The sequence below is a fragment of the Ceratotherium simum genome, chromosome 12, assembly GCF_057802395.1.
Source record: "Ceratotherium simum simum isolate JZ-2026a chromosome 12, ASM5780239v1, whole genome shotgun sequence".
Lineage (NCBI taxonomy): Eukaryota > Metazoa > Chordata > Mammalia > Perissodactyla > Rhinocerotidae > Ceratotherium > Ceratotherium simum.
In genome coordinates this window covers 13,137,651-13,209,739 of record NC_141911.1, presented here as the reverse complement: position 1 = coordinate 13,209,739, position 72,089 = coordinate 13,137,651, and the positions used below count along the sequence as shown (strand labels likewise).

Sequence of the window (72,089 nt, the reverse complement as noted above, 5' to 3'; positions counted from 1 at the left end):
TGGAAATAGTCAACACAGGATAACAACTTGCTTCTTGAAAGAAAGGGAGCAAATAAAGTGAGCCCTACAGTCATCTTAGCTTTCTGCTTGGAGGCCCTTTCTGGATTGCTTCATAGGAAGAATCCAAGCAGAGGCAGTGGTTTCACAGACTCCACTGAGGAGACAGATTCAGAATTCATATAGGGTGAGGGGCTTCAATTTATGTGACAAAGCTCTAGTGAGGAAGAAGAAAAAGACCTATAGAAACTTGTATACCAGTCCCCTTGTGTCTGCTGCTAAAGCCTAACCTGTGCGATGTTAGGGTGAAACTTGGTTAGGCCAGGCAAAGAACCATCAGGGACCTGATAAATTTCAAGAACTCACACAGAATTGAGAGGTTTTCCAGTTTCAAATAGCTAGAGTAGAAAGACCTCATTAAGAAGATCAATAAATTAAGACAGAATACACAAATTGCTAATATCAGGAATAAAAGAAGTTATCACTCCAGATCTTACCAACATTTAAAGAACGATAAGGGAATATGAACAATTTAATGCCAATACATTTGACAAATTCCTTGTGACAAGGGATTTTCATATGTTGAGGTATGGGGTAGCTGTTCTGGTTCAAAATTGATTTGGCTTGAACTAAAGAAGCCTGACTTAAAACCTATGAAACATAAATTGTGTATGTGCTTTAACCATCAAAGTAAAGAATGCATTAAACATTATCTCAAAGTAAAAGGATGTACTCTTTTAAGATAAGAACACATATTTCCCCTCTTACGCCCACCAGTATCACCAGTATCAGTAACACCCGTATTAGTCCTCCTGAAGATACGTTCCCTCTCCCGCACGTCAGGGTCATGTTGATCTGCTAATTTGCAACTGAATAACTTGTTGAAACTTTGATGAATATGTATCCTGGGTGTGTTTAATATATGTTCTTTGTTCTAAAAACATAAAATGATACTGAAGGGACCAGCCCAGCAGTGTAGTGGTTAAGTTTGGCACGCTCCACTTGGTGGCCCGGGTTTGGTTCCCAGGTGCAGAGCTACAGCACTCATTGGCAGCCATGCTGTGGCAGCGACCCACATATAAAATAGAGGAAGACTGGCACAGATATTAGTTCAGGGCCAATCTTCCACAAGCAAAAAGAGGAAGATTGGCAACAACAGCTGTTAGCTCAGGGCCAATCTTCCTCACCAAAAAAAAAAAAAAAAAGGTATTTAAAAAAAGAAAACTGTAGTGAAAACCATGCTTCTCTGGAAAGCTTTCTTCCTTTGTGGAAACTGCCTTCCCAGGCTATAATCCTAGGCTTTTCTCTCACCTAAAACTCTATCTCTCACCAGTAAAACTCACCTTATCTCTTTTATCTATAGAATGGTTAGTGGTTATTTTGCATGGACACTTGAATGCCACAAATTACGAAAACTGACACAAGATGAAGTAGAAAATCTGAATGGTAGACTGTGATGTTACCTTATCTTGAGATGGTATGTTAGGCTCTCCATTCCTCCGAGCTGGGAATGTTTTGGCTGAACTGGCAGAGCTGCTTTCCTTAACAAAGCTCGGTATAAAGACCACAGAAATTTATGCAGAAGTAGTACATAAAGCAGAAAGAGTGTCTAGACACAAAGACAGCAAGGCAGAGAATGTGGAGAGAGAATAAGGCAAACAAAATCCCCTGAGAATCCCCTCATTGAAGAGCTAAAATGATAAAGTGACGCTTGTGAGGGAGACTGAGGAATATCATTCAGAGAGAATAAAACTAGGACAGCGCAGTAGCTTGGAATCAAGCCATTGGGGGGACTTCACTTGAGATTCAAGAGATATTTCATAAAATATGGCTGGAGAAGAGGCAGGTGAAAATGGGATTATTAGGACAGGTGAAGGGTTTAGTTTTGAAAATGGAAGCGGCATATTTCTTCCTTTGCAACAAAAGTGAAGAAGTGGACAGGAGGAAATAAGGTAAACTTTCAGATTAGAAAAGAAAGAAATCAATAAAGCTTAAAGCTTATTGTTAATGGCTTAAATCTTTTCAATGAAATAGCCTCTGGGTTTGGGTGTAGAGGACGTATTAGGAATTTGAGGCACGTGGAAATTATTTAAACTAGCCTCTGTGGCAAATAGTGAAAAAAAAGATTGCTAACTAGTTCAGGCCTGTTGAATTTACTTAGCATGTGCACTCTGAATGGGTACAATCGGTAGTAGAGGGTATGAGAATGATAAAAACCATAGGATTAACCCAAGATAGGGGATTATCATTGCTGACATGACCAAATGCTAGGGGAACCTTTGTTCCCTAGGATTTGGTCAGGATTCTAAGTTGATTTTTGGACATCACTGAAATGACTTATCATGAACTTAGAGTAAGTTCTTTGAGATGTAGTATCTTCTCTCTGTGGGTAAAATGTTCTGGTTTATCTTCTTATGCTGTCATTTAATGTATGCTCCAACCATGTAATCTTATTTTTTTAACAAAAAATTAATATTCTTTACCTTAAAATATTCTGTTGCCACACAAAAATATTCAATCATGCTTAAAACCTTCAAGAAAGGTATCCAATTACAGCAAATAGCATCCCTGTCTCTCAGAAAGATAGTCTTTATCATAAATGTAAATTGTAAAGATACTTTCTCTTAAAGGCTAAGCTCAATTTTTCCTTTAATGTTCTCAATGGAGAGGCCTACCAGTTGTTCCATCACTATTCAACTTTCTCTTCACCAAGATTAATCATGTGGCTATAACCATGTCATGTTTTTAACGCTCTCCTAACAATCTATTAGGTTGAACTAACATGAAACTGTCATCTTTGTAGGTTGTAAATGGTTCTATATTCACAGTTTTATATGATTCAGCCTAATATTTCAAATTTCTCTTCTCTAACTTTGAAAATATTAGAATTAGACCTAGAATCTGGTTGTTAGTGCGTGAAGAATTGCAGTTTGCATATGCCACAAATATGCAAGTAGCACCACTAATTTCCAACCACTATAAAAACACGGTTCATCCTCAGATCCTTTCAGTCACACTCACTTATAGCCTATTCCCTGTCTTTTATTTCTATTGTGTGTCTTTTATTTCTATTGTGTCTTTTGTTTCTTTTTTTGACTTAGCTGTCTTATGCAACACTTACTCCTCTTTATTTCTTCCCCACCAACTTCCATTTAATACTTGATGCACCAAATCAGCTTGCAAACTTAATGAAAATGTCACTACTTCACCATCCAAATAGATAAAAAGTTTTATAGGCTCCGAAGCAGGCCCCCATCTCTCACTGCTTCCTCTGACATTGACATGACAAAGACTCTCTGTTGTCCAGGTTTGTGAATTGACAAGTTGCTGAAATGAACAGTTGACTCCCTTGGCAATAATGGATAGAAGGACCACAGCCAGCACAGTTCTGTAAGTCAGCAGTCTAGCATGGCATGGCTGGGTTCTCTGCTCAGGGTATCACAAGATTGAAACCAAAGTGTAGGCGGGGCTGAGTTGTCATCTAGAGGTTTTGGGGAAAAATCAACTTTTCAAGTTCACTCTTGTTGTTGGCAGAATTCAGTTTCTTGTGATTGTAGGACTGAGGTCTCTGATACCTTGCTGGCTGCCGGTCAAAAACTGCTCTGTGCATCTAGAAGCTGCCAGCATTCCTTAACACATGGCCCCTTCATCTTCAAGCCAGAAATGGAGCATTAGAATCTGTCTGACTTTTCTAATCTCTGAATTCTTCTGCCCACAACCTTCTTTTTCGTATATACAAAGTTTAATGGGGATTGTGACCCTGCTGAAAGCCCTAGAACACATTCCAAAGTCCAGAGGAAGTCATTTGAGTTTATGTGCGGCTCTGATTGCCCTATTACTATGTAAATTTGTAGTTTAAGTACAGCTATTCCGATGTAGTGAGGCTGGAGGATATCAGAAAGAATCATCTAACTTGGTATCTTCTAAAAAAAAAATAGATCGTATATATTCTGTAGTTTGTGCATCAACCTTTGGATGACTAAGATCAAATCCTTTGAAAAATAATGACCATTTTTTTCCTTTTTATTATATAATGTGTTTCTCTAATGTCTATCACAGGAAGTCCTAGATGCTTTACAGAAGAAATACTGGTCTCTTCAGTACAAACTGTCCCATCTATTTTGACTTTGTACTTATGACTCATGCTTTCAGGCGTCATTTATGCCAACTATGTCAAAGAGCATTTGGATTTCTTTTTGCTTATTTCCTATCTAATGCTGGCTTATGAATATGCAATTACATTTCCCCACTTCTGTTTCTTTTTACCTGTTTTTTCAGAACAAAATTTGTTCACGTTGAGTAAAAATGCGAGGTTGAGTTAAGCTGGATTTTACTGATAATATTGTGAGTGCTTAGCTAACATATACTATGCCTTTCTACAGAGATGTTTGTTGAAAACATCGATTATAAAATAAATAGGGTTTACCGATTTAACAATATTTTCTATTACTTGCTTTTGCATAGATTGACAAAACTAGAAATGATGTTAATGTTCCACTTTCATTTTAGAAAAGAGATAAATTTCTAATTTTTAATTTAAAATGTCTCATCATTAGATATCTTTGAGAATTTAATATGTATAACTGATATTTGTCACCTTGATTTGCCATGTATATAATTCAATGATCTAGATAAAAACTTGGCACTAAAGCACTACTTTCCATATCCAATATGTTAGCCAAGTTCCTGAATTAGCATTGTTTAGAGATATCTGTCCTCCTGAGACAACCCTAACTCATATGAAACGTTTTCTGGTGAACAATTTTCCAAGCTTTAAGGAATCTGTGCACTCTGGTTCATCACAAACAGTAATTCAAAGGACTTTGTTTCAGGGAAATGATTGTAAAACATCAAAATAATGTGCTAAAACTACTTTTTTTTAAAGCGGCCACAGAAATGGCCTTATATCTGCAAGTGAACATTTAGTTTATCCCACCTGACAAATATATAATTTTTTTTGAAAATGAAAGCATATGTAGGTTAAATAAATTTTAAAATATTCTTTGTCGGGGCCGGCCCCGTGGCGTAGCAGTTAAATGCACACGCTCCACTGCTGGCAGCCCGGGTTCGGATCCCAGGCGTGCACAGATGCACCGCTTGTCAAGCCATGCTGTGGCGGCATCCCACGTAAAGTGGAGGAAGATGGGCATGGATGTTAGCCCAGGGCCAGTCTTCCTCAGCAAAAAAAGAGGAGGATGGGCATGGATGTTAGCTCAGGGCTCATCTTCCTCACACACACGAAAAATAAAAATAAAATAAAATAAAATATTCTTTGTCTTGTAATATCACTGACCCAGCCTTGGGGAGAGTTTTCCCTCGCAGGCGAAAGATGCTCTTTGGTTGTCTCTCACTATTTTGTTGTTAGGTGACAAATCTCTGTCTGGTGTTTCCAGAATTTCATTCTTCTGTGCCGCTACCTGGATGTTTGCCTCACGTCTCAGTCTCACGGATGTGGGATGTGTGTGTGGGTGTGTGTGGAGGGAAGGAGGTAAAATTCCAGAAAGCAATCTTGTTTTGCAAATTGTGTGCAATTATCAAGTGTATTGAGCTAAATATCTCTGAAATGTGTGACAAGTTACAATTTCTAAGAAGAAAATTGGTTTTGTTCCACTGATTTTCTCAGGAAACAGTTATATCTCCATTGCTCAAGTCTTACAACATCATTCCCTAGAAAATCGTGCTTTCATTTTCTAGTTGAGTAAAAAGAAATACTCCACTCCACTTAATTAAGTCAGGTAACAATCCGAGAAGTGGTGATGTCCATCCTAAGCAGGGAATGGGGTGAGCAGAAGTTGAGCAGATGCAGAGCTAAAATGACTCCAGCTTTTCTGAGTCAGGTCTCTATGGTCTACTTTTATTACTTTGTCTGCAATGCAAATTCTCAGCATGCCAGACACACCCATATTCCAAGGCAAGTACAAAAACAAAATTGAAAGCCAACCACAGTTGAGTTTATTGCCTGTCACTTTGATTCGTCTTGTCCCCTCCCCACTCTTTCCAACCCCAACTAATTGTAATAATCAAATGTTATTTCTGTTTAATGGGAAAAACACGTATATTAAGAGGGTAAGTCACACAAAGGGCTTTCCTATGTAGACAGATACTCAATTGACCAGAAGCCCCGTCTTCTTGCTGATGGCTCTGAACACCACCAGATATTATTGATGTGTGTTTCTTGGTGGTACAGCTGACCTTTACTGGGGAAGGTAATACAGAGACAGACTCTCATATCCAGCCCTCATTGCTCTTGGGCCTGTTTTCTCTTCTCACACAAGATTAAGGGGTAGGCTTACTTGAGATTCTATGTTCTCGCAAGGCTTATTGCTGAACTTGGCAGGAGCACTAAAATATCTTTATTAGAAGCCGTGAATCAAGTTCCATCACAAAATTCATGACCTTCCAAATCTGGCTGCCTTCTTTTGTCAAACTTCACATAAAGGTGTGGCTTAAAATAAAGTTTACTTTTGGGTGCAAAGATACAATAATAATGGTAAATCTTGTTCTATAGCATATGTGGGAAGTCTTCATTTAAATTAAAACACATTGACCTGCGATTTAAAAGTCTGTCTACAGAAGTTTCTCATACAATCCAGAGAATTTTGCCAACGAAGAGTTGAGCTGTAAAGGGAACTGTCATGGATTTTGAAAAGCACCAATACTCTCTTTTAGCCTGATGAAAATTCTTTGGTATTGATTCTTTAAAGATGCACATCGGAATGGTTATAACGGGAAATTCTGTTAGTACTTTCTTAGAGCAAAGGTTTGAAATTGCTCTCTCAAAATTGCTTCCAAGTTCTAGAATCTAGCCTGAGGAAGTCTAAAATCTCGGAGACCCACAAGAATTAACCTGCCATTCAGGCATGGGCCCAGCTATCAAGGAAAGCTATAGACAATGAGGGGATTTTTAAAATATTGATGGGAGAAAGTTTAGTACATGTATAGGCTCTCATAAACTTGAGTTTGTTTTTATAGCATGAGCTGCAGGCTGCAGGTCCCACACAAGTGAAAAATGACATACGACAGACAAATCTGCAGAATGGGTAGCAGAGAATCCCAAACACATCTTCTAGCCTAGAAATGGTGATAGGGGAAGGAGGAGAAGCCAGTTTCTTTATCCAGGTGAAAGGTGGGAAAAGATAGAACATCAGTTCCTGGAGATTAAGAAAGGTGAGACAGCATATTCAAGGTTTGTTTTGGTGTGTAATATCATTCTGTACAAGTGACAGGGGATCGATTAGAATAAAAATTCTGGGTCAACTTCGAGAATCATAGAATTGTCTAGATAAATAGGGTTTAATTGCATTTTTATTTATTTTATTTATTTTTCCCCAAAGCCCCAGTAGATAGTTGTATGTCGTAGTTGCACATCCTTCTAGTTGCTGTATGTGGGACACGGCCTCAGCATGGCCGGAGAAGCGGTGCATCGGTGCGCGCCGGGATCCGAACCCGGGCCGCCAGCAGCGGAGCGCGCGCACTTAACCGCTAAGCCATGGGGCCGGCCCTAATTGCATTTTTAGAAGGCTGTTAGGTAGCCAAATCATTGTCCATGTTACAGTTGTGGATATGAATGCTTTATAGACCTATTGCTCTGTACAAAGTAAAACTATTCTATGGTTTATGAAAACATTGTCGTGAGTTGGAGGCGTTAGCTTTATATCAAAAAATGTTGTGTTTTTAATATTGTATGTGATTATTTCATTGAGAATGATTCTATGTTAGAAGAGAGAAGGAAATGCACTTGCTATTTCAGCTCCGATTACTTTGATAATTGAGCTGTGGATTTAGTGGGCTAAACGATTGATGTATATTATGTCCCTTTAAGTCTCGGGTTACTCAAGAATGCATTTTTTTCTGTTGTGTAACAGCAGCTGACTGAAAACAGTGCAATAGGTTAAATCCTATTACCTTCACGGTGTTTATCTATTGCTCTTTAATTGTTCAGAGGCGCTAGGCCAGGGTGTAACCCTATTATTTTGAGAGGGTAAATTAGGAAATGGAACACCTTAGCTATATGAGTGCACTTCACATGCCACCTGGCACATCTCACAGCCGCTGGGTGCTGTAAACACTCCTTGTTTATTAAGTCTTACAATTCAGACTTGACTGAACAGCTGGGGAAACAACACAGCATTGTTTTCCTCCTCAGCTGCTATCCATTAAAACATTTTGGCTTGGAAGCTTATCCTCCTCTTCCTATATATTTAAAGTCTCTGTCAAAAATTAAATGGAGTTTGAGCAAACTTTCAAAGATCTGGGAGGTGTTTGATGAAACTCTGGGTGTTTTTTGAGGTAATTGCTATGCCCTTTCTCTCTGGTACAGACTGCCCTTCACAGAAATCCCCGTAAATTAAACTTCTTTCCATGAGGTAGAGAGACAAGGAAAGAACACCTCTGTTTTAGTTTCCTCCATAGAATAATGCATATTTGCTTTATATCATGAGAGGCTGACAGGTTTGGACTCTGCTTCCAGATGTCCAGATGGTTTAATAAAAAAAAGAATAATAATCCATGACGTATTTTCTTTTTCTCATCCAGAAAGAAACAGCTTCATGTCATGTCAACTTGTAAGTTCTAAGTTGAAGGAAACTGTTACGTAAATAAAGAAGACTGATAAAACAGAAGAAAATAGGGCAGGTAAAGGCACTCTGCCCAGAAAAAAAAGACATATAAAAAAATGACTTCTTTTAAACAAAGCCTGAAATGTTTATATGATTTACCACAGTCTGAATTATATGGAACTCTAGCCCCTGAGGTAATCTTGAACCCGATATATTTGCAAATAGCTAGTGTCCTAAAGTCTTTGCTCTACACTACAATAAGACCATGTTTCAAGTTAACACTAAAAGAAAAAGACAGTATGAATAAGCAAGTTAAGAAGATGACAGCTGACCTAAGGCAGACATTCATCATATCCAGACACGTACTATTTGGAGTAAACGTGACTTACACTCATATAAAACTGCATAATCCCTAAAAATTAAAACTCTCCTTTCTAATATGAAGTTTAGTATTTTTACAGCCTCTTGACTGTGTCCTTTGACAAAAGTATGTATATGTAGTTCATAGACTTGCTCTTTCGTTTTACCATATCCACTTTAAACAAGAAAGGTTGAAAGAGTCCTTAGCTAAAGATTTTGCAATTCCATCTTGGCTATATCAAGCATTTAAAAATAACAAACTAGCGTTTTGAGAGAAAAAATGGAATGGAAAAATATGAATGTATGGATTTTAGATGGAGAACTAAAAAGTTCAGTATCATACACTAAACACTGTATGTGAGGCCATATTTAAAACTGAAATATTGAAAGGAAATCCATTTAACCTGTTGAAAAATGCTTCTTTCCTTTTATGATCATCTTCTGTATGCAGTAATTTAAACACATTCATTATAGTATTACTGATTATTCTTAATACTTGATAATTTAATACATGAAGATTTCTTTCACATTTTTCTTTGAATAAATATACATATATATTACATACATATATCATATATACGTAAGCATAAAATATACATATAATATATATGAATGTATATACATATATAGTCACATAATCTTTAAACATCAAGGAATATTCTGAAAATTTAATTGAAAAATTCATGAGTGAGTTTTACGGCATTATATATACATATATATTGAGGAATAGACAGGCTATTCAAGTAATTGCAGCCTTGAGTAAATGTGCTAGGATGATCAAAGTAATTCTGCTGAGTTTTCCTAGTCATTTTTTGGGACGAGCGGGATATAGGTGGGAGTAAAGGCCTGTGCACGTTGGACTGGGGGCCTGACAGGTGCACATGGCCCGTTAGTGTTTCCGAGCTCAACATTGGCTCTGTTGAAATAATTGCTAATAGACTACAGATGAAAATAAAATAATACAAATTAAAAAATAAGAATAACAAAATTGCTTGAGTACTTACTAAACTCAAACATTGTTCTAAGTTTAATATATATATATACCATTATATCTAATATATTACATATATCATATATGATATAATACATATGTATAATTTCTTTTTAAAACTCACAGCCATCCTGTGAGATAGTTACTATTAGTTTTATTATCTCAATTTTCTACATTAAAAAAAAATTGAAGTAGAAAGAAGTTAACTACTCATAGTAAATGGAAAGCCATCTGTTTGGTGTGACCCAGATCTGGCTTCCTGACCAAAATTTTGATAAGGTCTTCCTTCTTATCTGTGTGGGAGGAAACTTAGACTTGGCAGGCTCGAAGGCCGTGAAGGCAAGTGACTGAACCTGAAAGTTAGACCTGAAGGCAACAGCTCAGTCAGTTCCTTCCTTAGGTAATAATTATGCAGGGAAAACAAGGGGCTGATTTTAAGATTCAAAATTAGCTCTATCACAAAGGAACAGAGCTCACACCCAGAAGGAAAGTAATTGGTGTGACCTGCTGCTGTTATTCAGAGGCCTTTGGACTCTTGTCATTGAGGTGGGCCCCTTATGAACTGGCCAATATGTAACCTAGTGGAATGAACTTTAGATATACATGTGGGAGGCTTAGGTGCTAGTCTTAGTTCTACCAGTGACTCACGTGGCTTTAAGTATGTCATGGGAACATTGGGTAATCTATTAACAATAAAAACAAAAACAATATGTTCAAATGTTTTAAAATAAAGACTTTTTAAACTCAAGATATCATTACTTTTACTAAAATAAGAAAATAAAACCTATTGTTATAGTCCTAAAATATTTCCTCTGGAGCTTAATTTTCCCAATGTTCAGTGAATGTTTTGGTCCATTTCCTTGAAAATGTGTGGGAGAGGCAGAGAAGTAGAAGGAGGTAGGCACGTGGCTCATTGAAGAGCTGCTTTAGGAACTGCAATGACAAAAAATGAAAGATCATGTGTCTGCTTCATTTCTCTCATACTTTATATTCAAAATCTAAAGCTTGCAGTTGAGCTACATACATTATTTATAAAATTTTTTTGGATTTAGAAGTTAGCAATTTAGATCGTTAGTGATGTTTGGGTAGCTAGTGAGGTAGGAATGATAAATTTTGGTGGATCTTTTAATGTTGAAAATGTTGGTTTTAAATATCATAAATATATTCAGTATTTTTTCCATACAGAATCTTGTGGCTTTTGTAGTTTTGTTTTGTTTTCCTCTTGGAAATACTCCAGTACACTGAAGGTTACAAGTCATATTGAAGAATTTACTTCTGTAAGATTTAGCAAATGCCATGTTCTGAGGCTGTCATTTAGACGATTAAAGCTTCTGTCTTTGAGGTAGAGATTTTCAGAGGGAAATAAAAAATAAGTTCCTGAGTTTGCCTCATGCCATTTTGTCAAATTCTTTCTGATAAGTACTTCATGTATTTTCCGAAAACCAGATTCAGATTCTTTGGCTATATGAATGAAGTATAACTATCAGTTGGTCATGGGGGCCATAGTGAGAATGGTGTGCAAGCAGACTTTCTAAATTTTAATTTTTTGACATCATACTTACAAATATTTTCTTAGAGATGCATAAACAGTAAATTGATCTTTCTTGAGTCTAGGATTGTCTGCTACACTCTATTTGATTTAGTAACTCCAAGGTTTCTTTCTGGATTGCATTACAAATTTCTAGGGTGGGAGTGGGTATGTGGGATGGGGAGTAATGAGGAAAATTAAGACTTTGTAGATCCTGTGGCTTGATAAACTTGGATATTCTACCAGGCTTAGTCTACTTTTGCCAGAACCTTTATGGAGGAGGACAGGCTGCTGGCAAAGGAGCTAACGTGAAACCTAGAAGCCTAAACAGTATAATTTTAAATATTTCCTGACTAAACAAAATAAAAGTAAAAGGTCAGAATCTCAAAAATAGGAGGATGTGACATTAATCTACTGGTAAATTGATATCATGGTTCAACTGAGGCTTGAATGGTGTTCTTTTTTTCCTGAAAGCAAATCATAAACAAGATATATACAGCAGGATTTTTCACTTCAAAATAATTGTACACAGCATCAGTTTTTTTCTCCATATTGTAATTTTACACACCAAAGACTTTTCTTAATACTGTAATTTTTTATAAAATATTAACTCAATACCAAGTGATCAAGTGGTAGTTTTACAACTTATTATGTTTCTCTCTCTCTTCCTTTTTTGGGTAGAAAGAAATTAAAACATATTTTTACAGTTTTTTTTAATGTAGAAAGAAAAACCTATTTTTCCCAAAGTGATTTTATAAAGAATTTTTTTTCAAGCTACTCTAAATATTTAGAAACCTCCCTCAAATTAAATAATCTTTTATTTGATATGTTAGACAAAAAGGCAGTTAAAGATGTAGTAGATAGATAGCAGAATGGAAGGAAAAAGAAGGACCCATTCTTTTTGGAAAAGCAAAGTTTATTAAATAAGAGCTGAACCAACTTCAGTTATGTCTGGATGCAATTCTAGTAGTTAATCATTGTTTTTTTCCAGTGAGACAAGTAGAAGTTTTTCAAAAAGCTGGTTCCTTTCCAGTTTGGATGGAAAGTGCAGCAAAGAAAGCATGCAAATATCTTGAAAGGACAGAGTGCCAAGAAAATCATTGACTGGCAGGATCTAGTGGAATGAGAGAAGAGGGGAAAGGGAGCAGGAAGGTGAAATTGTAAGGTTTAAAATGTGGCATCTATTTAGTTTGTAGCAGTTTCTGGCTTGAACCCTCTTCTAGTTCTAAGATATGTTCTTATTATTTTGCCAATTGTTGCTGTCAGAATTCATACTCTTATAAGTATCCTAAACATCAGGATATAATTTATCAACATTCTCTACATAGACTGGCTCTGGAGGAAATTAAAGTAAGTAAGGTTAGTTTTTTGAATAATCTTGGTTGCTTTACTACTCTTTCCTCACACCACCTGTCCTTATGATCTGGTCTCCACTCAGACCTACCTTCTTCTGTAGGTTATCGTGGTCCAGAACTCTTTCTTCCATGCCCTTCCTCCACCTAATAAAAATTGTATTCCATTCCCTGAGGGTTGTTATCTCTGCTGGAGCTAATCTGATAAATTAATGCCTGCTAAGTTACTTAATAATAAATAACTGTTCCATCTAACATTATAATTTTGAATATTAAGATCTTTTAAAGCCCTATCTTGAAAGAATGACTAACGTTGGATATTTTATATAATAGATCAGCTGGTTAGTAGAGAGAAAATTTTAGACTAAGCAACCCCTAAATGACTCATTCCCCTTTCTGGGCATAATTTTCTAATAAAACTTTCAAAGTTAGCATCAAACATTTATAAGAAGCATTTGAATCAACTACTACATATATACAATATCAAAAGAATGCTTGCTTCTGATTAACTTTGTTTTTTCCATCTGGTATTCTTGAATCCATGAAATGCTACAGAGAATGATTTGAATAGTAGTGATTAATTTAACCATCACTGTATTCTAGTATTCACTCCCCAGATAAGTCCACCTTCGCAGATGATTTTTATATAGTTGAGATGTTTTTGGTTGCAAGTAACAGACCTTCAACTCAAATTAGCATAAATAATAAACCAGATTTATTGGCTCACATATCTGAAAAGTCCAGTCACATTTTGACTAAGGTAGTCTCTCAGTTTTCTGTAATTCTCTTCACTGTATCCTCCTCTGTATTCTGGCTTCATCCTCAGGTTGTCTTCTATCATGTCCACAAAATGGCTGCCAATAGCAAGCAGGGCAACATGTTACTTGATTCATTCATATCCAAGAGGAGAGAGATTGTCACTTTCTATAATCATTAACAAAAGTACTGAGATTTACTCTGATTGGGCCAACCACTGTGGCCAGGAAGAAACCAAATGCTGATTGATCTGGGCTTGGGTGAAAGCCCCTACTGAACCAATCTTTGTTTTAAGTAGGGAAAAATAATATAGCTTGAAGCAGGAATGGAATCAATCCATCCAGAGTTCATGACTATAGCACAATGGGGGAGGGGTGTTTCCAAAGGAAAATCTGAATTCAGTTAGTAAAAGTGGAATAAATTCTAAGTACATAACCAAATATTATTCACCAAGTTCCTTTATGTGGAGTCTATCCTTTCAACCTTTGAAAAATGTACAGGAAAACAGAGGTACAGAGTTCATTGTTTGCCAAACAGGGAAATTGTATGTGACTCATATCTAGTTTGGCAAAGACAGTTCCTTTCTACTTTATGGTAACCAAATCTTACTCATTTCTTAGAACTGGATATACATACTTAACCATGTGAGAGATTCTAAGCACTATATAATGAAATGGTACTTCTAGCCCCTAGCCATGTGGAGAAGTTCTGAGATGCCACATACAATTAATTTAAGATGAAAAGGACCAAGATGAAACCTAGCCAAAGTTATGAATTCTACATGGTTTGGTGTAAGGTTTACAATGCCCATCCTGAGCCTGAAGATAGGGCATGTGTGAATATCCAATTTATGAAAATAGAATGCTGAAGAAAGAATCAACTCAGTGCTTAAAGGGTTATCTAGGAATCAATTTCCTTTATCCTCAAATTTCTTCTTGATTCTATTGCTACTAAGTGTTCTAACAATCAATAGTTAGACATTTAATTTGATGTCCTTATTATAGCTCCTACTTCGTTACAGTGGTTTTCTTTTACATAAATGAAGGAAAAAGCTAAAAGAAAATCTGTCTTCATTTTTTTCACTTTCAGATCATCTTTTTCTAATATTTAAGGACAACCCAGGTGACAGAAAGCAGCAAATAACTATTGTTCTGCTTGGTATTGACATATGGACCTATAGCAGCCATGTTCCAACCCCTAACTCTATATTCAAAAATATCTCTTTACTTTCCTCTACTGCCAAGAATTCTTATATCTGTAGGATCATTCCTTATTGTCTTTTAGACCTTGTCCCAACAAGTTACTTTTTAGAGTGCTTAATATAGCTTACATATAAAAATATGCTACTAATATGCAAATTAAATCATTGTGTCAAGCTTCGAACGTGAAATGGCCGGTCCTTGCCTTTCTGGTCTTGGGATGTATCTTTATTCACCTACATGTTGCAAAGTTCTAGTTTTGAAAAAGAAGAATAGATGTGGAGCTCTACTTGCTACCCTAAAAGGGCAGGCATGGGTGAGACATTGCTGTGGAGAAGATGTGGCTATGAGAGTATAAGAGCAGCCCTTGCAGAAAAGGGCCAGCAGTGTAAGGAGTTGGGAAGAGTACTACTGTGGAATTTTCCATTGTCAGAGCTAAAACTTCAAATGTTTTCTGTCCATCAACTTAAGTTAAATCAATGTAAATCCAACTCCATGACTTTTATAGCCTATGTTTTAGAAATCTCTGGGATTGTCTGCCTAGCACCCCTCCTTCTCATGGGTACTATAGGACCTTCTCTATAATTCGTCTCTCCTCTCACTATCCTGTCCAGGGACAGACACCATACCTGAACTGGATCAACTAGAATCCTTATAAGAGTTTTAGAAATGAAAACTCTGAAGTGGAAGTCAATATCTTTTAGTATGGCAGGAGAGTAGGTATAAAGGTGGAAGTATGAGAGCAATTAGTGGCCGTGTTTTCTACTCTGTGGATAGGAGAAGCCAGGCTGCAGTCAATAGTGTGCTATTTGAGTCAAACAAAGTCATGAAAAATATGCAAGCTCCAATAGATGTCTCTTAAATCTAAAAAGAAACATAAAAAAGAAATACAAAATTCAATTAACTGGTAAAAAAAAGTTAGCTAAAGTCTCAGGTGGCAGAATTCCATTTATTCAAATCAGATAGAAATATTAGATAAACGAATGTCTTCAACCTTGTTGTCAGTGGCAGGAGTGGTATCAATTTGTGTTTCTGCTGTTTCAGGTCTTTCATAGTGGCCCCGAATCACAGGTCAATAGCAATTTTAACATACTGAGATGGCAATAACAGTTCTTCTTTGAGTAACAAAATTGTCTCCTTGAAGAGATTTAAAATTAAATATAGAGATAGTTAAGTCCATCAAATTAACACTTTGGTATTAAGATAAGAATAATATCTTTACATTTGGTGATAAAATATTTATATACACATTCATCTGAAGGCTCAACTCAGGGGAGGATCTGCTTCTAAGTCCATTTACCTGGTTGTTGGCAAGATCCAGTTCCTCAGGGTTTGTTGAACTGAGTGCCCCAGTTCCTCACTGGCTGTTACCTGAAGGCCTCCCTCAGTTCCTTGCCACATGGGTCCTCCACAGGGAAGCTCACAGCATGGCATCTGGCTACATTAGAGGAAGCAATTAAGAGAGGAAGAGAGGTCACCCAAGACAGAAGTCAGTCTTTTCATAACTTAATCTTGGAAGTAACATAGCGTCACCTCTCATGCATTCCATTCACTGGAGGTCACTAAATACCAGCCCTTCAAGGGCAGGGTATTACACAAGAATGTGTAATAAGAATACCAGGAGGTGAGGATCATGGGGGGGCCATCTTGAAGGCTGCCTACCACATTTAGCTTATTGGAAAATCTCACAGTTGAGGTTTTTGGTTCCTATTTAAAATTATAATTGAATAATTGACTTGAACTTCTGATCTATGTTGAAAAACCACAGAGAATTTTTCTAAGATTGTAAAGACTATTGAGATGCTTGAGAGAACTTCAGATTTACCATATTTATAAATTTAATTTATTGGGTTTACTAGAATTGTTTAAATACCTGGGAAAGTACCTGGGAAAATTTCATTTGTCAGATCAGGTCAGATCAGGTCAGAAATATGTTAACCTTATAAATGCTATCCAAATGTTAAAGGCAATTACATTAACTAATTTATAAGAAGCCTGCTGGTTAAGTGAGTTCTGCAAACTGTTACTCAAACAGCAAAAAGAAAAAGTTGCTGAGAGAGTAAATCTTACAAGTTCTCATCACAGAAAGTTTACAAGCAGTTGGTCAAAGACCAACTTGAAAGTGATTGTTAAATTTTGAACTTATAAATAGAATTTTATGGTATATATAAAATAAAATTAAGGGATTAAGGGAAACTAAATTTTAGAATTTTTTATTTTAATAAATTGAATATTAACCTAGGAAAATTCCAGTAACTATGATTTGTCCTTTGTATGCAAAAAAAAAAAAAAAAATTTAATGCCCTCAGAGAAAATAAAATCTTACATTGACAAAAGCCAGTCTGCAGAGATAGAAAGAGAAAAAAGATTCAAATAGATGAGAAGAAACAGGCAGTGCTGATACTTTTGGAATTTCGCGTTTCAGTTGTTTCCGCCGTTAACTGCATACCTGCCCTTGAGTTCTGTAAGACACGTTGGTGTCCTTATAATTCCTTCCACTTGAAACCAAAAGCTTGAACTCATCTATGTTTTTCCCTAGAATCTCTTCTGCAGAAATGTAATTTGTGAAATACAAACTGGAGACAATATCTTCTCTAATAATAGTAATTCTACGAGAGCCAGGAAAGCTCTCCAGCGCAGGAATGATGAGATCTAGAGCTTCATTCCTGAGCTACCATCATGTTTTTCCAGATCACTCAATTTCCCTACTTATTAAAATAAAGTGGATTCAGTATCTGACCCCTGCCTCAAGTGGATGTGGAGAAAATAAATAATAAACTTCAAAATTTATTGAAAAGGATGATTCTAGTTCAAGGTTACCAGAATTACAGTTACATTTTCAATAATCGCCCCAAGGTAGTTTAAACTTTATTTATTTTCTAATATTGGGATAATAACAGTATCTGTCTTACAAGATTGTTACATGATTTGAAAGGAAGTGTTTGGCATAGTGTCTGGAACAGAGTAAGCCCTTAATAAATATTATCCATGATGCTGCTGATGCTTTTTGAAACGATGTACATGGCATCTAGAAAATCTGTGAGTTGTCCTAGGGCTCTCTCTCCTTTTCACTGCTCATCTCCCAGGTGACATTGCTGATTCTGATTCCTAATTGTGCTCCTGTCTGTGTTTACCTCTTCATCTCCATTGTTATTGCATTTATTATGGCCTCTATCATCTCTCATATGGAATTTTGCAATATTTTCCCACTTAGTTATCCAGACTTTCAGGCCAGCCCTAACCGATTCCATTCTGACCCTACCCCCAAATTATCTTCTCAAACACAAACCTGTTCATATCACTCCTTATTAACGTCCATGAAAGGTTCCCCATTGCCAACGTAAAGTGCAAGCCTCTTGGAATGACACACAGGATGCTTCATACCAGCTTTCAACCCTAAGTTCTACGCTGAACTCATAGGGAACTGATTATAGTACGTTGAACTTACGCAGTTGTCCTCTCCCTGGCACATCTTCCTCCCAAACACTTAAATATCTTTCAAGGCCGGGCTCAAGTGTCCTCTTTTTTATGAAGCCTTCTCCTTCCCTGACCCCTTCAAGCAGAGTTTCCATTATAATTTTCCCATCAACCTTATACATAAATCTATTACAATCTTTATAACATGGAATTAAGATTTTTTCCAATACATATTTGTTTTCCAAATACAATTACGAGCTCCTTGAAGGCAAGGAGTGACTTACTCATCTTTGGCTCCTGGTGTCTAGTGCTGTGCTTGAAGCAAGGTGGCTATTCAATAAATGTGTGTGAAATTGAAGGTAGATCTATAGACATTCTTGAAACTGACAATATTAAATGTAATTTAAATTTAAAATTAAATTAAATTTAAAAATTCACTCAGTAAATATCTTACTTAAGAGCTCTAAAAAAGTTATTTAACTTTCCTCCCAAATTTCTCTTCTATTAGAGGAAACGACTGTTTTAGACTATAACAGAGCATTAAACTAAGGCAAAGCAAGTTTGTCTCTTTCTTTAGACAGGGGGACAGAGAAGAATAGAAAAGTATTTCCTTCCTTCAGTTTTTTACATGCAGGTTGAAACATCATTAAGGTAAGATTTGCAACAGATAAACTGAAATATAACAGAACTGATTGACTATATTTAAGTGAAAAAGGGGGAGTTGAAAGACTGGGCTAGTTTTCCCCTTTATTTACTTTTTGTTTCCATGTTAACAGGGAGACACCGATAGGGTGGATTCAGGGAAGCTTGGGACTGAGAATTACTATCGGGATGACTCAGCCTCTTTTCTCTACTATAAAATGCTTCAGTAGCCAAGAGGAGGTAAACGAAAAAAGATACTAGCGTTTGCCTTAGAAATCTCTAAAAATGAGTAGTCTTTTGAAAGAGAAAGTTTCATTGGAGATTGCCATTTCTATCCTTTCTGGCTTTCTACTCATCAAGTTGTTTTTGTATGTATCTGTGTGTATGTGTGTGTGTGAAGGGCTCTGCAAATAGTGTTATTCTGCTTAGGTTTTTTTTTTTTTTTTGGTTTCTTTTTTTGTAAGTTGAATATTTTACAGCAATGACAAAAAACAGGATTCTTTGGAGTTTCACATTCTTCATTACTCACTCACCACAACTTGTAATGAAATGAAAAAAGATAATGGGAAGCGGAGACTAATTACTCCTCTGTTGTACAGTGTGTGAAATGATGCTGAGAGACAGAGTAACTCAGCAGCCCTGGGGGGCCTGACTTGTGATGTTTTCGAGCACAAGAAAAAAGAATTGCCTAGGATGAAGTCCTGTGATGGATGGGATAGTTTTCGATTATGATTGATGTCCCCCACTACTAAACAGTTCAAATCAACCAACAAATAATGAATGCTTACTATGTACCAGTGAAGTGCCAGGAACCATGGAAAGGCCTGCTTTTCTGTCTTAGGTTCTATGATTATGTGAAAAGCTCATTCATTGCTCAATTAAATCTGAACCAACAATGATTATGAACATCCGTATGCAGGCAATTAAATGCAGAAATCTATATCTTATGCTTTTATACTGGGCTAAATATGAAAAACATATTTCTCAGAAATTTATCCAAATCTCGTCCTACTATCTTTACCCTAAAACTCCCGTCACTCCCTCAGCCACCCTGATTTTAATTTTCTTCCATTTGCAGGAATTCTATCCTAACCATTGCCCTTGCATATTCTGCTACTCTCTTCAATATGGGGAAGATTTACAGATGAGGATAAAAGGGAACCAGAGTAAGCAAAAGCCAGGGGTTGGATTTGAGGAAGCCTATAATTCGACAAGGACTAGCCCAGATAAGGCAGGAATGGCGAATTGTAGTCTGACTGTGAAAGGCCTGGAATGCCTGGCTGGAAGTCTGCACTTCATGCCTCTGGAAAAAGGAGGCAGAGGGTTTTGAGCTGGGGAGTGACCTGCTTAGAGGCATATGTTACATTACACTAACATAGTATTTAAGGTTAATTGACTACGACAAACACTGGAGGCTAGAGAGTAGTTAGAGAAAAATCAAAATACATCAGCACATGTAAGATGTTATGAGAACTTGACTTTGGGCAGTGTAAGTGGATCAGAGAAAAAGGGATGGGAAAACAAAAGATCCTAGGCTAAAAAGATCCAACTTTCTGATTCAATTTCATAAAAGGCAGTATGTTCACCCTCATAAAACCCTAGGTGTCTACTCGTCTTATTCCCATAAATTTACACCATTCCCTCACTGATTAGATATAGGAAGAGGAAACAACAAAAAAGATAAATTTTATGATAACACTTTATTGGTCATCAGATAAGGATGATAACATTTACTTAAGAAAACTGATGCTCAAAACATCCTCAGTGCCAAGGAAACCTCCTCACCCCATCCCAGTGGACAGGAAGAATAGAGCAGGCCATTCAACTACCATTTTGTAAGCCTTTTGCCACAAAATCTGAATAAAATGTTTATTGGGTTTATCCAAAATTAGATGGCCACTGTGATTCATTTAAAAAGGTCCTTGCCAGAGGCTGGAAGTGGGCACCTAGGAGGCTGTACAATGGATGAGCAGCCACAGAAGCAGCAAAATAGGGCCACACAGTCTGGAAAGGCTCCTATCAAAATACATCAGATATTAAATAGGAGAAACTGTCACCAACCAGGTGCCTCAAAAAACTCAAAGGTGGCTGTGGAAGCAATTAGGAAGCAATTAACTCTTTTTCCAAGTTGTTTCTTTTCCTTTTGTATGTTAATGAGATGTAACCACCAGCCATCCTGAAACTGACCAAGCAAGAAACTCAAGGGAGATGTAACTACCAGCCATCCTGAAACTGACTAAGCCTGCCACAAGAGCTACACCCATGACCTTTGCCTTATTTTTAATGCAAAGATCTCTCCAGGAGGAGCTTAGGCCTCATTACATGGAAGCATGTTCTCCAACTGAGCCTGTGCAAGCAAATACCCACCTCTCCCTTTTGAATATTCGTTCCCCAACTGAAATAAAAGATCCTGCTTCCCTTGGTTTGGGGGCGCCATGACTTTGGAAATGATTCCTCATGGCCTCCTATTTGCTGCAAATACACTTTACTTTGTAAGACAACTTCCACTAGTGTAGAGTCTTATTTAACTCACCATGAGGCGAGCCCACTTGGTTTGGTAACAGAACCAGACACTTAAAAAAGTTAGAAAGAAAGCAAAATAGTGCACAAATACCATGACCCTTTATAATTAAGGAAAACATACCATGAGTGGTATTTACTTTGTATAACCTTAACTGCAAAGACCAGTATATAGTACCGTAAAATAGAAACAAAAGTTAAAAGAGATTTATAACTCTTTTGATCTAGCTTCCTACTTATGCAGAAATGCTGTGTACAAGATCCCTAATAGTGGCTAGTTGGTATAAGCCTCAACCATCTCAGTGATCAAGGAACTTTCTACTTCTAGGGCAAACGTATTTTATTTGAAGTATTTTAATTCTAATGGTACATTATACCACATCCCTTGCACCTTTGCTTATTCATAGTTCTGTTCTCTGAAGAAAACTGTCTATACTGTCTTCCTTAAGACAATTCCAAGTATTTGAAATTTGCACATTTCTCCCATTGCACTTAAGATAAAACCCAAACTCCAGATTTCCCAAGCCCTCTTAAAATGTGGTACTTAGATTCAAACACAATATCTTAAAAGTCATCTGATCAATACAAAGAAAAATGGAGATATGAACTTCCGGTGTTTGGGGAACATATTTTTTTAAGACAGTCTAGAATGCCTTAGCCATTTAACAGATGTTTCATTCATTCATCCAACAATATTTACTTAATGCACACCACATTCCTGGCACTGTTTTATATGCTAGGATTAGATGGAGAACAAAAACAGAAAAAGTTCTTGTTTCTATAGAGCTTATATTGTGGTAAAGTAGAAAAAAACATAATGAAGTAAAAACATGAATGACCAAGATAAATTCACAAATAATCAATGCTGAGAAGGTGAAAACAAAAACAAGGGTGGTGTGATAGCCTAGGGTAGATAGCTAAATGGTTAACCTAGATCAGTGGCCATGGGAAGCCATATGGAAGAGATAATATTAGAGCCCAGCCAATCTTGGAAATATATGGGAAGAGAGCCATCTAGGCAGAAGACAGAGTGAGTGCAAGGGCCTCGAGGGAGAGAAAGTTGGACATGTTCAAGGATCGGAGAAGCCAGTGAGCGTAGAGCAGTCAGAGAGGAGGAGAGTGAAGACAGGTGAGACCAGAGAGGGAGGAATGTATCCAAACTGCACTGGGAAATCATTGGTGGTCATAAAGAGAAGTGGCAGATGATTTAATTTACAGGTTGATCACTTATGCACCTATTTGTCTTCTCCAGGATCCACCATTATATGTACTGTTTTTTCTTCTTTCTTTTCTTCCTTTCATCAACTCATTACTATTATTCAGATTTCTTCTTAATTAACTTATTAGCTGTACATTTTTAATCTTGTATATTACACTAAGCATTCTTGATTTATTAATATCGAATATTAATTAGTAGTTTAACGAAATCCTAGAAAATATAAATACCTTAGAACACTTTAATTCTATTCCCACTTGGCTTTTGTGGTTTCATATATTTTAAATCCTCGAAGTCATTATTTTCATTGCTTAATAAAATAAATATTTGTTGTTATTTTCTCACACCTTTTCCTTTTCCATTACCCTTCATGCCTCCCTGCATTTTTCTTTCTCTATCTGGGGATCCTTTTTGGTTCCTGAAAAACTCATTGCTTGTATTTCTTTGAGTGGATCTGTTGTGACAAATTTTCTCAGTTTTTTTTTTTTCTGGGAATATCTTTACTGCACCTTCAATTTGAAAGGTTTTTTACCACATATAAAACTCTAGATTTTTGTTTGTTTGTTTTGGAACTTTGAAATATTATTTCATTGTCTTCTGACTTATATAGTTTCTGTTAAGAAGACAGTTGCCAATTTTACTTGTGCTTCTTTGAAGACAATGTGTCTTTTTTTCCCTTTGGCTGGTTTTAGGATTTCTTCGGATTGTGATTTTTACTATCATTTGGCAAAGTGTGCTTTTCTTCTTCTTGTCATTTTTATTGTTTCTTGAATTAGCTGCTTGAATTACTTTTGGAAAGTTTTTGAACACTAGTTTCAAATTTTCCTTCAGCCTCAATTTCTCTTTTCTTCTTTTCTAAAACTTTAATTGCACCTGTTACACTGTTTTAAGGTCCATATTTCTCTGCCTCTGTTTTGTGTATTTTTCATCCCCCTTTCTTTTTGTGTTTCAGTCTAGATATTTTTAATTGAATACTAGAAATTGTATATAAAAAATTATAGAAGCTTTGGCTGATAATTTTTCGCCAGAGAAGGTTTTCATTAGCTTATGGCAGAAAAGTAGAATAGTAGTATATCAGCCAAATATAATAAGGAATTAATCTGTTTTGAGTCTGGGTTTTAGTCTTTGTAAGGCCTGGTCTCTATTTCTGGTTTGACCTTATTTGTAGAATAAAGCCTCGTGGGGGCCTCAGATGAAAGCCTGGGCTATTTTCTATTACTTCACCACCATAATGTGAACTGATTTATTTATTTCTCCCCCACATGTGATACTGATGAGAGCTATGCCTAGCTTTTCAATCTCTTAGCACCCACTTTAGACTCAGTTTGTCTGCCTCCCAAACGGAGCTGCTTATGGATTGTTGAATGGTTTGTGGTGAAACTAGCTCAGATCTTGAGGCTTTCTTTTCTGTACTTCCTTTCTCTCTACAATCTTTTCCTCTCAAGTCCTGGATGCTTGGTAGTGCTAAACTCCATTTTTTCCCCCGAGCCATGTCTCTGTAACGTAGTAGCCATGCGCTGCTCTGTTTCTCAGCATCCCTTTGCATTTAAAAATTGGCCAGTGCCTCAAAGAAAAAGTAGCAAAAAGACTACACTCATTTCAGTAGGTTCCTTTTCTCTTCAGCATCTTGGTTCCTCAAATTCTGATTGCCTGGGTAACTTTCCCATGCCATCAGCCAGATTTTGTTTTTATTCAATCAAACTCTTTTCATTTTCCTTTTATCTTTTCTTTCTTTCCTTCTTCCCTCCCTCCTTTCCTTCCTCTGCCCCTTGCTTCTTTCTTTCTTGAAGCCCATCAAAGCCAGAGGGTACTTGGTAATTTTTATGATATTGAGCATACTGTTTTTAAAATATGTGTGTGTGTTTTAGGATTTTTACATATTTTTCTATACTAACTTTGTTTTCAGAGCCTTCCTGCCTCAGTTAGCATTTACTGCATAACAAAGGACCCTTATGTTAGTGGATTAAAACAGCAGTTTATTTATCTCATCATTCTGTGGGTTGGCAATTTTGGTTGGGGCTCAGCTGAGCAGTTCTGCTGCTTTGAGTCAGGTTTAGCTAATCTTGGATAGGGCTCACTCATGTATCTGATGCGGGCTATTAGATTAGCTGGGAATTGGCTGATTAGAGTGTTTTGATTCTCCTCTATGTGGTCTCTCATCCACTAGCAAGTTAGCCTCAGGCTTGTTCATGAGGTGGCAGGATGCCAAGCACAAAAGCAGAAGCATGCAAAAACCCCTTCAAAAATCACACAATATTGATTCTCTTGCGTTGTTCTGACAAAGGAGACATCAAGGCCTGCCCATGTTTAAGGGGTGGAGAAATAGATTCCAACTCTTGTTGAGAGAAGCTGCAAAGAATTATAACTATTTTTGGTAGTCTGCAACACTTGCTAAAGTCATCATTAATTCTAAAAATTTAAGTTTTTTTTGACTTTTGTACATTGATAGTCACATGCACTGCACATAATGATAGTTTTATTTTTTCCTTCATGATTTTTACATTGCCATTTCCTTTCAGTGCCTGATTGCACTGGATAGACCAGTACAATTTCAAATAAAAGCAGAGATAGTGGACATCCTTGATTTGTTCCCAGTTGCAGAGGGAAAGATTTTTTTAAACATTTCACCATTGATATGCTGTACTTTTTTGGTGGATACCTTTTATAAGACTAAGAAATCACTCTTCTAAGTTTTCTATACTTTTTTGTTGTTGTCATTATTAAGAATGTATGTTGAATTTTATGAAATGCTTTTTCTGTATATATTAAGATAATCATATAATTTTTGTTTTTATTTTGATAATATGATAATTTACACTGATTAAAATGGAATATTAGACCAAATTCAATTACTATAATAACCCAACATGTTGATTTCTGTTATTTTTTGACGTGGAAGAATATTTTTGCTAATTTATTTAGAATTTTTATATTTATGTTCATTATGGCAAAAATATGATTGCTCTATACTTTTTTTTTATAATGTCCTTGGCAGGTTTTGTAATCAAGGTTATAAGTTGGGAATTGGTCTCTTTTTTTGTTCTCTGGGAGAGTCCATGTATAGTTGGAATTTCTTCTTCCTTGAATATTTGTTAGAATTAACCAGTGAAGCCATTTGGGCAAAGAACTTTCTTTATGGAAAGGTATTTAATTATAGATTAAATAAATTGGCTAGTTTGCAGTCTCTTTAGTAGTTATCTGGTTAATCCAATTTTCTGTTTCTTCTTGTGTCCATTTTAGTAAGTTGTATATTTCTAGGTATTTGCCCTTTCATGTAAATATAAAAATTTACTGTTGTATATCTGTTAATAATATCCTTGTAATATCTTTTCATTTTCTGTAGGACCTGTTTTTATTCCTGAAATTAAGTGTTCATGAATTTTCCTTTTATTTACAATAGTGTGAGGTGTTTTACCCCTGTTTCATCTTATTTTAACTCGATGAACAGAGTGCTGCAGAATGAAAGAGTAACAGCTATAGTTAATAATCATTTGATAGATTTTAGTTTATTAGTGATGGTTCCAGCAGGAAACAAATGGCACTCTCAAAATGGGCAATTTGAAGAAAGTTTAGTAAAACACTTATTTATAAAGTTACCTATTTTGTTCAGGGAAACAGCCAGGGATCGTGTAGGACCCTGGGGCTAGTAACTGCAGGAAGTGTTACCACCCCTGGACCTGGAAGAGCAAAGGAGAGAATGGATTTCAGAATTAAGGGCAAATAGCTCTATGGAAAGGACTTCCTGACAGAGGCTGATACAGACAATTCAGGAATGAAGCTAAGGAAAAATACCCAACATCACCTTCCTCTAGTTTTCCAATCTCTTTTGAGAGCTCCTACTTTTTTTGTGTGTTGAGGAGGACCAACCCTGAGCTAACATCCATGCCAATCCTCCTCTTTTTTGCCGAGGGAGATTGGCCCTGGGCTAACATCTGTGCCCATCGTCCTCTACTTTATATGGGACACTGCCACAGTACCGCTTAACAAGCGGTACGCCGGTAAACCCCGGGCCACCACACCAGAGAGCGTGCACTCAACCGCTTGCGCCACTGGGCTGGCCCCGAGAGCTCCTATTGACTGAACCAAATCAGGTGCTGAAAGGCAAAGGAGTAGTTAGTCTTTTAATATCAGCAACCTAAGAAGGCAAACACAAGATATTCAACACATTTTGGAAAGCCATTTTGTTATACTTCCCAGCAGCTCAGAAACTCATGGACTATAAGAGCAGAATAACAAGTACTTTTGCAAGAAACCTGATCTTTCTTTGTTTTAAAAAAAAATCGAAGGAGGAAATAACAGAGTTGTCACCTAATAGATTAAAAAACTTTTTTTTGAGGACAGATTGCTATGTGCTTTTGGAATATAATTTAGAGGGAGTTCATAGAACTGAGTAACTATGGCAAAAAAACTCCTTTCATTCCCAGCTACTTATTTATGTGAACAAAGTTTCTTAAAACTTACTGCTATAATAGGAATAGATTTGACACTGATACTTATTTTATCCATAAAAAATATTTATATTTATCCTTGAATGCATGAATTATTTGGGAAAAAAGCCTCATTAGTAAAAATGCATTTCTGATACATTTTACTTTCTATTTAAAAATATTTATAAAAATTTAATACAGTTGTTATTTTGATAAACTGTGAATTAATAATTTTAATAATTCCAAATCTAAAGGAAATTTTTTTTTAGCATTTAAAGCCTTATATTAAATGTGTATGTGTGTTTATACTTGTTGTAGAGTGCAGTGATCATACAATAATTCCCAGGAAAACATTCTCTAGGATAACATTCTGCAGAGGAAGTGAATCTGAGTTAAAAAGTAAAACAGAACAATACAATATTTCTGACTGTTCAAAAAGAACTTGTTCTTGAATTTTAAAGTGGATGATAACATGTATAAGATGGTTATGATATTTATTTTCCCATTGGATATTTAAAATACGCAAAAAGGACATACTTTGTAACAATTTAAACTTATTATATTTAAACTTGTTGGGCCGGCCCGGTGGCTTAGCGGTTAAGTGCGCGCGCTCCGCTACTGGCAGCCGGGGTTGGGATCCCTGGTGCGCACCGCCGCACCGCTTCTCTGGCCACGCTGAGGCCGCGTCCCACATACAGCAACTAGAAGGATGTGCAACTACAACATACAACTATCTACTGGGGATTTGGGGGACAAAAAGGAGGAGGATTGGCAATAGATGTTAGCTCAGAGCCGGTCTTCCTCAGCAAAAAGAGGAGGATTAGCACGGATGTTAGCTCAGGGCTGATCTTCCCCCCACACACAAAAAATAATAAACTTATTATATTTAAACTTGAAAATATGAGAGAGGTATGGCAGAGATGGCTAGCTTCCACCAAGGATTCATACGCCCTTTCCAAAGAGTAGAGTTGTTGCTGGAGAGTGGCTCCCCAGGCAGAGGTTACATTTCCCAGCACTGCACCCTGACCCGTTGCATCTAGTTGGGGCCATCTGAGCAGCTCTCTGCACGGTTTGTGAGTGGCTGGAGTGGATAAGAAGCAGGTCCGCCTTGTCCACTCTGAGTAGATTCTGACGCTCTGAATGATGGTGGAGCCATTAAGACGGAAGAAACGTGAATCCCTGAATCACCCTCTTGGCATGCTGACCACTCCACACCTGTACTGAATTCTTGTGTCTGAGAGGAATAATTTTCTATTTTGTGAAGCCCCTGTGATTTTGGGATTTATCTCCTATAGCACTGAGCATTACCTTAACAAATACAGATTGATAGCAGAAGTAAAATGCTACCAAACAGGAACAATAATAAACAAAGATAACATATGTGGCGTTGGCTTAGTCGTGGGTGGTGAAGCTAGAAAAACAGAGGACCACGTTAAGCAAAGATAAAACATTTGATAAGTATATGGTCTTGCATGCCTACTCTGATTTCTAGGTGAAGAAGTTGGAAACAGAATGCTAGTGGTGTGTTTTGGTTACATTTAGCAAGGCATAGAACCAAGAGGTAAGGTCAGGCTGGTATTGGATAGTGTGCAATAAAAATGGAAAGAAAAGGAGAAGAGAGAATCCAGAAATTTGGAGGCTTTTGCGTTGGCAAAGTCAACTGGTTTTAGACTCCAAATGCAAAAAGGTAAGACTTAGAAATGTTTTCTGCTTAAAGATCCATTAAAGCATAATTCTGCCACAAATTGCACGTGTAGAGTTCTATCCAAGTCTGCTTATGTCAACATAACTGCCATGATGTTGAAAAAAGAGAATGGGAGAAGGAGGTGGAAAGAAATATATCAGGCTTGAGAATTATGAATATTAATTATAACTATTAAAGATATTTGGGTGTTTCTCAGGCAAATGAAATCAACTGGAAGAAAATAGAAGTCTGCTAATTTTTTTTGTGTGTGAGGAAGATCAGCCCTGAGCTAACATCAATGCCAATCCTCCTCCTTTTTTGCTGAGGAAGACCAGCCCTGGGCTAACATCTGTGCCCATCTTCCTCCACTTTATATGGGAGGCCACCACAGCGTGGCCTGACAAGGCGCATATCGGTGCGCGCCCTGGATCCAAACCCAGGCCGCCAGCAGCTGAGCGCACGCACTTAATCACTACACTATGAGGCCGGCCCCAGAAGTCTGCTAATTTTTTAAAGAATTGTTCAGGTAAAGAAATCACAAGCCAGACTAAAAAAGCCTTTAACTGTTTAAGACTTAAAACAAACCTTGGGTTTCGAAACTTGCATTGATAGAATAGAGTGTGTGAAAACTACAGAACTTCCCAGAAGATTTGGTACCAAAAAAAGGGAGGATAATAGAGCAAAAAGAACTTTCCTTAGGGGGCCAGCCCAGTGGCACAAGCGGTTGAGTGCTCGCGATCTGCTGCAGCGGCCCGGGGTTCGCCGGTTCAGATCCCGGGCACTCACCAATGCACTGCTTGGCAAGCCATGCTGTGGCGGCATCCTATATATAAAGTGGAGGAAGATGGGCATGGATGTTAGCCCACCGCCAGTCTTCCTCAGCAAAAAAAACCCAAAAAAACAAAAAAACAAAAGAGGAGGATTGGCAGATGTTAGCTGAGGGCCGATCTCCCTCACAAAAGAAAAAAAAAAAAGGAACTTTCCTTAGGGCAGAGCCAGAGCTCCCTCCCACCCAGCACAATGATAAAATCATTAATTCCAAATTGAAGATTGCAGTAATGTCAAGAAAATACCTTCCTTCCCGGATAGAGACCTCACAATGCCTACTTGTAGGATTGTATCTTTGCTATTGACCAGTGATCCCATCCTTCCCTTTTCCAAATGAGAGATTTTATTTTAAATTTTGTCTCTGCTTATCATTATAGAGTGTGTGTGTGTGCATAGGTTAGATAAGTGTCTTCTGAATTCATAGGTCACCAGATCACAAGAACCATAGCATCCTAATGGAGAGAACTGCGCATCTACTGGAGATCTGGATTTGAGTTGGATACAGTAACTGCATGGGAGTGAGTGTATTCAATGTGAGGAACAAGGAATTTATAGTGATATTAGGTGTGGCAAAGACAAAAGAGATTTGTTTGTCCATCAAAAATTCATTTCTTTCTATTCTTTCTATTGTGTAGAGTTGTTTCCGGGAGCTATGTGTCTACAGGGTCTACATTTCCCGGCATCCCTTGAATTTAGATAGGGCCATGGGACTACCTCTCACCAATGGGCTGTGAGTAAAAATAATGTATGTTATTTCCAGGCTGAAATGTTTAAGAAGCAGGTATGTCTTCTCTATTCTTTCTTCTCCAGTCTACTGGGTGGAAGTGAATGGCTCCAAAGCCCTAGATGGTAAAGCTACAAGGCAGAAGGATACTGAACCTCCTCATGGAAAGCTGCTCACTGAATACCAGCATTAGATTCTTGCGTGAGCAACGAAAAAATTTTATTGTGTTCAGCCATGAATTTCAAGGTTTGTCTGAATCCTCTGCTACTCTGACTCAATGATTACACAGTATATATGGTTCTAAAAACTACTTTGCAGGAGCAAAACATTTGAAAGCCACTCATGTAGTCCAGTTCTTCCATTCTTTCATTAAATATATATTTAATATATATAAGTATATATATTACATATGTCACACACATATATAAATTTAAGGGCAACTAAATAAAAATTTATTTAAATTTATACATTTAGATTTTAGATAATGGTGTCCGATTAGCATGCAAGTGCTTTAGGGCAAACTAAATCCAGGAATTTATTTACCAGTTTATCCTCTTACAATTTAAACTCAGCAGGTTGAGCTCAAAGATCTGACAGAATCTGATAAGATAGTCAACATGTTTTAGTATCATTGTGTCCTTTATAGCATCTATACAGAAATGGTGAGACTGTTTCTTGAGTACCTAGCTAAAGTCACAGCATAAGACAAATAAGACAAATCATCTTAAGGATTAGTGATAGGAATTAGTAATAAATCCACACATCTGTATGGCTAAATGCATAGGCTGTTACTTATATGCAAGGTGACTGCAGGGTCACTAGCTATTGTGGAACTAGACCCCAGAACATTGCACCATTTTATTCTTATGGAGTTAGAGTGATATCTTTACTTGTGACTCTTAAAAATAAGCTTTAGTGGGTGCTAAGTAGCAAGCTCAAATCCATGATTGTAGCAGGGAAAAGATCAAATGTATGTCATGCCTGTCATTTGCCTGTTTATTCTCAAATCCATTCCCTTCCATTACACTGCTCAGCTCTGTATCACAAGGGGCTGATCCTGCAAACTACATTTTTCTGACTCTCTTCTCAACCAGGAGACACCGACAGGATACTGAAGGGCAGGCAGATGGGAGATTTCAGGGTGTTTTCTTCTCCTATTCTCTCTTAAGGCAGCATCTTTGGCAGTGGCTGCCTCCTTCAGGGTTCCAACTCCCACTAGACGGCTCCTGCTCTGTAGTCCCAGCTTTGCTTGGCAGCCTCCCGGATGGTTCCTGGCTTCTGGTAATATCCTGGGTCTCACAGGTTTGGAAGTGGTAGTGCCTTCCTGCTGTGGCTGGGTTGCTTCATCATCCCATGTTTGGCTCTTTAGTAATTCCAGTACCTGTGTAACTAGTTCCCCATATTAGATTCCTTCAGCCTTGAATGCTATTTCTAGACTGGACCTTAATCAACATATGTCTGCACTAATATCTACATAGAACACAATATAGTGAAACGTGTATATAAATTTACCAACAAAATAATTGCTCAGTAATTATTTGTTGAATGAGTGAATAAATGTGTGGAAGTGATACTTGAAAACTGGAGTGAAAAAGATATTTTAATCGTTCCAAGTTAAACTTAGAAATTCCTATTAAAATTTAGTGTAACTATAAGCTGATGAGAAAATTTTAGTAAGAGGAATTAGGAGTGCTAATAAGTTTGAATGGAACCACAGGATTAAAATGGTAGCATATCAGAAATTCAAAAATGAAGGAAGTCTAGAGGCAAGATTGCAGTCAATATTAAAGCAAGTTTTTTTTTTTTTTTTTGAGGAAGGTTGGCCCTGCGCTAACATCTGTTGCCAATCTTCCTCTTTTTCTTCCCAAAGCCGCAGTACATAGTTGTGTATCACAGTTGTAGAGTTGTAGCTCCACTATGTGGGCCGCCACCTCAGCATAGCTTGATGAGTGGTGAGTAGGTCCACGCCCAGGATCCGAATCGGTGAATCCCGGACTGCTGAAGTGAAACGCACGAACTTCACTGCTACGCCACTGGGCCAGCCCCTAAAGCAAGTAGTTTTTTAATCTTTTTCACTGTGCTTTGCAGTAAGAAATAGATTTTATACTGAGAATGAGTACAATCACATGTACATGAGATGCCTACTGTATTTTCTATTCATTTTCTTCTATCATATCCTATCCAATGGGACACGCACAGTTTGAAAAACATCGATCTAGGCATGTTATAGGAGCCATGACAGTCTTTGCAAACTTATCCAAAGGACTAAGCATAACCCATCTTTTGTTCACCCTTTGTCTTTCTCTATAGTGGCTATCTATTGTTTTTGTTAACTCAGCATGGATTCACCCACTTTCTGGTAATGGCAGCATAATTTTCCTCTTGGAAACTAGTCCTCTTCTTATCTCAATCCATAGGGTTCAGGTCAATTTCCTGCCCACCTCTCCTGTCCCCCACCACTAATTCTACCAGCTCTGGGGGAGGCATGTCAGCTGATTCTGGTCAAGCAGATTAGCCATCTCTCTGACCACAAAGACTGTCTCAGTAGTTGGCACCTATGCTAAGCAAGGCCAATGAGCTCTGTTACCAAAAACAAGTCCTTGTTTTGCCAGACTGGAGCCTGGTGAGAATCAGGCTGTAGATCCTGGAACCCGTCATATGGAGAGAGTTACCTAGGAGGGAAGCTAACAAGAGGAAAGAGGTGGAGGACTGATGACGACATTTGTGACCCGGATCCAATCACCTTTTCCCGTGCAACAGTAAATTCACCTTCTGAAATTCTAATGTAAGAAAAAAGCTACACTTGAAATGATATTTAGTATGTGAAATGACTTAAACTTTATTAAAAATTTACATTTTCACATCTCTTCAGTATCCTAAATTTATGAACAGATAGAGCAAAAACAGACAGAAATCATCACATAATCACTTGTATCTTAAATGGTACTAGTATCTAAAATTATTTTTATACAGGAAAATTAAGTTTGTTGGACATTTCAATGTCATTATCAAGTCTCAATGTTTTTTCAGTGTCCACATATTTTTAGTTTTGCGGCTCTGGGAGCCCTATTTCATTTATTATGAAAAATACACTTGAAAAAAATACAAATTATTTACATTAGGATATTCACTGAAAAGTACAATGAAGAAAACTAAGGCTACCCCCCTCCCAGATTTAATATTTATTTTTTTCTTAACAAGTATATAGAGATATCATATAACATAGATTTATTTAAAGCTATTTATAGAGGATAAGTTTTAATGCAAAATAACTTTTTAAAATATAGCATCTTTTTCAGTTTTACTCAGTATTTTTAAATGTCTGCATAGTTTATTGATTTGAAAAAAATTAATTCAAAGCACAATGTCTATTGAAGGCTGCCAGTACAAAGAATTATCCATAAATGAAAAGTTTACACTTTCATTCCATACTGAAAATGTTACAGTAGAAAAATAAGTAAGATAAGTGATACTCCACATATCTCTATCATTCACTGGTCACTGCCACAATGTACAAACAACTGTGTGCCTAATTATACAATTTATCTCTATTAGATGTTCACTGATGTTCATTTCTTGGTGTTTTTCAAATACATTATGTGAACATCTAGACTACAGTTATTCATATTCAAATTGCTCTTTAAAAGTGAAGACAACAGTTCTTAATGGCAGAATTAAAACAGAGCAAGATCTGACAACACTCCAGTACCTCTAGGAAATCCTTACCAATCTCACATGAATGGATTTTGCTTCAAGCTGGGAGCTCTGGAGTTGGCAGGCAAAGTCATCACTTCTACAATATTTCTATGAGGAAATGATTGATTTGGGAATCTCGTGCTTTCAACTATTATTAGCACTAATTATTGCTTGCAAATAGTTTTACACAAAGCAGGTGCGTTGAGTGATCCTATCTTAAAATACCTGACAGGGAAAACAGCAAACATCACAGCTAGTTTTACTTCTTGTTATTTTGGCTTTGAGCCTACAAAAACATTTCCAGTTGAGGCTGTGACAAAATTGGTTTCTTCTCCTCAACTATACATAGAACACTAAGTAACTTCTGGAGATTGGAAAACGAGTTTTATTGACAGGTAGTCACTTTTGAAATCGGTACAAAAAAGTAATCTGAAAAAAATTACATTCGTATTTTTTTTTCTTAGTCAGTATATCTTAAACATAACATTGTAGGAGCATTAACTACCCTTTTTGCTATAACTGTTAAGAGTTTCATTCCTGAGATTTTTGGAGTCAATTACAGTTCTTAAAGTAAAGCAAAGAGGAAAGAAATGTTTTTCCCAGATGGGAGGCTGAACTATGGATCAACACCTCAGCCAGTTACTTTCTGTCATTTTTTCATACATCAGATTTTTTATTTGGGATATATTTACATTGCAATTTATTCATTAACTACTGGCCCCCAAATATACCACATCTTTAAAGAGCTGAAACATTCAGCTGAAAGATGGTATATAAGGAAAAGTTATTGTTACTAAACATTTGCCATTGTAGGTAGTCTCCCTCTTTAAAGTAGGAACATAGAAACAAAATGAGTTTTTTACATCTGGTTTGATTTAAATAATTCAAGTATCTCCTTTAAAAAATGATTCTGAAAAATATTAATATTTATGAACCACAAATTTAAATACATTTTCTTAAAGGCAGAATATTCCTTGAATATCCTTTGTTTTAATCATTACTTAGACCAGAGCAAAACCTGGCTCTGGTCCACATCATATTTTTGATAGTTCCTAATTTTTTTTCTCTCTATATAGTTAACTAATCATTTAGAAAAAAATTAACATCAAATGCATGAAGGAAAGCTTCAAACGATAACATTTCATTTAAAAAGCTATATTCAAATGAAGATATGGTCTGCATATGTTATTTGTGCTTATTTTCAGTTATGGCTATATAACTGAAAAGTTATGGGTATATAAGATGTTCACTGAGTTTTTGTGTGAAACGGAGTTGTATCATAGTCTTGAAAATGAATTCCCTTAGAAGTTGTGATCTTCATAATAGCGCCATTTAAAGCATCATCTTCAATGAGTGTTATTAATCCATTGGCAATCATTGATGGGCTGAAAATAAAGAAACATTGGTGTTTTAAAACTAAAGATGAGGCATAATTATCACTTCATTTTGAATTCTTTTTGAAGAATCTACTACCTTTAACATGTAATAGGGAAATGTATATCATGAAGCTATTGCTACCTCCATTTTTTATTCAGTTAGATATTAACTACATTATATGATAAATTTAGTGGTAGATTTCCATGCCTAACCTTCTGTCATTTTGACAGGAAGGATTTGTGAATTTATATTTGTTACATATATTGAGAAAATAATTATTTTCTCATCTTTGCCCTATCAGTAGAAGTATGTAGAGTAGAAGTATGAATAATTACAGCTAACATTTACTGAACGTCTATTATATGTTGCTGTTTTAAGTACCATACATGTACCAACTTATTTGTGGACTTTTAAAAGTCCCCTAAGTTTGTTCTAGTATTATCTCTATTTACATGTGAGAAAATTGAGGTGCCTAGAGGTTGACAGATAAGTTCATGGTGAGTGGTGGATCCAGGACTTGATTCCAGATGGTCTGGTTCCTTCAGCACAATAGCTATGACTCTGTACAGTGAAACTCTAACAGCTCTAACTCAGACATTGTTCACCAAACACCTGTGTGGATCAACTATTCCTTATGAAAATGGTTGAAGTCAGGGGGCCATATGAAATTTCACAAAGGGAATATGTGAATATTGCTTGGAACTTAGGCAGATAATGTATCATTGCTTCTAAAGGTAACTAAGCATCACCTTATAAACATCTGATTATGGCTAAAGGTATTGATGCATTATTTATATCTCAAAGCACAATTCATAATGTACAAACATATTCTATTCAGAAACCCAGAAAAAATATTTTCTTTCAGAGAGTTCACCAAACCAAAACTTTGAAGCTTGCATTACTTTCTCACATTTAAAAGCTTATTTTTTCCCTTTTTATTGCTTATGTCTAGATAATACTTTGCTCTACCATATAAAGGAAGAAAGGTATAGTTTTACTTACTCCAAAATTCCATAGAATTTCATCATATCCTTGATATGATCCTTATATTCTATATATTGTCCCATGTTTTCCTCTTTTTCAATGGATTCAAGGATGGGCGTATTAACAAAGCCTGGGCAAATGGCATTCAGTCTCACACCACTGTTCATAAGATTAGCTGCCATCTGCCAATTATAAGTAGAAGGTTGCAGGTTTGAGTAGTTTTGTAAACGTATAGCATAGGACAAACTGATAAAGCTATTTAAAAGACTCTGATGTGAAAAATACTAGTCAGATATCTTTCTAGTTATATAACAATGACAATGTAAGGTTAACTGATAGCAGAAAGTAAAAGAATATATATCTAAAGTGCTGAATTAATCCCTGAAAGCCTCACTTAATTTTTTTAAATCAATACTATTGGGAAACTCCTGAAAATACTTAATTACCTAAGCTGCTCTTATCTACTGAATGCTGCAGGACCTGAAAGTAAGAAGCTGAGGCTTAGAATTAATATCACAAAGTGTTTTTTCAAAGATTGGGGTTGTATAACAGGGAATATTTGCTTAAAAATCACTGTTAGTGGAAAGTTTTAGGGCTTTGATTGATTCTACATATACTCTTAATAATCTGCACTATCCAGGAGACAATGTCAGTATTTTCAGATTAACATTCTTTGGCTTAATTTTCAACCTATTGATTTTATTTGAACTATTTGCAAAACAAAATGTAGTCAATCCTCATGATTTGTGGATTCCATTTGCTTACTTGCTAAAACTTATTTGTAACCCCCAAACTCAATACTCAGGGAGCTTTGTGGGGTCATCTGTGGACATGCAAAGAGCATTGAGAAATTTAAGTTGCCTAACTCGGATGTTGCAGCTGAGGTCAAACAAACAACGTTCTGCTTTCTTGTTTCAGCTCTTATAGTATAAACAAGTGTCCTTTCTGCAGTATATTTAGTCCATGTTTTTCTCATTTTCCTTGGTGATTTTGCAATTTAAAATGCCCCCCAAGCATAGTGCTGCAGTGCTGTCCACTGTTACTAAGTGTATGAAGGCTGGGCTGTGCTTTATAGAGAAAACACTTAGAGAAGCTTCCTACAGGCATGAGGTATAAGCACTGTTGGCCTTGAGTTCAATGTTAATACATTTTAAATAAGGTATCTTTAAATAGAAATTCACATAAAACTAGATTACGTATTGATTGGTTGATCAAAATGTTGTGACCAGAGGTTCACAGGAGCTTAACCCTGTATTTCCCCTAGAAGCAGTGGTTCAGTATTTGCTATTCAGTGTTTGCAAGTGATTTTATAGAAATATTGCAAATAATGAGAACTGACTGTACAAATTTCCAGTCTTGTAAATATAAAATTTCTGGTCTTTAAGATTCAATCTGCCTTTTTTTTTTTTTTTGTGAGGAAGACCAGCCCTGAGCTAACATCTGATGCCAATCTTCCTCTTTTTTGCTGAGGAAGACTGGCCCTGGGCTAACATCCATGCCCACCTTCCTCTACTTTATATGGGACGCTGCCACAGCATGGCTTAACAAGCAGTGTGTTGGTGCGCACCCGGGATCCAAACCGCCAAACCCCGGGCTGCTGCAGCGGCGGAGTGTGCGCACTTAACCCCTTGCACCACCGGGCCGGCCCCTTAATCTGCTTTTTAATAGCTTTATGTCTTTGCAAATTAAATAAAAATTTCCAATCAATTTAAATTAAGATTGTTGAGAGCTGCTTCTTTTCCTTTTGAAGAAGTGTGTGAACATTTACCATTTACCCATCGGTTTTCTCCATCCCTATGTTTCTTCTCTTGTTGATATTTTCCTCTTCCTCTGTCTGGCCCCTCTCTTTGTCTCCCAACTGTTCTTCCCTCTTCTACCCTTGTCCTCTCTAATACATTCTCCAAATAGCAGCCAGAATAATCTTCTTAAAATGGAAATCTGATCTTGTCACTCTTGTATACAAAAGACCTATTGATGGCTGCACTTAGAATAAAATTTAAGCTCATTACTGGGGCCCCTAACCCCCTTTCTGTCTGGCTCCTGCTTATATCTCCAGTCATCCCTCATCCTACTTTCCCCTTGCTCATCCAGCTCCATTGAAGCTGCCCTGTTTTCAGTTATCATGAAAACGCAAGCATTCTCGCATCACGCTATCAACGCGTGTGCTTAATTAGGTCTAAAATATTTTTCCAAGCTCTGTGCCCCTTTCACCCTAGGCCTCCGTGGAGACATCGTCCTTGACCACTCTACCAAGTGAATGCCCGCCGCCCTGCCCCTCCTGCCCACCTTCATGCTCTCACTCATTTTTATCACATTCCAGCAACAGGTAATGTCTGGAGCACACTGCATACTCTACTTAGGAAGCCTGAAGTTAATAATGTTTAAATTGGGGGTCAATTTTATTCTTATTATTTTTTTGTGTATGTGAGGAAGATCAACCCTGAGCTAACATCCGATGCCAATCCTCCTCTTTTTTGCTGAAGAAGATTGGCCGTGGGCTAACATCCGTGCCATCTTCCTCTACTTTATATGGAATGCCGCCACAGCATGGCTTGACAAGTGATGCATCTGCGAGCGCTGGGATCCGAACCTGCGAACCCTTGGCCACTGAAGTGGAGCGCGCGCACTTAACCACTGCACCACAGGGCCAGCCCCTGGAGTCAATTTTAAAAATAAAGAACATCTTCCCATTATTTATCCTTAGGATATTTTTCAATAACACATCATGTTTAGAATCTACTTCATTTAAAAAATTCTTGATTTGGTCCTTCATGTGATCTGAAAACTATTTTTTATAATACAGATTGAAGTATAATATTACTTTTGTGTCTTTTAACCAGATGTATTGAACTCTGCATTTATTCCCCTGTACTTTATAGAATGCATGTCTCATATTGTACAGAAGGAGAAAAAGAGATATCGCGCTTGTTATGTCCTCACCGCTGCTGAGCGTGTGAATCCAATTATGCCATGCTTCGAGGCACAATAAACAGGCTGTTGTGCAACAGGCATGAGCCCTGAAACAAATAAAAAATTTAAACAATTTTATTAAAAAATAAGCAGACAAAACCCAGTAATTGCAACATAAATGAATAATTTGTGCCTGTTCCCTTTTAAGATCAATCTAGAAAATACAATAAAACAATCACCAGACAACTTTGTAAAACTCACTAGTCGTAGCATAGTTTATTCCTTCCATGACCTCTACTGTACTGTCCAGAATTTATGGTAGGGAAGTTATAGCCTAGGGATGCAGCCAAGAGTGATGTTAAGTTTTTCTGTCTTCCTGACTTTCTGTCAAGAGAAGTCAATGTAATCTAAAACACAAAAATGATCATCTTTATTTATTTATTTATTTATTTGTGTGGAGGACTAGCCCTGAGCTAACATCCGATGCCAATCCTCCCCTTTTTTCTTGAGGAAGAGTGGCCCTGAGCTAACATCCATGCCCATCTTCCTCTACTTTATATGGGACGCCACCACAGCACGGCTTACCAAGTGGTGTGTTGGTGCGTGCCCAGGATCCGAACCTGCGAACCCCAGGCTGCCGAAGTGGAGCGCACGCACTTAACTGCTTGCGCCACTGGGCTGGCCTCAAAAACGATCATCTTTAAATCCAGTAAGTTACCACCTAATTTTCAGTTTTTAAGTCCAGATTTTAAAAAGTATATATTTTAGGAGCTGGCCTGGTGGCGTAGTGGTTAAGTTCATGTGCTCCACTTCGGTCGCCTGGGGTTCGCAGGTTAGGATCCCGGGCATGGACCTACGCACTGCTTATCAAGCCATACTGTGGCAGGCATCCCACGTATAAAGTAGAGGAAGATGGGCACGGATGTTAGCCCAGGGCCAATCTTCCTCAGCAAAAAGAGGAAGATTGGCAACAGATGTTAGCTCAGGGCTAATCTTCCTCAGCAAAAAAAAAATAAATAAATAAATAAAAAATATATATATATATATATTCTACATTTTTTAAGGCTTCCAAATGGCTGAGTTTAAATTGCTTAAATGAGATTTGGAGATTATTATTTGTCTTTGCTATAAATTAGTATGCATTTCCCTGTCACCAATGGCACTGAATGATGCCTCTAAGTGTTTAAGAATATTAAAATTTAATTTCTTTTGATTTTGGTCTGTAGTAGATACCAAGATCTTCTCGCCCTATGAACTGAGAAAAGAAAATAAAAAATAAAAACGTGGTCCTATTTTATTTCCATTCATAATTATGTACTTAACAATAAAATTCAACCAATTTTAGAGTTGGTTTAATTTTCCATATATACACAATAGTAACTGTTCAAAAATATGATTAAATTCATAGGTCTGGAGAAAAAGTAGTACTATAGCAGGTAAAGCATCTTCCCCTACCTACTGGCTCAACCCTCCAAAAAGGAACAAAACAAGAAAAGCCTATTTTACTGTAGTGACTATTACTATCAAGCTTATTTCTCATAATAGTCAATTCTCTATCTAATCAACAGTGAAACCTTTAACTAGAGCCATTTGTATATTTCGGTTTTTAACCAATTTCTTGAATTAACTCATTTTAACATTTTTAAAATTTTTGATTTCTCTGAGCCAGGAAACAGTGATCCCTGATTACTATAATTTTATTAATATCAAATGTCATGCTAACAATAGTAAATTAGTCTGCTGAGACACGCTCATCTCCATCCAGCTAACTAGTCCTAGAACACCCACCAGTCAGTTGAGCATGTGGTGCCAAAGTTCAGCAATAAATGCAGACCTCAACCACTCCCTGGGTGCCTGCCAGGTCTCACTTTATAAAGAATGTTTGCTCAAGAGCAGTTTAAATCCCTGAGGATGGTAGATCACACGTAGTGGGTCCACCCAACGATCTCCAAGTACTGTAACATGTGGCTCTTTCCTTGTTTTGTTTTTTTTTAGATTAAGTAAAATATATAAGTTAATTAAGTTCGTTGGTGTCAGTCAACAAGAATTTATGATGCCTCCACAGGGTAACCAGGTGTATTAGGAGTTGGAGATAAAGGGGATAAATAGGTGCAGCCAGGCATTGCTGCTTCTTGCTCTTCGAAGCTAGTCATCATTTTACTCCTTAAATGTTTATGAGACAAAGGCAGTGCTTGTCGGATGGTGTTCATGGACTGCAGGAAATGCAGAGTGAACCTTAATTAGAGATAAGCTAGTTGACACAGCCAGAAAAAGCGCAAGGACGCTGTTCACAAATGTTGTCAAAGATGAATTTGGAATGAATTTTTGTTGCATATGTGGAGGTACTGAACTTCTGAACCCAAGCTAGTTCAAAGTGTCACAGAAGTGAAATAAATCAAATACTGTTATGTTAGTTCTGTTTAAAAAGCAAGCACAAAGCATACACTTTCCTTTCAAGGTAGAACTATAAATGCAACCAGAATGTGAAAGAATTTGTCTGCATTTTTAAAGTGGCGCTTGCTTTTATGAATCTTGTTGTAACATTCTAATGACATTTTCCCTGTTATCCTGCAAAATGTTTAGCTTGCATTGCTTTCACTTTCTAATATTAGATCAAAGCTGCATAAATCAATTTCAGACATTCAGAAATCAAGCGTCCTTTTTTCTTTTTTTTTACAGTTTTCTTGAGGTATAATTGACATACAATAAACTGCATATATTTCAAGTGTACGGTTTGGTAAGTTTTTTTTGACATATGTATACACCCATGAAACCACGGCCACCATCAAGATAATGAATGTATCCATCACCCTAAAAGTTTCCTCATGCCCCTTATCATCCCTTTCTTCTGCTTTTCCCCTCCCCCAGGCAACCACTGATCTGCTTTGTGTCACTAGAGATTCGTTTGCCTTCTCTAGAAGTTTATATAAATGTAATCACACAGTGTAAACTCTTTTTTGGTCTGACTTCTTTCACTCAGGATAATTACCATGAGATTCATCTATGTTGCAGTGTGTATCAATAGCTGATTTCTTTTTCTTTTTTTTTTCTGAATAGTATTCCACTGTAAGGATATACCCATCAATTGCATATACATTCACCTGTTGATAGATATTTGGGTTGTTTCCAGTACTGAGGTATTACAAATAAAGAGAATTCTATTTTTCAATTATTTTATTTAGGCAAGTTGTAGTTAATTTAGTTATTAAGTAGAGAGTTTTTCTATATCCCCCAAGCACATGTAGATTTTAACTGTTGCTTCTGATGTTTTGAACAGATAGGGTGGGTTAGTGATCTGCAGTACTTTTTCCTCAACTTGCCAATTGACTTTTAATGTAGAAATGTACTATTTTTACCTCAGTTTGCTGCTTTGAAAAGGGAAGCTAAATGGTGGGAGAAAAGCTTTTTTTTTTAAAGTTTTTATTTTTCTTTTTGACAATGATTTTAATTGGGGTGGAAATATTTAAGAAAGCCAACATTTTCTATTGGATCTCAAGACTCATTTTTCCTTTATAAGTATAATATATTGCTATTGTGGTTTAGCTTCAGTATCGGTTAACCATAATTCTGTTATTTACCTTAGACCCACAACAACAACATATGTTGTTTCTGTGTGCTTCAAAGAAAAATGGGTTCTGAGGCTGGTAATCAGGGTTAGCACATGGAATTGTGCAGGGTGTGTATGGTATGACTCTGGGGACACCATTCACACGGTAGTTTGTGTAAACTGTGCCCCTAAAAGTTCCTGCAATTTACAACCTGCACAACTATACATGGCAGCCCTCTGGTAGAGGAGGATGACTGAGCAAAAGAGACTGAGAAGGACGAACCAGTGGAGGTAGGAAGAAAACAAGGTAAGCATTGTGTCATAGAAATTAAACATGGAAGTATTTTAAGAAGCCTAGAGTAGAGTGGTTACTGTTATCAAGTACAGAATCAAATGAGAATCTCTCTCTTTGAGATATGAACATGTCTTGATATCACTTGTCTAAAAATAGCACCTCTTTTGGTCTCATATCTTTCTCCAGCTACCACTCCATTTCTCTTGACAACAGGAAGTACTGAAAAAGAGTTGTTATATTCATCGTCTCTATTCTCTTCACCTCCCACGTGCTCCTCAACTCACTCTAATTAGGCTTTCATCTGACCACTCAAGTCAAACAGATCTTATGGAGGTTGCCAATGACAAACAACTTGCTAAGGCTAAATCTCTTGTCTTCGTTTTGCTTGATACCTTCCTCAGCAGCAACCAAGACAGTTAATTATGCTGTTCTTGAAACACTTCCCTCTTTATGCTGGTGACCTTCTATCTCACACTCACTAGCAGCAACCTCCCCACATCCTTTGCTGGCTCCTCCTCAGTGACCAGACCCAGAAACATGCTGGAGAACTCCAGAGCTGTGCCTGGCCCTCTTTGCTTTTCTATGCACACACTCTTTCCCTAGGTGACCTTATCCTCTGCTGTGGATGAAATTCATTCTCTCCATGTCTCTCTCTCATACACATACACACACACACACACGATTCTCAAATTTAAATTCCAGATCTCTAGCCAGGATCTCTTACTCTGTCTCAAGCTCCAGAGAGGGAACTTTGGGTTATTTGCTGACATATTTCCTATTAGTTTTCTTTCCTTAAAACATGGTGTGTGCTAATTCAAAAGGTTTTATAGGAGTGAATTCATTTTAGAAATATGTGTTTGGTACCAATTAAGTGCCAAATAAAATGAAAACAAGTTTTAAATACAGTCAATTAAAATGTATAAAACCAATGGGAGGGGGGCGGGCCTGGTGGTGCAAGCGGTTAAGTGCTCGCGATCCGCTGCCGTGGCCCAGGGTTCTCCGGTTCGGATCCTGGGCATGCACCGACACACTGCTTGTCGAGCCATGCTGTGGCAGTGTCCCATATAAAGTAGAGGAAGATGGGCATGGATGTTAGCCCAGGGCCAATCTTCCTCAGCAAAAAGAGGAGGACTGGCATCAGATGTTAGCTCAGGGCTGATCTTCCTCACAAAAAAAAAAAAAAAACTAATGGTAGGAACACTATTTTATCATAATGTTACTTCTTGTAATATTTAACCATTAAAAAATGTCCTTTTAGTGGAATTCATCTAGAAGGATTATAGTGCAGTGGCTTGGACTCTGTATGCCAGACTGGCTGAACTCATCTTGACTCCACCACAGTGAGCTATGTTAACCTTTGGAGGGGTAACTGCTGTGCACCACGTGTTTTTCTTCTGTGAACTACAGTAGTTAAGTAATAGTAGCTACTGTGAATCTTGAATGAGCTAACTACATAAAATACTTAAAACAGTGCCCGGCATATAATAAGTACTACTATTTGCTATTATTTTTATATAAATATAAATTAAAGTTAAATATTTTTCCTTAAGATGAAACATCTCCAAGTCTTATTTTATTGACTTATTTACCTGTTTATCCACATGGTACCTTTTTATGAAAATGTATCTTTTGCACTACAATGCCACAAATCTGGTACAGTGTCCTAACTTGGTTTGGTTTCTGAACCTTGGCAAATTGTGGACTGTTGCTAATCCTAATTCAAAAGCATTTATAGAAGTACATTCATTTAAGAACAATGTATTTAGTACCTTTTAAGTACAAAGGATAATGAAGTAGTATTTTAAATATACTCTATTGAAATGTGAAAAACCAATAGGAGGACCCGTGGTGCATGGGTAGGGTAGAACTTCATTGGTTGAACTGCCAGATCACCCCATCCGACTTCACAGAGAGTTTTGCCAGTATAATAACTACAGGACCAGTTGCTAGAATGAATTTGGGTTTTTGAAATTTTGCAAATTAATTCCCATATGCACAGGGAAATTATTTGTCTTAAGGTTAAAGGATTTAAGAACAACAACAAAACAAAGGATTGTGACAAGGAGAGAGCAGTCTCTCAAGAAATGTCATTTTGTTTAATGTTGTGAGAAATCTTGTGTTAAAAATGGATACTTTATATTAAAAAAGTTAAGAACAAGTTTTTCAATACTTATTCTGGGCCTGGCATTGTGCAAATTTACTTATAGAATTGCAAAATGGCGCTCTCCAAAATATAACACATCTAATTAGGAGCAGGTTTATGTCTGTTATAAACAGACATAGATTTAGATCGTAGATTTAGGAAAAAGTTATCACTAGAGGGGGAACTTCTACCCATAGAGAAATATTTTCTACCCACTCAGGATAATAACACCAACAATAATATTATTTGATGATAATAACACCAAAAGCACTGACAAGATAATTATAAAAAAATTTTAAATACCTGAAAATTACATATGCAATTATAGAACAAATAAGGAAGTCATTTAGAAAAAGAGAATATAATTTCCATCTCCACATTAGGTCAACATCTTGAATATTCTTTCTACTTATATTTACAACAGATAACTTTAATCTCTATATCTCATAGAAGGTAAAAACTCAAAAAGATTTTGTGCATATAACTGAAATCTGCTCAGACAGGGCAATTGTACTGAATTCTCAAACACATTTTCTTTTAAATGGATAGAAACCACGTAAAATAGACTATACAGAAGTGCTTATGAAATTCAATGTGGGAAAATAAGTTGAGAATTTAAAGACACTGTTCTTTGCATGATAAACTTGAGCTCAGCAGCTGTGCCAAAAAGCAAAAATCTGAAACCTTCACATTTTCTTCATAATCAAAACAGAAACTGTTTACCCACCTGTCTGTTTTTAGCTGTAACTTCTCTAATATGAGAAAAAAAGGGAGAACTACTGAGAATCTACTTATCTACGTTCGTGCAGAAAGCCGAGCAAAGTAACTGGTGGACTTCCTCGTTATGTGATGTTTCCACATACCAGAACACCTTATCTGATGTGGCTTCTTTCCCTTAGTCCCATGTTTGCCATTAACAAATCATGTTTAAAGTGTGACACGACATAAAGAGGGGCATAAGCTTTTATACAACTACCACGTCTGCTATAAAAAAAAATCTTTCCAGAAAGGTAACTTTGCCTGTTAAAAATTAACTTTAATTCTCAGAAAGTTGCTCCTAACGTTCCACCAAAATCCTCCTTCTTAAAAGTTCAGTCATCGCCTGTGCTGTGATCAGAGGAAACTGAGATGAACTTCCTTAGCCACTCAAAGAATATCCCTATGCAAACTAGAGGCTGGCTCCTCCAAGCGTGGTCCAAGGACCAACATCAGAATTTCAGGACCCACCCCAGACCTACTGCGTCAGAGTCTGCATCTGAACAAAGTCCCTAGGTAATGTCTATGTATGTTAAATTCTAGAAGACTAATCATTTCCTAATAGTCTTTTTTTCCCCATGGCTAGGAAACCCTAAATCTTTTATCCATTCCTCAAAAGGCCAATTTATAAATATTTAATCTTTCCTACTGATTCCTTTTAGTCTGTGTCTTAATAATTTTAAGTCATAAGACAGCAAAATGAACACCATGAAGAACTTTGCCAGTCCTAAACAAGAAAGGTGGCTCACATATTCATAACAGCTGGCATCTGACCAATTAAAAGCCAGATAACGTTAAGTTCATCAATTCCATGACATACGCTAAAATATAGCAAAATAAAATTGCTTTTATTATTAATTCTAGTGCTAATTCTCACCACATTTTCCAAGTAAGGTAGCCTGTTTGGGATTAGTTGGTCAACTATAAATTGGAGATGATTAAATTGACCTCTATTGTATGGACTGGGAAAAGTTAAATGTGATGTAATATAGCCAATAGTTTATCACAATGCCTGGAAATTGGCAGGTGCTAAATATGTTAGGCCCCCTTCCTTATATCAGGAATATTTGCAGAGAGTGGTACCACGTGATTTTCTTACTTTTGGCCTGGAGATGAAGGAAGGTGATCAATGCTTAAGTCACCTGAAATTTCTGGTCTGTTGTGACATTCCAGTCCAACTACTGCTCTTCAGGCCATGGGAGTACCCACGCCTTGCAACTCAGTATCATGTCTCTGTTTAAATAGCCCATGCTACGCTAAGGATTTCATTCTGCCACATTGATAAGAGATACAGATATATAGCTTTTGGGGTAGAAACTTTGCCTAATTACTGTTATATCCCCATTTCCTTTCTGTAAATGCTCAACATGTGTGATTGAATTTGTTACTTAAAGTGGTAACTTTAGCACTTCCTCATTAATACAAACTGCAAGATAATTATATTATTTTAGATAAAACTTACAGCTCAAGTGAGTACGTCACTGGCCTGGTATTGAAGACATGCTAAAAAAAAATTCTATATTTTTCAAGTGTTATTTTGAGACTCTAACATTCTCAACACAGAGTAAATAAGACTGTCATAGGATCTCTCACAAAATCTCATGCCACTGAATGACGTGCTTAAAGGCGCAGAGAAAGCCCCTAGTGAGCACCAAGACCTCAGTAGTTGATGGTGTAGGCAGATCAGAGTGGACTGGTAGGCAGATGCCTTTTCCTGTGATAACTACATTGTCCTTTCCACAATTTGAAGCAACTAAGGATATAAGAAGCACACTTGATTCTTAAGGGATGTCTTATGGGAGCACAGCTGTTTAATAATCTGCATCAAACCAGATCTCACTCTTTCTGTTGTTTCTTCCAACTTTTTCTTTTATAATAGTTAAGGATGTGACAAAAGTCAGTGCAGATTTATATATGATGTTTACAAACAAAAACTCGTATAGCAGAGTCCATGTGGTTAACAATGATCAGAACAACTCCTGTGACTCCGGACAGGCGCACACCCTTCCCTCACTCTGCTGAGGAATCACTCTCCACTTGAACTACTCCTCTGTTTGTCAAACTTATTAATTGCATCTGATACTTGGTCTGCGTCAGTGGTCATTACTCATTGACTTCTCTGCCCAAACCAGTGTGTCAGCTTAAAGGTTTACTATGACAGTGAAGGACTCCACTGAATTTATGCCAGAGATCACGAGGATAGACTGTGGTTGGGTTTAATATTACCCACAGCTATTCCTTTAATAGAGTGAGCAGTGGGACGAAAAACAGGAAAAATCTATGAGGAAGAAAAGTTTGGAAAACACAAAGAAGCAAACATTAGAAATACTTTTCCTACAATTTTGTCAATTATACCTCAATAAATCCGGGGAAAATAAAGAAATACTTTGACTCTGGTAACTCCTGAAAGACTTTTTTGGTCATCTGACCTCCACCAACATGCTATGACCTGAAGTGTATAAAATTATTTGTAACATTTCTAAGGAAAGTGTGAAGACTGAGAGATCCACATTTATCTTCTTTTGCTATTAAAAAATCCTGAATTTCTATCAAACTAATCTCATTACGGGAAGAATAGAAGCTCTTAGTGAGTGGATAAAGTACAAGACAATACATTTTAATACTCTTTCTGAGATGAGGGCACCTTGGACAAAGCTCTGGGAGGGAGGAGAGATAGCAGGGCTGTCCAGATGGGCCAGTGGTAACTAGGAAACAGTGTAAATGCACCAGGTGTGGGATCAGTGCCCTCCCTTCATAAGAAGGAAGGTACCAAATCAAGCAGAATGGACAAAGATAAACTATTTAACCATTATAAATAGAGTTACCCTGCAAGTTGGGAGGAATATCAGAGAGACAAGCAGTCTGGCACGCTATGATATGCATTAAATGTTGAGTGCCAGAAACGTAATTTAAAACCAAACTGATCTTATCATTGAATTTAAATCCATTCACTGTTTTACCTGCATGATTAGAGAAAGATCCACACATGGCTCCAAATATTGGCTCTGAGATAGGTAGGAAGAGAATTAACACCCAGGGGTGGGTAATGTGATAAAGCAAGCTCTCAGCCAAGAAAGCAAAGTGGATGTCTAATTGTAATCCTTAAATCGCTCTTCTCAATGGCGTGTTTTGACTTGTGACTTTGCTAAGCTCCCCAAATGTTCTCAGGGCTTTACTACGGATGTCAAATGGGGCAAAAACTTAAAAGATTAGTTTAGTACTGTAGTCTTGAGATTAAAGCTGTGCCCAGGAGGCTGAAGATACTAGCCAATTACACTGCTTTAACCACGTTATAGGAATTGAGTTTCTTTTACTTCACAGTTAGGCTAAGACAGACACAGACAGAGAGATAGATTAACAGACAAACTCATAGATAGATGAGAGAGAGAATCTAATGGTTAAGACATAAGGGGCCTTGTATCAGGCTGCTTGCCTGTGAATTCCAGCTCTACTGCTTCCTTACTGTGTAAGCTTATGCAAAACACTTTCCTGTCTTGGTTTCCTCATCTGCAAAATAGCTACTATAGAATCTGCTTCACAGGGATGTTATAAGTATTAAATGAGATAATGCACACACACAGTGTTTAAAATAGTATCATGCAAAGAGTGAGTGCTCAATGAATGTTGTTACTATATATTTAAATATTTTTATTGGATAAAAGGCAGTACTACATTGCATTTCCCTATTTACGCTTTTTGGGGGAAGTAAGCCTCCTTTTATGGTACAGAATCTCTCCCAGAGAGTCCTAAATTGATCCAACCCTGAGGCCTTCCAGCCTTCCTGAGAAAGAAATCAGTGTCTCCAAAGATATAATGGCAAGGAGCTCCCTGGAGTGGTCATGGTTCTCCAAGCTTTGCTAGCCCTCTTAGCCTTAAAAGAGAATCCATAGAATTATTTCTTGATCACCACACCAGGTTTTTTCACATTTATATTTTTAATAAAATATTACATATTTCTTTTTAATTCTCCAATTGTTTATATATTTTTTTCTCATGATTTTATTTCAAAATAGCATAGATTTAGCCTTGACAATTTGCCTTTAGGGTTTCAGCCTCCCAGAATCTAAAATTTGGCCCTCTCTGGGGCCAAATATCTCTGTAAGTATTGCCCATGCTCTCACCTTTTAATGTATCCTTATAATTGAAATGTTATAATTTATAAGTAGATGTCATATTAGAAAAAATAACCAGATGACCCTGAATAATTTACAGAACTAGGTCTATAATAACTTTAGGGATGTCATTTTGTCTTTAAGTGACCCAGAAAAGGAGAAGCTAGTCTATTTTTGAGAACTTTTAAGGAAGAGAATTTTTGTCTCCACTGGTGCTAGGTTTACAGTAGTTTAAGGACCATCTGACAATGATTCCCAGAGGCATGAGAAAAACGCTGAGAATCCGATACTGGTGTGGTCACAGGTACCTCCAAACCTGACTCCTCAAATACTACAGGAGCCGGGAGGTGGAGGACAGGGTGAGGGGTGGGGAATGCCTAGTCTGAAACCAACCAGATAATTTAAGAGAGTCTCACTACTTTTGGACATGAATAGTTTAGACTTGCTGTCAATACTGATTAGACGTCTAAAACTTCATAATTTCACTTGAACTATTCAAGAACCACCGATGACTATTTTTTCTAGAACTTTAAAAGTAAAGCCACCTGGCTAAGTTGCTCCAAAAGTTCCTGCCAAACGTTTATAGCTAATATTGAGAAATGTGGTAAATCACACTGCCCTAAATAAAACCATAGTTTGGATTGCATGTTGTGGCAAAGATGATTACCCTCCACTGAAATCCATTCTTTCCTCAGGCACAGAGCTAGACGACATTTCCCAAAATCTCATAGTTAGGTGAGCCATGAGATTAGATCTATACTGGAACATGAGCAGAAGTCACGTTTGCCATTACTGGGCTGGGGATTTTAGAAGAGCAGCTGTGCCTGCTCAGTGTTCTCCTTCTCTTTCTGTTGGAGAGAAAGGAGTCCACCAGTGCCAGCGTAACCTTGGAAGCCCCATGTTGAAGAGCTTCTGCCAGTCTGCTTTTCCAAATGACTGCATACAGAAGAGGTTCCCTGCAACATGAATCTTACCCTGGGCTGCTACGTTAGTGATCAATAAGCTTATACTATATTTAAGCCATTCCATGTTTGGGTCTATTTATTACAGCAGGTTAGCATTGAAGGGTGGCAGAATATGCCACCCTAAAACATCCCACTTTGGCATAAGGATTATTTTGAGGTAAAAGCACCTGAAAAAATAGCAGGTGCAAGTAGGGCACTCTGACCTTCCCTTTTCTTCCTGAAAGCTGGAGCTAAAACTCCAGTGTAAAAGATGCCCTCCCTATACTGGGAGGAAAGAAACATTCTTACCACCAGAGACCAGGAGTCCAGGCCAAGAGAAGTCCATACAAGCAGACCTTGTTAAAATCAATTGACTCTTATCTTCTTTTAGTCTCCCCATATATTTTAGTTACTTTTCCACAATTGCCTCTCCTTGTTCAACCTAGTTTATAAACCCTTAGGCCTAGCCACCTCTTGGGGTCTTCACTTTCCTACGGAGGCTCCCAGGTACATGTGAAAATCTGTATGCTCTTCACCTGTCAATCTATCTCATGTCACTTTAATTCTAAGGCCCAGCCAGAGATCCTAAGAGAGTGGAGGTAAAGTCTGGCCTTCCCTATAGCATATCCCAACTACTGTATATGCCATATTTTAAAATTACCTGCTCTTACTAAAATCACATGCAAGTAGTATACCTTAAATTGGTTTTCGTACTTTTTACTTTGTCAAAGGTGCTTTCTTTCACATGCATTAGTGCTTAGGAGTCTCACAACAACCTTTGAAAAACAGTAACTCTGGGAAAATATATATAAACGTTTTTTTAAAATAGTACTGCAGTAAGATAAAAACTATAAACATATAGTTCAAACTTTTGATAATATGCAATAGAAAATTCCATAGAATCATTAAAAAAACAAAAAAAATTAAACAGTTTCAATTTCAAATCCAAGTTGATAATATGTTTTGAAGATTTATTTTTGTGGTCCAAATTACTAATAAGAGATTATTATTAACATAATAACTGTCCTTACCTGCTAAAGATGACATATTGATAATGATGCCGCCTTCACCTCCATTTTGCTTACTCATGTAATCCAAACCAAGATAGGTTCCACTGATAACAGAAACCTAATCCAGAAGCATAAATAGGAGAAGCAACAGAGCCATTATACTTTACCATATAGTCACACACCAAAGTTGTTATTGCTATCCCAGACACCTAGGGAGATTTCTGCAAATATTATCAATGAAAGATTTTGACATGGTTTTCTTTTTTTAAAGTTAGTCATTGACCTGGATTTTCTTTTGTTTGTCTAAAGTTGTCTCTGCAACTTTATCACATCTCTGCAAAACTTCACTTCACTTAGTTGCCCAATCTGAGATTTTATCATAAAGGTTGTATTCCAAATAGTGTTTTGTCGCTTGAACTCAATTCTCAGCATCTTCAAGAATTCTATACATTCTTTTTCTTTTCTAACTATTGAATACAAAGTTTATTTACCCTTCTTAGCATATGGTTCTCATGTCCAGGTATTCCATATTCATCTGGTCTGTTTAATTATCTTGGCTCTTGGAGTATACAATAGTAGATGCTCTGAATTTCCTACACAGTTATCATTTCTTTCTTTTTTTTTTTTCCTAATAAAAACTCTATTTTGCATTTGTATCTACCTCTTTCCTATATAAGACATAGGAAGGTGATCTCCCCAGCTTTAGTACAGACATTAAATTAATCCAATTCAGTCATGGCAATCTCATTCTCCTTGCCAGCGACTGGTTTAGGAGCTAGCATGTGACCCATTTCTGGACAGTGAGACCTTGAGGAGCAGTCAGCTGGTGGGGTCTGGGCTGGCAAAGGGTGGTAGAAGAGGATGTTGCTGAGAAAATTCTCTTTGCTCTTAAGAAAACGAGGAAGAAATGATTACATTACTCCTTTTTCATTGCTTTGTATGGGTGTGATGGCTGGAATGAACAGTTCTATTGCTAGCATCCTAAGATGAAACCACCATGAAGGATGGCAGGTGGAAAGATGAAGAGAGACTGGGTCCTGATGCTATCACTGAACTGCAGTGTCAAGCAGGCCTGAACTCTGTGTTGCGTGAGATCACATAACCATTTTACCCAGCTTGCGTTGGGGATTTCCTGTTACTTGGACACATGGTCTTCAGTAACTTCTATCACTTCAGTTTGTTCACCACTCCTGCAGCTGTTTACTCCTTTTGCTGGTTTACTCTGCTTCACTACTCATCTCCACGTGTAGGCACCTTTTCTGTTTTATTCTAACATTTAAGAATTCATCACTACCAAAACCAACTTGTGATATGAAACTTATATTTGAAAACTTATCTTCCCTTTTAGATTTAAGAACTCCTCTCCCTTCCAACTCAGACTTTTAAAAGCGAAAATTTCCTTTTGACTTTTTATCTTAATTCTTATTTCTTTCATTTACAATACTGCAGAGAAAGTGATACAAGAGATAATGAGTCTGAAACTGAGGGCACATATTGGTTTTACCCTCTTTTTAGTTTAAAAAGTCGTTTAGGAGTTTTCTTGACAAACATTCAGAATTGCCTCTCTACCTTAGTTCTAGAACAAAAAAGTAAATTGAAGATTCTATTCACTTAAGCCATGTGTCAGTTTGATATTAAGTAGGCTTAGGGAGAATAAGTAAAATCTCCACATGAGTCCCTTTAAAAAGGAGAAACAAAACATTAATGGTTTATATAAGAAGAAAAAATGTAGATGGCTGAAATTACTGAAGTCAGTTAGATTCTGCTAGTTTCTGCCCAAGTCTCCAGCAAGTCTGAACAGAATTTCTGTTTACGCATATTGGCGCTATGCTTTTATTCTCAGGTATTTACAGCTTTGCTGACACCCGCTTTTATGTTTTCAACATCTGCAAGATGTAGCCAGATAGGAAATTTGGGACTGTTTATTTGTAACTTTTTTTTTTAAAAGCAAGATTTATTTCCAGGTCTTTGGTGAGGAGGATAAAGGATTATCTTCCTATCCATTATCAGATTAAGAACTGAGTAACTTTTCAAATGAAAACGTTCTTAGGATAAATCTACAAGACAAGGTTTAATGCTTTGGCTGTACATATATGATATTTTCACCTCTTTTCTTTTACTATAACAATCTCTTCTTTATCCCAGATTGTATATTAAAGGAAGTATTAGAAAACCATAGATAGAATAAAATGTTTCTTGTTAATATTCTAAATATATTTCTGTCTTTTGGAAATGTTTATATATTTCATAGATTGGGTCATTATAATATCTAGCATCTAGAAAAAAAAGAAAATGAAAATTATAGACATGTTCTAGCTACAAACACAAAGTAGCTGGAATCTATAGTATTATTTGAGTCTGTTTTGTGAAAGTAGTTAAAATTTTGTACTTGACTCTCAAAGAAAATCCTATGTCTAATTTCATAGAGAATAAATAAAAATTCAATTATTAATAAAATGATCTAATCAACACATGCTTACTCAATATTTTGGTTATTAAGACATAATTCTTATATGTTACACTGAAATTGTAATTATGTTGTATTCTAAATCTTAAATTATGTTTTTCATTAATTAAATTATTCTATAACTTAAAAACCACTCTCTTAAATTCCCTTACACTGGGAAGAATTCTCCAGTAATAAAGATAAATGGACAAATGGTAATAGCTTATTTAATTCTTTTTATCATGTCTTCCTATAACATATATATACATACATATATGTATATATGTTCCTATAACATACATGTATATATACATAAAACGTGTGTGTGTATACATTTGCTCCTGAAATTTCCTAATATGTCATTTCCCTTATCTCCCTCCACTCTGGGATTCCTTTTAGTTTATTATGGTTCTTGTGCTACACTGTAATTTTTTAAATTCTGTCATCTAAATCATGAAACTTTGTTTTTCAGGTTTCTTGTCTTTTCTCCAACCCAATTCTCAAGGAATACTAATTTAGATGACCATTTTTTCTGAAATTTTTTTTATCTTTTATTTTTTCATGTTCAAATTTTTTCCATTTGTGCTTATTTTGGGGGTAAATATTATCGTCTTCCCCCTTGCAGATGCTACATATAATTTAGCAAGCTCTGCCTAACTATAATAGTTCAACTGGATCTTTAGATATCACAGAGTAGCAATAACACAAAGTAGTTACTAATTCACTGTGTAATAAACATCCTTGGGAGCCAAGAAAAAGGAGTACGTTTGACAACAATGTTTTGACAACAATGTTTCTATCAATGTCCTCAATTCTTCAATTAGAAGTAGAGTGGGACAGAGGACCCCAACTCATATAGAAATGAGATAGTGAGAATGAAGAAATGTATAGGTTTTTATACCCTGGAGGGAAAATGCAATTTATTGAGTGAATATTATGTAGTAGTACTGTGCTGGATGCTTCATACAAATTATGGTTTATTTAAGCTTAATCATTCTCAGAGGTATGGAGATTACCTTCCTCCTTTCACAAACTGGGAAATTCATGATTAGAGAAATGAAATAAAAGTTCATGAATTCTAAATTCAGGACTGAAATCTAGTTTTGACTAATTCTAAATGCATACCCAGTTCAGTGCAAATCTTTAGTCAACCCTTGTATTTCTGAAAAAAACAACCACTAACAATAGCCATCTATTTTGTTTAATTTTTATTTGAATATACTAAGAGATTCAATATATGTTAGTTATATGTCCAAATTAGATGATAAATCCCACTTGGCCGGGATGAATTGTTTAGATTTATGAAATCTTCAAAATGTAAAAGAAGTACATTACAGAATGGCCTTATCAATATTCAAAGTTAAGTCTACCTCTGGCCAATTGTCAGAGTAACTTTTGATAGTTATACAAAGACTCATTCTTTGCTGAACATTCTTTGTGAGCTCTGAGCAGCTACAAATAGGCTGCTAGAGTTGGCTTCAGACCAAGGAGGAAGCACAGAATAGCCTAGTAGAAACAAAAGATGGGGAAGAGGTTTAATGTATCTCTTGTGTGGGAAAAGTCGTGAGTTCTGCTGAGTGAAGAATAAGGAAGGAATAAATTTGGTAAGGAGTAAAAGTGAAAGAACAGATGATATTGTTGGTCAACACTGATGTATTAGGAAATCATCCAAATAGTGTATTAAAACACAAAAATGAATATCCATGTATGTAAAATATCATAGTATGGCAGTTTACTTATACAATAAATATTAATTAAACATCTACTCTGTACACAAAACAATTTTCTGCCTTGAAAGAGCTCATAGGATACTAGCATAAATAAAATAATTCTAATAAAATTTAAAATTGGTACGCCCTCTGTGAATGGAATAAATATGTTACATAAGATTTCAGAAGAGAGAGAGATATGTGGTGAGGTTCTTTAACTAAGTGGTTACTTTCTGACATGGACAGGAACATGGAAAAACATGCAAAAGAACACACATGGAGTTGTATAAGGAGGCAAAGTACATCCAGAGCAGAGTCTAAAAAAAATTTTTATATAAACCACACACAAATATTTGCATTATAGTAACAGAGATAATCAAGTTGGAAGGACAATGATTGGTCAGAATCTAATCCATTCTTGCAATAGGTGTCGCAGGTAGAAGAGGAAGTGACATGCTTTTAAGTTATACAGGTTATATCTTATTGTCTCTATGTAAAATTAAATAAACGCCATCAGTCCCTGGAGTTAAGCTAAGGAGTGACCTATGTCAGCAGAGTCCAAAGAAAAATAAAGGCCAGTTGAACTTCAATGAGGAAGGATCCTAGAGAGTGAGTTGTAATCAAAGCAGTCAAATAAAATTCCCCTAGTCTTCCAGAATTTTCTATTTGCAGATAACGCAGGAATTTTCCAACTTGGAGCAGGTGTTTATTCATCCAGGCTATATTAAAGCAAACATGCCCTCTCAGCCGGATGAAGACAGATAATTAAAATCCTATTGCCTTTGTAATAATCTTTTCATTATTTTCAGGTTTCTTTATATTAACTCTAATCATTGCACACTGTCTTCTGACATCTAATTTCTCAGGAAAGACATGTTATGTGTCCATTCTGAATGCATTGAATATAGGAACTCTATACCCTAGTGACCTTTAGCTATAAAATATCTGTAGATATTACTGAAGAAACTATTAAAAATATCAGTAGTGACGCTAAAGGGAGAAGGCTGCTGTGCAATTTGTGCCTTTTCATTAGCATAGCTAAATTAAAAAATTCTTGTCACTTTACGTGGTTTTGGAGAGCGGCATAGTTTATAAAAACATATTCTTAAAAATTCCTGAAGCTCCCAATTGGTTGTATATTCAAATTTTTTTGTTTTATCTGGCAGCCAAAGGATCTAATGAAATATGGTTCAAAATAAGTCAGGGGTAACCACTGAAGATTAAATATAAAATGTACAGTTTTCTTAGCAGCAGAAGAAAATTAAAGCTATCCAGTGGAATTTAAGAAAGGAATGTAAAAAAAAACAAAAACAAAAAGAAAACTTAGTAAACATAACATATGAACTGCAGTGGAAGAAATAAATCCTAAGAGAAGAGTAAAAATAAATCTAAGTGGCTTAAATTCACAAATATAAAAAACAGATGTTCCCAGATGTGATTTAAAAAGATCTCACACTATACTGTCAGCAAGAGACAAATTTAACATAAAAGGTTACTTACATTTTCAAAATAAAGTAACAAAAAAAGATAAGCCTAGGTAAATGTGAACCAAAAGAAAACATGGGTACCAATTTCATATATGGAAATATAGAATGGATCAAAAACATTATAGGTTGCAAATTAGGTACAACTTTAAAAAAATCAAAGGTCAATAAATTATAATCACCAGCAATTTACGCTCTAAATATTATAAGTTTATAATATAGAGTCCAAACTGACAGAATTACTGAAAGAGGCAGGCAAATTAACATTTGTCATTTGAGAGATGATTGCATTCTGTTCAAAAACTGCCAGATCAAGGAGATAAAAGTAAGCAAAGAAGTAATTGACATTCAAACCAAATAGGAATATCATAAGAAAATTATAAGATCCTTTCACTTATAAGCAGACAGAGACAAATATAAAATTAAATTAGGTATTAACTAAGCAAATTCAAAGGTGTATTAAACAATGATATACCATGATAAAGTAAGATTTAGCCAAGAGATGTAAGTATGGTTCACAGTCAAAAAATACTTCATTTCACTACATTACTAGCCTAAAGTAGAAGAAAATCATAGAATCGTCTCAACTTAGGAAAAGCAGTCATCAGGTTTCTCTAACCACACACACACACACGCACATACACACACCCGTGTGTGCTCCCACACTTATCCCAGAGGCTTTTGAGGGAAACTTGACAAATAGCTTTTAAAGTTATTTTGAAATATGATATCTAGGAATACTTGAGACAAATTTTAAAAAGAACTGGAAAGAGGGTGTGTATTTTAAAATAGTACCTTTTGTTCTCGGTTAAAGAATTTTAGGCACCTGTCAAGTTTGGGGAGCAACTTTGTACCCTTATCAAAGCGGTGCTTACAGATTTAGCTCTTTTGTGAGGTAATGTAATTCTCATTACTTCCATCAAGTTATTACAGTTAAGTAATTACTCATGGGAATGTCAATTCAAGTCAAACATTTATTGACTAAGCACTATCTTCAAGATACCATGTTGATTACTGAGAAAGGAACCAAGGAAAACATAACACAGTTCCTGTTTTTAAGGAGTTTATAATAACCTAGGAGAATATCATGAAGTCGGGGGCCATTCCCCGTATGTTTATACACACACAGAGGTCCCTCTATACTTTATACATGCCTGCTCAGTGAGACTAGTAAGAATGACCTTAACAAAGGCAGGGTAACTCCATTCACAGCCCAGCTCTGACATTTTGCTTTAGCAAAATGCTTTTAGGTTTGAGTTTTACTAAGCCCCAATACCTTACGTCAAGTGTGTTTATAAAATGAGGTAACCAACAAACTTGTGATACAATGGATAAAACAGAAATTTTATTTCCTAATTGTACATTTTTATAATTTAAGAGCTAAATAATCATCAAACATTATGGAAATTACACAAACACACTGATTTTCAGGATAAAAGTCTTAACAAAGTCCAATAGTCACTTTAGCCTTGTTTTCTGTTACAGTTCTGGAATTAAAGATTTATTTTTTAAATAAATAAGCCAGGGGTTGGCAAACTTTTTATGTAAAGGGCCAGATGCCTAAATATTTTAGGCATTGCACATCATAGGGTTTCTGTCACAATTATTCAACTCTGCTGTTGCAGCATGAATGTAGCCAGAGACAATATGTAAACGAATGACTGTAGCTGTGTTCCAATAAAACTTTATTGACATTGAAATTTAACTTTTGTATAGTCATGCGCCACATAATGTTTCACTTGATGATGGACCATGTATATGACAGTCGTCCTGTAAGATTAGTCCCATATAGCCTAGGTGTGTAGTAGGCTATACCATCTAGGTTTGTGTAAGTACACTCTGTGATGTTTGCATAACAATGAAATCGCCTAACGACGCATTTCTAAGAGTGTATCCCCGTCGTTAAGCAATATATGATTGTATTCATATATCTCATATTATTCTTCCTTTAACTTTTTTTCAACCATCTAAAAATGTAAAACCCATTTTTAGCTTGCAGGTTATAGAAAAACAGGTGGTAGGCTAGTTTGACCTGTGGACCGACTCTTAAATTATGCAATAAACCATTTTTTTCATATTTCCTTTTACTATTTTAAGATAGATTTATTTTCATAATTAAAAGTCTTGAATGTCTTCCAATTTATAAAAGGAAATGCTTTTTTCCTAGCTTTCTGTAACTTCCCTTTTTCTATATTATAGGTCATTGTAATGTTTTCATGAATATAAGAACCTTTTTCCTTTAAAAAGAACATATCGTTAAATAATTTTAGGCAATAAACATAGCTAAGATAGCTTACCAAATTAATTTGCAGCGTTTTTTCCCAGTTTTTCTCATTATTCACTCCAGCATTATTGACCAAGATGTCCAATCTTCCAAAGTGGTCTACAACTTTTCTAAAAGTATCTAATTAAAAAAAAGGGCATTATAGATACATTCATACTTTCCACATGTACATTTAAATCATATCCTATGCCCTGAAATGAATTTTTCTTTATCCGCCCTCATAGTGAAAATTACGCTCTTAGACTGTAACTTAATGCCTCGCTTCTCCAAGTGTGGTTTGTGAGGCAGCAGCATCATTCAGCATTACCTGGGAGCTTGTTAGAAATGCAGACTCTCTGGCCACCACAGACCTACTGAATCAGAATCTTAACTTTAGTAAGATTCATAGATGATTTGTATGCACATTAAAGTTCTATAAGCAGTAACATAATGGAGTAAATTTTATCAGAGAACTGAGCATCCTAAGCTAAGAGCTCTTGGAAGTCAGTGTGGGCAGCCAGTATCTGTCTTGAAGAAGTTACTGAAATTCTGTGGCTTAGACTATGACAAACATGCTTTTCATTTAATAAGCCATATTATCTTCATAAAGCGTTATATTAAACACAAGTCTTCTCGCGTATTCAGATCCATTACGATCACTTCAGGGAGTTTTTGATATCCTAGTGAGTAAAAGTCTACTTTTCATTCAGTTGATTTTATTTGATTACTGTAATTTTATGTTTACCATTTCAGTCTTTTACTTTTCTATTATTACTGCTCTGTATTACTAGTTTGTATAAAAACTATGTTCAACCAGGGTAAAGTTTGCATAGATTCTGAGGCCTGAAGGTCACCCATTACATTAGTCCAACCACATATCCAGTCCTTGACAATCCTTCTTAGCCAGTTCATAGTAGGCGTTACCATTTTTGCACTGAGAAACACATTATTTCTCAGAGCAGACTTTTACATAGTTCTATTGATTTAAACTTGCTTCCCTGGGCCTTTGAACTATTGGTTCTAGTTCTATTACTTGAGACTATAGTTAACAATCGTGATTGTTCTTCCAAATGAGAGAAATGTGTTCTCAGGTCTTGAGGCCAACATAGGAGTTCCTTGAAAAAAGCAGATCCACACAAACTTTATTTTGATTGAAACAAAATCATAGAATTATTAACAACCATCAGATATACTGAGGAGGGCATGAATTAATCAGTTCCTGAATGGATAAATTATTGTGCAAGTTAATTGCCAAAAACAGTGCCAAGACTTTCTAATACACACCCTTTACAGCACCCTTTACTATACTGGAATGGGAGACAACAACAAAATAAAAACTGTTTACTTTTTCATGGAATTTTTAAACTGCTTTTTACGATTTCAAATTGATTCCAGAAAAGGTCCTCCAGTAGAAAACATCTAAGGAATCCTATTTGTTTTTTTGGCATTCCATCCTAAATATGTTCTACTCTTCAGAACTCACACCTTATGGGAAATTAGGTTGTTAAATCTGTATGTCTAATTGCTTCTTCAATTTTCTCTCCTCATTCTGGTCTCCACTGCATTCTTTATACTCTGCTCTTACCAATGTATAATACACCATCTTCTTTCTGACATACCACTGAATTCTGGGCTCAAGCGACTGACAATCTAGCTCTTGCTGATATTTACATGCTGTGGTACTCTTTAAAATTCACGTAAATTCTCTGTGTTGCATTTTTTTCATTTGTAAAATGAGTTATGTCTAGATCATTTCCAAGAACGTTTTCACCTCTGTATTTCTATGATTTCAATGAAGTCTCCCTTGGCCCATGTCTAAATAGCTTCAAAAGCTGTAGGCAGCATTAAATCCTGAAATCGAAAGAGTCAATGTCATAATTTTCTTAAATGCAAATAAATGCTGATGTCCAGACAACACGTGGGTTTCTCATGACCAACATGAGAAATGAGTGACCTTCTCCTGGTCACTCAGTATGTGTCTGAGTTTCTTCCTCTATAATCATTTATCCTTAAGGAATGTGTTTACAGCCAAGGTACTAGTTTTAAACACTGGAAAGCAAAACAATTGAAGCTAAATGTCACATGTGAAACTACACAAACTCAGAAATAGCTTTCAGATGATCTATACTGTTCCCTATTCCATCAGCATGGATGTTGAGATTTGATATGAGTCTATCCTTGCTCCAAAATATCATGTGCAATTAATAAAACTTTATCCTCTGGCAAAAATCTGTGTTTACGGATCTCTTCTACTCATGCTTGCAATCCATGTTATAGATCTTTATTAGCATTTTCAGATTTTAATTACATAACCTCCTTTAAAACAATTTCCCTTAACTGTAGGGGAACACTGCCTTGTAACATAGAACTCCATTTTCACTCTCTTACAGAACATCCCAACATTTTCAAAGAAATTCACACTTCAGTGATGCTTTAAGAACGGGAGTACTAGAGTGACTTTTATGGAAGTTTTTTGCTCCCTTGATTAAACATGCACCTAACAATTGATTCAGTCTTTCAATAAAATTTTGTGAAATACAATTATTTTATTTTTCTATTTTTTGGGCCCAATCTATTTGGGCCTCAGACCAAATCTGTTTATTGTCTACGCTAATATTGCCCCTGATATTTAGAAGTAGATTGGTCTATTTTAACGGAGTAGACAGAAACAGGAAAGCACTGAGGAAAGTCTGATAGAAACTTTTCTTCTGCAGTTCTAACACCCCAGTACAGCTATTATTTTTAAAGTACTATCCCACAGGGGAAAAACCAGAGAGAACATCTGGTTAAAAGCATCTAGCACATCTGTGATGATGATCCTTGATCTTGCATTCTAGTATGTTTAAAAGAGAAACACAGCCACATTTGATTGTCATTGGACTCTGTGTCTTCCAGCTTTCTGGGAGAAGTTGTTTGTCACAGTCCCTTAGCCCACTTTAACTTTCCAAGTTCCATCTGCCATTTCAATCATTTAATAATTACTGTAGCAGCACTGTCTTGGAATACACGAAGTTATTTTGATTACATTAAGTGCTGCCAAATGACTAAAATAAAAGAATTTCTCAAGCAGTTTTGGCTGTTTTCCCCCCTTAGTTTTTATGGCTATTGGGATGTCAGCAGGAAACACAACAGTCCCAGCTATCTTCGAGGTAGCTGATCCCCAGGAGGTAGTCGAGCTGCCTGCACCGAGGCTGGCTCTGGCCCGGGCTGCCTGCAGGTTATTGCTTGCTCGGGGCGTGTTCCCCGTTGATGGATTGATTCCCCTCTCTTACCTCTCAGTTGTTCCTGGTTAGCCACATCGCACTGGATGAAGAAAGTCTTCTGAGGTTCAAACTGCTCATCCAGGGCAGCTTTACACTTTACACCTGCTTCAAGATTCCAATCGACCAGCGCTACCTACAGACAAGAGGAGAGGAATCGAGGTGCTGCGCGGCTCTGGAAACAGTCAGACGAAGAGTAAATAAACAACAGGACGCTGCTCTCTTGAACCTGAAATTCAGCAAAGTTCAGGTTCTCTCCCAGGCGCTTTCGAGGTCTGCTCGAAAGCCTAAGCCTTAAAGTAGCTTTTGGAAGTAGCAAACTGGGCACTTCGGGGACTGCCTCCTCTTCTCCCCGGGAGCCCCTCGGCTGGGGGGGCGAGTCTCAGGGTGGGCAGACAGGTTTCTGCGGTCGGGTGCCGCACTTACCTTGGCGCCCTTGTGCAGCAGCGCCTCTGCAAAGGCTCTGCCGATGCCCTGCGCCGCGCCGGTCACCAGCGCCACTTTGCCGTTCACATGCATGGTGCGGCGGCTGCTCGGGCGGTGGGCGAGCTCGGCGTCGCGGCGCGGCCGCAGCTTTTATGGCCCCCTGCGCGCGCGTGCAGCCCAGCTGGGCGCTCTCCTGCGAGTGGGCGGGGAGGAAACTGTCAAGCCAGCGCCGGGGAACCCACGACTGTGTCACCTGGCTCTGAGCGCTCCCAGGCGCCAAGCTTCGCGATCTTTGCCTTCCTGACTCGCAGCCAAGGCCAGGTCAGAGCCGCCCCTCAGCCTCTGGCTGCGTGACTGGTGGGGAGCTGACACGAAAAGCAGAAAGGTTATTTCTAGAAAAGATTTCCCTTCAGTGCGCTCAAGACCACCCTGATAAAAGGAGGGCAGAGGAGAGACTTGAGAGCCTGAATTCCTCCTCCCGCCCCCAAGTCCTCCCCTCCCATCCCCCCACCCATCAAAAAAACAGAAACAAACAAAAAAGCAAAATTTTAGGGATGTTGCTCTTTTGTCTTACTCTAAGTGTCTGAATTCCCATCTCATGGCCATTGGGGTGGGGATGAAGGGAGCGGAGGTAACTAACACCATTGTTTTTTACTTAGTTGTGTTTTTGACAAACTTGTACAGATATTAGAGATGAAAAGTCAACTGAGCTCTGGCCGGAAACCCCTGAATCATATCATTTCGAGGCTGGGACTTTAGGAATCTTGTTGGCACTTATGTTTCAGATCAGTGTCCATTGTGTGTCATCTTGAGAGCGCCCTGTAGGAACTGTCATCACTGACTTGCGCAGGACTTCCAGAGTCGCTGTTACCCTGGTGAATTGTTGGTTCAAGGAATGCTTACTCGTTGAATCATAGCAGCTTTGGAGGCTCCTAGTTAAGTGTGGGACAGAGGTTCCCCGTCTTTCAGGAACTGAGTACAAGCTGTGTGCTCAGATGCGTTCAGCCAGGGCTATTCCGCTGACCTAGTCACTTTTTTTTCATGTTATCACCCGCAGGCTTCAATTTTAATGCTGTAAGCGTAATACCTGGTTGGCATTTATTTTCACGAACAAAGAAATCTAAGCACTTGGGGAGATGGAAGTCAGGCAAAAGGCTTAAACTAACAGCAGAATGAATCCTTTGTGTACTTATTTGCTGTTTACAGAAGGAAAAGGGGGAAGGTGACTTGGTTGGCAGTGCAAGCCTGTTTGGGGAGGCCGTGTAAAATATATGTTGTCAGTAAACTACTGATGCAGAAGTCTTCAAAGTTGATTTGAAATTATGTCTTGAAAAAATGTTGAGAAATTAAGATAGGGAGAGGGATGTTTATATTCTATCACGATAATAAAAATTGTAATGTGAAGAGTAAGTTGAGGGATCATATTGAAAGAGAACAGCAGAGGACAAAAAAAAAAAAAAAAGGAAATAAGCCAAAACCCAGCACCTCTAGTGGCAGGAACAGAACACAGAAGAAAAAAAGGAACATTTTTTTTCTCCTTTTTTTTTTTTAATCAGGAAAGAACTAAGAAAAGAAGCCAAGACGGAACCACTAGGGTGACAGGGGAATATGTTGGGAGAGCAAAGTATTGCAGTGCATATGGGGAAAAATAGTTTCAAGAACAAAGGAGTGGTTAATAATGGAAAGTACTTTGCTGAGCACAAGGATATGCAGGATTTCTTGTTATTTTGAATTTTTCAGGGCAATAATTAGTGTAAGTAAATTTAGAAGGCACAGAAACCAAATGGTTGAAATTTAAGGAGAAAATGGCTAGTGAGAAGATAGATATTGCAGGGGTTCGAGACCAATATTACATGAAAAGAAATAGATTGGACAGTAGTTGGAAAGATTAGAGGGAAAATAAGTTTTTCTTTGAAGGAAGAACAGAACCAGCCCTGATGGCCTAGTGGTTCAAGTCCGGTGTTCTCTGCTTCGTCAGCCTGGTTCAGTTCCCAGGCATGGACCTACACCACTCGTCTGTCAGTAACCTTGCTGTGGCGGCAGCGCACACAGCAGAACTAGAAGGACTTACAACTAGAATATACAACTATGTACTGGGGCTTTGGGAGGACAAGAAAAAAAAAGAAGAAAGAAGGAACAGGAGGACTGATTCAGCTTAAAAGGCCGGGAGTGGATGAGGGTGAGAATAGGGGAACAGAAAGCAGTGTGGGGTGGGGGTGAGAGGTAAGGGCATCAGATTTGGATTCAGACAAAACGGGTTTGGATTTTGTCTCTGCTTCTGACCAGAGGTGTGATCTCGCACAAATTGCTTCAGTGCCTCAGATTCCTTATTAGTAAAGTTCCTGTAAGAATTTGGTGAAAATTATTGGGTGGTGAACATGATGTAATCTATGCAGAAATAGAAGTATAATGATGTACACCTGAAATTTATACAATGTTATAAACCAATGTTACTGCAATAAACAAAAAATTAAAAAAAAAAGAATTTGGTGAAAATTAAATTAAATAATGCATATGAAGCACTGTTATAGAGCCTGGTGCAAAGTGATAATACATATTAGTTCTAACTCATTACTTCTGGATTATTAATAAATAATATATGAGAGGTAGAGAAAAATGTAAAAAGCAGTTTTTCTTAGTACATAGGAAGGCCTGGGATCTAGGGCACAGTTAGTACCTCTTCACCCCTTTCTTTCTTCTCAGTTTCCACTGTCCCTGCCTTGTTCACCCCTTATATTTTCTCCTGTGAAAGCAACAGCAGTTAGCCTTCTGAATTATTTCTTTGCCCTTAAATTTCTTATATCCAATTCAGTTTTCACAGTTCTCCCAGTATAAGTTGTAAAACATAGATCTGATCATGTTTAGAATTTCTTGTTTTTAAAATCCTTAAAATATGGGCCAGCCCCAGTGGCCTAGTGATTAAGTTCCATGCTCCACTTCCACGGCTCAGGTTGGGTTCCCGGGCTCAGACCTACACCACTCATCTGTCAGTGGCCATGCTGTGGCAGTAGCTCACATATGAAAAAAAAAAGAGGAAGATTGGCAGCGGATGTTAGCTTAAGGTGAATCTTCTTCAGCAAAAAAAAAACAAAAACAAAAACAAGAAACAAACAAACCCTTAAAATAGCTAGGCTGCAGGGCATTGCATAGGAGGTGGTCCCTGCTCCGTATCTTTCTGTGGCCCCTTTTTACCCTCTAGGAAGCCATGTCAGTTAAAACCTACCGCACTCTCCAAGTCTCAGGCCCTTGCCATACAATATCTGCTCACCTGCTATACTTCCCCTCCCACTTTCTTTACTTGTCTTCCAACTCAGCTATGAAGACTCTACCATGGAGACACAGATCACATTATTCTAATTACTTTGCAATCTCTGAGTGTCTTCAAGGAGAGCTGTGTCTTTTTCTCTGAATATCTCCAGCATCCAGCCCAGGGCTACTCAAAGTGTGTGCTCGAACATGTTGCATGAAGAAGAGTACAGATAAACAGGAGATACGTGCTCGAGAGAAGATGGAAAATTTGAACTGGATGGTGAGATTTCCCGTAGACTGTGGTTACGTTTTAATGCAACTTGAAAGTAAGACTGGAAAAATACATTGGTATGGTATTTTTGAAGAAGCATGTTTTGATATTTTAGCATATTTAATATTAAATGTACATTTCAACTTAAAAATATCTACAGGACATTACATATAGTGTATTCTAAAACAAAAAAAGTACTCTTTACCCAGTAAACACATCCCCCACTCCCCTGTGGTTTCTGATATACGTTCCTCAGCTTCTGTGTTCATAGCATTATTTAGCTTCATTTATATTAGCTATATAATTCTATCGTCAATGTAAATTGTGTAATTAAAAACATAATTCTTAGCTAAAACTAAGTTAAATCTGAAATAAACCATCGTTCACATAATTTTGTGAAAGCATTCCTATTTATAGGTTATATTTTATTTAGTTTTTCGAAGGAAGTTCTCTTAAAATGAAAACAAAGTGATGCAACATTAAATAACAGTCAAATTAAAAAGGATGATTTTTCCTTTAAGGCAATTGCAGGTATTGGGTATTGAACATTTACTTAGGGGCAGGCATCCCATAAAGTCTAAATGCACAGCCTCTGGAATCAGACTGCCTGGGTCTGCATTCAGCTCCCCCACCTACTAGCTGTGTGACCTTGAGCAAGTGACTTAACTTCTCTGAATCTCAGCTTCCTCATCAGTTAAATGAGGATGATAATAGTACCTATTTCATAAAGTTGTTGTGAAGACTCTACTGAGTTAAATAAATTCAAGTCAAACGCTTAGACCTGTGACTGGCACGCAGCAAATGTTATATAAATGCTATTATCACTAAGCACTCTACATGTATAATTGCATTTATTATTTACAACCAAACTGTGAGGTAGTTATTACTGTGGTCATTTTACAGATGAGGAAAACAGGTTTGGGGAGGTTAGGGAATTCGACCAAGGTCACTTATCTAGAAAATTGAAGGAGGTGGCTTTGACTCAAGGTGTGGCGACTCCTGAGTGGTACTTGTTTTTCTCATCAAACTTTTTATTTTGAGATAATTATAACTGAGCAGTACTTTTAGCCATGATTGAACAGTGATTTCTATAAGAAATATGTGAAAAATAGAGAAATTCAAATCAGATTCCCTTGATCAAATATATATTTTCATACATGCACTAGTTTTTGTTGGCTCAGTTCTGACCTGTTGAGACAGGCCAGTCTTAACTTGATTTTCCTCCATCCCATGCCCAGGGGTGAGCACAGACATCCCAAGATGCACCTCGTCACAGGCTCCAGCTTAGACAGAGGCAGATCAGTCACCTGACAGACGTAAGCGTGTTTAATTTTTAAATGATCACATAAATCAATACAGAGATAGACTTTTTCTTTATTGAAACCAAAAAGCCCTGCTGAAATAAAGCAGTTTCTGCTAACATTGGGGTCAACGATTCCTGTCTTGGCTTTGCCTCTACAAGCTACAATAGAGGAGCTGACTAATTTTGAATATCTGCTATGTTCTTGTTCTTTTGTATGTTGTCTCATGTAATCCTTTTACCAATCCTGCAATGTAAATATTATTTTTGTTTTATAGATGAAGGAACTGAGCCTCATGGAAGAGAAGTGACATGTCCCAAGATCACACTCTGAAATTTAGCAACAAACCTGTGTTCAAACTCAAGTCACAGAGCTCCAAAGCCTTTGCTCTTTCCACCACATTTGGCTGTCTTCGACAAATTCATGTTCAAATGCAGTCTTCTCCGCTTTGCTAATTGTGTGATCTCGGGCTGGCTTTGATTAGCCAGCCCAAGATAGCCCAAACTCGGTGGTCCTAAGTTTCCTGAACAGTTAAGTGGAGACTAAGTTGACATTCCGTGAAGCACTTAATACAATGCCTCGCACATATTTGGTGATCAGTGAATTATTATCATTAGGTTCTTCCTTAATGTTCATATTTATTTATAGATTTAGAAATAAAGCCTTAGTTAAAAAATAGAAAAACAAAGATGACAAGGATAGATTTCCAGCTCCAGAATACAGATGAGATATTTCTAACTTTCATAGTGTATTAGTCTGCGAGGACTGCCAACACAGAATACCACAGACTCTGTGGCTTTAACAACAGAAATTTATTTTTCACAGTTCTGGAGTCTGGAAATCCAAGATCAAGATGTTGGCAAGTTTGGTTTCTCCTGAGACTTCTCTCCTTGGCTTATAGATGGCCGCCTTCTCCCTGTGTCCTCACCTGGTCTTTCCTCTGTGCATGAGCCCCTGGGGTCCCCTGCCTGTTCAAATTTCCTCTTCTTATAAGGACACCAGTCAGATTGGATTAGGGCCCACCCTAACGGCCTCATTTTAACTTAATCACATTTTTAAAGGCCCTATCTCCAAATACAGTCACATTCTGAAGTGCTAGGGGTTGGGACTTCAACAGATGAATTTGGTGGGTTGGAGGGACACAATTCAGCCCATAACGGAGGTTTTCCAATTTGGAAATGGAACTCTATTGACTAAACTATACTAGGGAACCTTATAGATGCATTAAGGATTGAGCCAGTCTTGTGATGTGTAACTGACAAGGCATCACCTATTCCTGTGAATAGTAAGAACTGGAAGGCAGGGGAAATAGGAGAAGAATGGTCAAGGTTACACCTGCCCAATACACCTGTCTGTGATCTGTGACAGGGAGGGAGAGAAAAAGAAATTCTTCTCTTGCAGGTAACTGAAGATTGAGGGAGAGAAATCTGTGAATAATGGCTACGCCATGTGCTCCGATATTGGCTGGCATCACTTGTAAACAACTGCTCTGGAGTAACTTCTACTTAATAGGGTATGCTTATATAATTTGCATGATTTATTCAACAAATGTTTCTTGGGCACCAAAGATATGCCCTACACTAAGGACATGAGGACCTGCACTAAATAAAACAAATGGTCCCACCCCAGTGGAGGTTGTAAATTAACGTAGCTGGGGAGACAGACAGTAATTTGGACACAGGCAGGTGTATGAGAGCACAGGTCAGAGGGACTTTACATAATGAGGTGGGACTGGGGAGAGACAAGTCTTCTGTAGGAAGTGTTATTTCTCCTGAAATCTGACAGATGTTTAGGAGTAGTCCAGAGAGGAGGGGAAAGGGTAGTAAACAGGGATCTGAAGGTTCTAGAGCCTAGAAGAAAGGGAGAGCGCTGTGTATTCAAACAATTAAAAGAAAGACGAGAACTTGGGATGGTGATGGGGTATAAGAGAATGGCAGAAGATGAGGCTGGAGAAAAAGGCAAGAGCCTGACCATTAAGAACCTATTAAGCAGTGAAAGGGACTTCAGATTTCACTCTCAGAAAATAGCAAGTCGCTGAATGGCTTTAAAAACTAGAGACTTCTCCGATTTGGGTGTTTGAAAGATTGTCTTAGTTGGACTTGGAGAATGAGTTGTAGGCAGGAGCAAGGCAAGCAGATCAACTGTATTTATCCTGTTTTATTGTTACAGAATCTAGGGGTTTGGGAAGAACAAAGGAATTCGAGCAGCTATGGTGGGGAGAGCAAGGGAGTGGAAGGCTCCATCGTGACGCCAACCACAAGAATCGACGTGACAGGACAGAATCAAGGGGAAGAGTGTCAGTGAAACCTCTAATGACAGTCGCCCATTCATGTTGGCATTGGATTGTTGTCTGTTTTTGAATTTGTAGTACTCTTCATAATAGTGATAAAAACATGCTGCATATAATGCTGGATGTTAGGGCTTGTACATTTGGTTTTTAAATTTAGGGGAGGAAACTTTTTTTGTACTTGGCTGAGCTGTTTCATCTCTGGGAGGTTATTATTCTTTCTGAACTTTTGGGTAGTGTCTTAGAAAATCTTTTAGGACTGGCTCATTTTTCTATTTGACAATTTAACCGTCTTGGTCAGAGAAGTAATCAGATTAGTCTTTTTGCATTTCGAAGTATGATGGGGAGAATGAAATGCAAATTTCCTGCATTTAAGGGATTCCCTGTACTTTTTAGACCCTCCCATGCACAGTGGAGAGAACAACTTCATTCATTCTTGTGGTTATCCAATAGGAGGTCTTATCAGACAGGAGGACTTCTGGAGGATCCCAGCAAAACTGACGTAAGCCTCAATACAATCAAATGTACAACCAAAGTCCTCTGTGGAGGAAAGATTCCGAGAGTCTAGACAGTGCATATGTTGCTAATGTGCCATTAGTGATTTGAGATTTTTTTCAGCTGATGTCAAAACAGATCCTGCTCTTCAGTATCCAGTAACAATAGAGGATAACTTTCAGAAGCCCATTGCCTAGATTTTGAAGAGACTCTTTTAATATATGATTTTCCATGTTTCATAAATTCTTAGAATTTTTAAGGTAGTCAATTTAATAACCTTTATAAATTAAGGTCAAAAAACATTAATCAGTGAATCTATTTTTGGTTCTGAGAGATAAAACACACAATCAGATTCAGAAACTTCTAGGATCTGTGACTTGGAAGTCAGGAGAATTTGCCCTAGTGTAGGCTGATATGAATGAGCTATATGGGCATATGCAAAAAAAATCCTCGGTTTTCTCATCTGCCGCATTAGGGCTTGGGTAAATTGGAGAGCTCCTCTAAGGGAGCTGGTTGCCCTCCCTTCTCCAATCTCCTGCTTCCCTCCTCCTTTCTCTCTCTCTCTCGTCTCCTCTTTCCACCATGTTCTTTCTAAACCAGACTTAGAATTCCTTACAAATAGGAAACCAAGAATGGGAGTAGGACAGGGAAGAACTGCTCGTTCTGGGGGATTTCTCCCTTGCTCAGGAGCCTCTGTGTGTGAGGGTGCAGGACTCAACTCTCAGAGCTACTTGAGCCTGGGCTAAGGTGGGAAATGAGAGAAGCCGGCATGGATGGTGAGATAGAGGAGAGCGGAGCCAAGAACATAGATTGCAGTGGTTCACACCTGTCCATCCCACTTACCACATGCTCTCTGCTCTTGAACTATTGCTGAAGATCAATGTAGCTTTATAACAACATAGTTCAATCATTATAAAGAAAAACA

At 37.2% G+C, this 72,089-nt stretch overlaps 1 protein-coding gene across 2 annotated transcripts; it reads right to left on the bottom strand.

Annotated features, from left to right (window-relative positions):
- Positions 1 to 33,029: 33,029 nt before the first annotated feature.
- HPGD (15-hydroxyprostaglandin dehydrogenase) lies at positions 33,030 to 63,861 on the bottom strand. Of its 2 annotated transcripts, XM_004433500.3 has the most exons (7): positions 63,562 to 63,858; positions 63,148 to 63,271; positions 59,910 to 60,016; positions 51,995 to 52,091; positions 39,197 to 39,273; positions 36,275 to 36,438; positions 33,030 to 35,280 (listed from the first exon to the last, which is right to left on the bottom strand). In XM_004433500.3, exons 1-7 carry the CDS (start codon positions 63,652 to 63,654, stop codon positions 35,142 to 35,144), a joined length of 801 nt encoding a protein of 266 aa, XP_004433557.1. In that variant the 5' UTR covers positions 63,655 to 63,858; the 3' UTR covers positions 33,030 to 35,141. The 2 variants fall into 2 exon arrangements, with proteins under 2 accessions (XP_004433557.1, XP_087293536.1); XM_087437410.1 differs by lacking the exon at positions 36,275 to 36,438 and having other exon boundaries at positions 63,562 to 63,861.
- Between the last annotated feature and the right edge of the window lie 8,228 nt (positions 63,862 to 72,089).

Bases quoted from the DNA above. Each gene is read 5' to 3' on its own strand.
- HPGD (XM_004433500.3), bottom strand. From the start codon at position 63,654: ATGCATGTGAACGGCAAAGTGGCGCTGGTGACCGGCGCGGCGCAGGGC. The intron at 63,272-63,561 runs GTAAGTGCGGCA...TCTTGTCTGTAG, and splicing joins TGCTGCACAAGGGCGCCAAG to GTAGCGCTGGTCGATTGGAA. The intron at 52,092-59,909 runs GTAAGCTATCTT...CTTCTGGATTAG, and splicing joins AAACGCTGCAAATTAATTTG to GTTTCTGTTATCAGTGGAAC.